Genomic DNA, 72,089 nt, shown 5'->3' with positions numbered 1-72,089 from the left:
CATAAAACCACATTTAATTGTATAAAATACGGAAAAGACGGAAATACGGCAAATACAAGAAAACACAGTCGATAAAATACGGCAGTGGCTTGCTGTAGAACAGAACACGAGGCAAACCACAGGTGCAGTTAGTTAGTTAGCTAACAATCATTATACAAAACAAAACCAATAGTACAATACATTCTTATGTCCCATTATCACTTGTTACATCTTACAAGAAAACACAGAATATTAAACTCATTCGCAACGTAGCCCCCAAGGACTCAACAACAATTTTAGCAAGTGTTAACACCAGCACATGGGACAATCTGCAAGCATCCCCGTGGTATCGAGTGATTTGGGAAACAATATCACTTTAAAACTATGTCTGGGTTGCACTTAATAGTGTTTTAGTTGTACTTTACACAGAATAAGTTCATTTCAAAAGTCATATTCACCCCAGCTCTCAGAGCAATCTCTCATGCTGGATGTAGAAAATGGAAGCTGTGAAGAAAGGGGAGGTTCCTTTGGCATCACATGGTCCTACCCATAACCCTTTTCTCCTTGTTCAAATTACTAAAGGGGAAAATGAACCGTGCCATCTAGTGGACTTAAATATTCACTGCATTTTCCCCACTTGGCTACATTCTCCCCTGCTTTAAAGTCAACGTCCTCGGTGACTTAGCACCAGTTTTTAACTTCTTTTACAGCTTCTCAAAAAAATGCAGCACCCAGACTAGATAAAACATGAGAGAACACCTCAGGACTGAGTGAGACTGCATTACAGGCTGACTGAGGCAAATGGTACGGGTTAGGGTTTACCCCAGCATTGGCTCTTTTAGTTCTGCGAGGAGCCGGAATGGGTACCTCAACCTCAGTCCCACACTCAGAAGGATCTGAATGCTCTGGCTCAGAAACAGCCTCTGATTCCTGTACATCTTGGGCGTTACCAACAGGATCATTGTTTACTTTTTCCTCCTGAGTTAACTCTGGATAGGTGACTTCCTCTACCACAACAAACTCAGTATCAGAGGGCTCTGGCAACGATTCTGTCAAAAGAGTGACAGGGGGTACGGTGACAGGGGATTTGGTTCTCATCCGCCTAGGATCAGGGACAGGGGTAACACATGGCCTAAGATTAACTCTATGGACCCTTTTTAAAGGACCGCCCTCTAAAGGCTCAACTGCATGTGTAGTGCCCTGTACCTCCACCACTCTGTACACAGTAGGACCCCAAGCATCCTGAATTTTGTTCCTACCCAAAGGCCTGTGTCGTAAGTATACCAGCTGACCCACCTCAATGGTTGGACAGTACACTTTGTCTTTGTTAAGTTCAATTCTTTGAGCTGATTTCTTTTCAGTGTACTCTCTTGCCCTTGCATGTGCCTCATTCAAACGCTCTTGGTGGACAACCAACCACTCATGTTTCTTGTCTAACACTTGCTCCTGACCTAATAAAGCATCTACAGGAAGGTGTGGATGAACCCCGAAAAGCAGATAGTACGGTGAGTAGCCAGTCGTAGCATGGGGTGTTACATTGTAGGCATACACCAACTCAGATAAGTGCTCAGGCCAGCGGCGTTTCTTTTCTGGAGGCAGTGTACGCAAAAGATCATGTAAAGATCTGTTGAATCTCTCACATTGAGCATTTCCTTCCGGGTGGTGTGGGGTAGTGCGGGTTTTCTTTACACCATAAAGCTTACACAGCTCGGCAATGATTTCACTCTCAAAATTTCAACCTCTGTCTGAATGCAATCTTTCTGGGACCCCATACTTCATGAACCACTCTTTGAGAAGGACTTTTGCCGTGGTATCAGCCTTTTGGTCCCGAGTAGGGAAGGCTTGTGTGAATTTAGTGAAAACATCTGTCACCACTAACACATTCTCACGACTATCAGAGGCCGGTTCCAGCATGGTGAAATCTACAGCAACTACTTCAAGGGGCCGGGAGGCTAGAAATGATTTCATAGGGGCATGTATCTTGGGGTGGGGCATTTTTGTCAAAACACACCTCTCGCATATCTTGACCCACTGTTCCACATCCTCATACATCCCAACCCAAAAATATCTCTGTCTCAAAAGGTTCTGTGTGCGCTCTATTCCCTGATGGCCCATACGATCATGCACACCTTCAAGCGCGGCTTCTTTCAAACAAGAGGGCAGTAGTAGCTGGTGACATTCACCAACATGGACATCCTCGATTACACGGTACAACAAGCCATCTTGCTCACAAATACGGTGCCACTGCTTTAACGTGGATAATACTAGCTTGGATAACTGCGACCTCTCCTTGTAAGTTGGCTTTCGCTGCTCACCCCAAAACTTCCTAAACACGCTGAGGGTGGGGTCTGTGTCCTGAAACTTACGTAGTTCCTCTTTAGAGTAACCGGGAAGTGTTGGTGTGTTACCCTGCGACTCACTACGCTCAGTACTTTCTTCTGCGTCCGAAACACGGATCTGTCTGACTTTACAGCACTTGACTCCTGCTGTCACTAAGTCTGGTCCTAGAGCTGTTCCCTTGTGAATGACATTACATATGGCCACACAATCATCATAGTCTGCATCCCCACTGTCTGACTCAGGCTCCCCTGCTAACGGCTGCCTAGAGAGGGCATCTGCTGCTGCATTACAGCGGCCTGGGCGGTACTTGACGTCAAAGTCAAAAACAGCTAACTGAGCCACCCATCTTTGCTCAACAGCACCTAACTTAGCTGTAGAAAGGTGACACAGGGGGTTGTTATCTGTTATGACAGTGAACTTGGAACCTAGAAGGTAACCTCGAAATTTCTCTGAAACAGTCCATTTGAGGGCGAGGAGCTCTAGTTTCATACTGCTGTAGTTTCTGTCATTTCTTTCAGCATTACGGAGCCTCCTACTGGCATATGCTATCACTCTCTTCCTATCTCCCTGCTGCTGGTGGAGGATGGCACCTAATCCTAGGTTACTGGCATCCGTCTCTACAATGAAAGGCTGAGTGAAATCTGCGTAACCTAACGCTGGAGCACTGATCAGCTTTTCTTTCAACTGTTCAAAAGCAGCTTGGCACTCAGTTGTCCATGAACCTTCAAACAACTGTTTTGCTTTTGCTGGGCTGTCTTCCCTAAGGCATGCGTTGACTACGTCATGGAGAGGGCCAGCTCGTTTAGAAAAATCCTCAATGAACCTCCTGTAATAACTACAGAAGCCAAGAAATGACCTCAGATCTTTGACTGTACTGGGGACCTGCCACTTCTTTATGGCGGCAATTTTCTCTGGATCTGTCCCTATACCCTCCCCTGAAATTTGATGCCCAAGGAACCTGACTTCCTGCTGCAGGAAGTGACACTTTTCAAGCTTTACTTTCAAGCCTGTCTCTTTCAGTCGTCTTAGAGCTGTCTCAAGCCTCTCTAAATGGTCCGGGAAGGTCTGAGAGAACACAAGGATGTCATCTAAATACACCAATAGGATGTGGAACACTTGTCATCTAAATACACCAATAGGATGTGGAACACTAAGTCGCTCATAGTCGCTTGCATAAGTCGTTGAAAAGTCGCAGGTCCATTACAGACACCAAAAGGCATTCTGAGGTACTCAAAAAGGCCAAAAGGAGTTGTAAAAGCAGTCTTAGGCCTGTCACTTTCACGAACAGCAACCTGGTGGTACCCACTTGCAAGATCAATGGTCGAGAAGAACTTTGCACCATGAAGGGCATCAAAACTCTCGTCAATGCGGGGCAAAGGAAATGCATCACGTCTGGTTTTTGAGTTTAGTTTCCTAAAGTCAATACATAGTTCTTTGTCTCCATCAGTCTTACGAACTACCACTATGGGTGAAGCGTATGAACTATTGCTCTCCTGGATGACACGCTTTCTTAGAAGCTTAGTGATGTGGTCCCTCACCTCTTTGTACAGTGTAGGTGGGACACGACGGTATGGCTCTGTAACTGGTGCGTCATCTACCAAGTTAATCTCATGCTCAACTTTATCAGTGTAGCCTAGGTCCTCATCCTTAGAGTCATAGAGTTATACAGCACGGATAGAGGCCCTTCGGCCCATCGTGTCCGCGCCGGCCATCAAGCCCTGTCTGATCTAATCCCATATTCCAGCATTTGGTCCGTAGCCTTGTATGCTATGGCATTTCAAGTGCTCATCCAAATGCTTCTTAAATGTTGTGAGGGTTCCTGCCTCCACAACCCTTTCAGGCAGTGAGTTCCGGACTCCAACCACCCTCTGGGTGAAAAAGTTCTTCCTCAAATCCCCTCTAAACCTCCCGCCCTTTACCTTGAATCTATGCCCCCTAGTTATTGACCCCTCTACTAAGGGAAAAAGCTCCTCAGCATCCATCCTATCTATGCCCCTCATAATTTTGTACACCTCAATCATGTCCCCCCTCAGCCTCCTCTGCTCCAAGGAAAACAAACCCAATCTGCCCAGTGTCTCTTCATAGCTGAAGCGCTCCAGCCCCGGTAACATCCTGGTGAACCTCCTCTGCACCCTCTCCAACGCGATCACATCCTTCCTGTAGTGTGGCGACCAGAACTGCACACAGTATTCCAGCTGTGGCCTAACCAGTGTTTTATACAGTTCCATCATAACCTCCTTGCTCTTATATTCAATGCCTCGGCTAATGAAGGCAAGTATCCCATATGCCTTTTTATCCACCTTATCCACCTGTTCCGCCGCCTTCAGGGATCTGTGTACTTGCACACCCAGATCCCTCTGACCCTCCGTCTTGCCTAGGGTCTTACCATTCATTGTGTATTCCCTTGCCTTGTTAGTCCCCCCAAAGTGCATCACCTCGCACTTTTCCGGGTTAAATTCCATTTGCCACTGTTCCGCCCATCTGACCAACCCATCTATATCGTCCTGCAGACTGAGGCTACCCTCCTCGCTATTTACCACCCTACCAATTTTTGTATCATCCGCGAACTTACTGATCATACCTTTTACATTCATATCCAAGTCATTAATGTAGACCACAAACAGCAAGGGACCCAGCACCGATCCCTGTGGTACCCCACTGGCCACAGGCTTCCAGTCACAAAAACAACCTTCGACTATCACCCTCTGCCTTCTGTCACTAAGCCAGTTTTGTATCCAATGTGCCAAGGCACCCTGGATTCCATGGGCTCTTACCTTCTTGACCAGTCTCCTGTGCGGGACTTTATCGAAGGCCTTACTGAAATCCATATATACCACATCCACTGCGTTACCCTCATCCACACACCTAGTCACCCCCTCAAAAAATTCAATCAAATTAGTCAGACATGATCTTCCCTTGACAAAGCCATGTTGACTATTCCTGATTAATCCTTGCCTCTCCAAGTGGAGACAAATTTTGTCCCTCAGAATTTTTTCCAATAATTTTCCTACCACTGATGTTAGGCTCACTGGCCTGTAGTTCCCCGGTTTTTCCCTACTTCCCTTCTTGAATAATGGTACTACATTAGCGGTTCTCCAGTCCTCTGGCACATCCCCTGTGGCCAGAGAGGTCCTGAATATATGTGTTAGAGCCCCCACAATCTCTTCCTTTGCCTCACACAGCAGCCTGGGATACATTTCATCCGGGCCTGGGGATTTATCCATTTTTAGGCCAGCTAAAACCGCCAATACCTCCTCCCTCTCGATGTGAATATGTTCGAGCATATCACAGTCCCCCCGCCCTATTTCTATGTCTACATCGTCCTTCTCCATAGTGAAAACAGATGCAAAAAATTCATTTAGAACCCCTCCTACATCTTTCGGCTCCACACACAGATTGCCACTTTTGTCCCTAATGGGCCCTATTTTTTCCCTAGTTATCCTCTTACCCTTAATATACTTATAAAACAAATACTTCCGAATACCTGGCTAAAAGTGCACCTAACTCTGCTTGTTGGCCCTGTGTGCCACCTATGTGTAGTTTGTCCAAAAGCAACTGAATGTCTTGGTCTGTCATCTGTCCTTCTTTTCTGCCAACAGTTACTTCCTCTGTGTCAGCGGAGATGCGTTGAAATCGCACCTCACAGGAGTCCTTGTCTACACACTCCGCCTGAGTCGGAATACCAAGCCTGGTCCTGGGGCTTAACCACACATCCTCCTCAGAGAAATTTACCACCTGCACTGGAAATAAATGTCCATTTGATTCAACTAGAGTGGGGACAACTACCAGGCCACCGGGCAATGGTGTGTTACCTGGCTCCAACAGCATTTTAGTGCTGTCACCTGACTGAGTTTTAAGTCCCTTTACATAGACTGTAGCTATGGAAGACGCAGGCACATGTACAGAACCCCTACCAGCTACACGGACAGAAGATGACTTTGGAGTGATGTTACACTGTTGTACTTGCTGAAATGCTTCCCTCCAATCTGAATCTAACTTTCCCCCTAGAGTAGTGTCAAACTCAGCATGAACTAGTTGTCTGCATCGGCTGATGATGTTCATACCAATAAGACCTGGTGCTGCAGGCTGTGACTGCTGATGCTCTTTGACTACCAGGAAACCACACTCGGGTAAGGTTATGCCCATAGTTTCAACGTCTAACTCAAGGTAGCCCAAGTAGGGAATGTCCAACCCGTTGGCGGCAGTGATCTTAAGCCACCCGGTTGTAGACAGCATATCCTCATCCCTCCCAAGTAGGTGCTCTCTGAAAAAACCTTCAGAAATAGTGCTGACTTGGCTCCCGGTATCCAGTAAACAGTTAGCAGTAACCCCCCCAATCTTGAGATCTACTACTGGACATTTACCTATTGCACGGTCAAGAAATCTGTCACAAATACAAGTACTGTTCTGAGAGCCTGCAGGTTTCCCTCGCATTGCCCGGCTCATGGCAATCGAGGGAGCTAGTTTTCCTGCACCCCAGCCGGTATCGGTGGATGTGTTTGCTACCTTGTGCTTCTGAGGACACTGTTTGGCAATGTGTCCCGCCCCGTTACACTTAAAGCAAATAGGCTGACCTTCATCAGTGAACTTTGGCTTGGCTCTAGGTTTCCCAACCTTGTCATTACCAGTGTTTTCCTTCTGTAGAGCAAGACCCCGTACTGCCTCTGTTAGTTCCCCGATAGCTTTACCCTGCTCCGCCACCACTTTAAGAACATCCTGTAAAGTGACAGCCTGGCTGCCTGGTACCCCAATGGCAGAACACTGAAGATCCCTCCCCGTACTGTCACACACTACATTCTTGCTCTTTGCAACTTTAGTGCTACAGGGCTGGTCTTCTAAGGACCATAAGACAGCTTCCTCACGTACATCAAACAGGGTAGACTGGGGGTTGCCTCGTACAAACTTGCGCAACTCTCTCCGGAGTGAGGGATCTCTAACACCATCAACAAATCTGTTTCTGACAACCTGTTTTGTGTTCGGCACAGCATCTGGTGATTGCTTTACCACAGCTCTAATAATCTGAGAGAGTGCATGTGAGTATTCTTGGAAATCTTCACCCTCCTCTTGCTTGCGTCCATAGAAAGTTTCTAACAGCTGAGACTCACTGCGTTTTTCGGTGAAAGCCCCCCTTAGGTAACTGAACAGGTCACTGGGCTGCTTAGACTCTCCACCCAACCGTAACCTAATTTCCTGTAGGGCTGCCCCCCTCAACAAAGATCGAATGAAATCTACCTGCTCTGCAGGAGTCTGATCTCTAGCTCGTAGTACACTTTCAACCTCTTCAATGAACTCATCAACTGAACGACTATCTTTAGATACCTCACCACTGAATGGTTGGACCTGACGCTCTCTAGGTACATACACATATGACTTGGTTGCCCCATTACCTAGAGTGGCAATAATTGCCATTACTTGGTCATGGTTTTTTTTCAACTCTGAAATCTGTGACTTGAGTTCATCTATCCGTTTGCCCTCACCCACACTAGAGGTATTGTCTTCAACATCCGAAGTGTGAGCTCCAACCTCCTCATCAGGAGACTCAAACATTTTGACTCAGTTCACAAGTCCCTGAAAGCCACTGAATGGGATGGCAGCTGCGACGATTCTTCTCCAATGGTGTCCCTCCTCGGTGCCTTGATGGGTCCTCTCCCAGATTGGTCCTGGCACCCTCTGGATCCCGTCTGTCTGGTCTGGTCCTCCTTAGCAACCCCAGGCAGCACTCTCCGTCCGTCTCCAGGTCCACTTGGCACCACACCGCTCTTCCCCCACTGCCGTATTTTATGTATTTTTTTCTTTACCGAGCCTGAGAAACTCCAAGCTAACAGACCCCACTCCTGGTACCAAAATGTGTAGCCTGGCGAAATGGAGCAGCACAGGACACAGAACTTTCTTTTTTTCTGGGGTTTTTTATTCTGAATTGATAACTTGGGTTCTAGGCTTAGGATGTAGTTGTAAATACATAAAACCACATTTAATTGTATAAAATACGGAAAAGACGGAAATACGGCAAATACAAGAAAACACAGTCGATAAAATACGGCAGTGGCTTGCTGTAGAACAGAACACGAGGCAAACCATAGGTGCAGTTAGTTAGTTAGCTAACAATCATTATACAAAACAAAACCAATAGTACAATACATTCTTATGTCCCGTTATCACTTGTTACATCTTACAAGAAAACACAGAATATTAAACTCATTCGCAACATAGCCCCCAAGGACTCAACAACAATTTTAGCAAGTGTTAACACCAGCACATGGTGGGACAATCTGCAAGCATCCCCGTGGTATCGAGTGATTTGGGAAACAATATCACTTTAAAACTATGTCTGGGTTGCACTTAATAGTGTTTTAGTTGTACTTTACACAGAATAAGTTCATTTCAAAAGTCATATTCACCCCAGCTCTCTCAGAGCAATCTCTCACGCTGGATGTAGAAAATGGAAGCTGTGAAGAAAGGGGAGGTTCCTTTGGCATCACATGGTCCTACCCATAACCCTTTTCTCCTTGTTCAAATTACTAAAGGGGAAAATGAACCGTGCCATCTAGTGGACTTAAATATTCACTGCATTTTCCCCACTTGGCTACATTTGTGCTGAGTTCTCCTGTGGAATTTAAATCTTTCTGCTATCAACAGCGGTGCAGGGTTTAAGTGCTCCTGTAGAACAGCAACAATTTCATTAAAACTCTTCGCCTTCGGTTTGGCTGGAGTAATCAGATCCCGCAATAGGCCGTACGTTCTAGCGCCCATTACGTTTAGCAATATTGATGCCTTTTTCCCCTCCGCTATTTCATTTGCCTCGAAATATACCTCGACTCTTTCCACATACGTGGTCCAGTCCTCTAATGTATTATCAAAAGCAGTGATACAGCCAGTCTTCGGCATCTTGCAAATCTAAAATGGCGTCTCCCGCGCTTTGCCTTTTTCCCCGCTGTTGTTAGCGCTGCTTTCCACGGTTTCCTGCGCATTAAATATTAATTCGTTTTCTTTTATTATCTTCCCGTCGTGGAGCGGACCCTCTGGGACACTTCCCTCCCTCTTCTGAGGTCCGAACGCTGCCCAGCTTTGAAACACCGGCCGCGCCCTGTGTGCTCCACCCTCTCTTTCGCTCCTTGCTTCCCGACTCGCTGCCCGGCCCCGTTGAAAGGCCACCCGATCGAGCTTCAGCCCGCCGCAGCCCAGGAAGGATCAGAACACTACCTGCCACCAGCCCGATTAGCTGGGAAACCACGGACCGAGGAACCCAGCCTGGCTCTGGACAGTCTCTCCTGCAAGTTTTGAACTCGATGATTGACGGTCGACGCCCGTTTCTCGAGTTTCAATGGCCTATTTTTTTTTTTTTTTTCTTTCTTTTGGCTCCGACCTTCAACAACGTCGTCGGAGCTGCTGCTGAGTTGCAGGTAAGTTTGTTTCTAACTCGTCACCAGTGTTAAGTCCGTGAATGATTGAAACATGGACTAGCAGGAGAGAAAACAAACAGAACTTTACTGGTGAAAGGCATAAACGAAACTAAACAACAGAGGCTCTCTAGCGCCTTTTATACAGGGGTGGTCACTGCCGGTACTGCAGTCTGAGACCAGTTATTCTCTTAAAGGTACATACACAACAGAAAACTTCAGTGACTTTACCAGGTCAGCCAAGGTAGGAGAACATATTACTAACTTTCATTAATGCAGTTTGCAAACCATATATGGCATTTACAATTACTTCCCCCTCCCACTGTCCTAAATTACTTTTCAACCTTACCTTGAATGCACATTATTCAGCAAGATACACTTTGCACCACCAGTGTTCAACTGGAAGTGCTCCTTTACTTACATCTTTACATGCATTTAGCCCAATAAGAATCCTTCCATCTAATGCAGCTGAATGTTCTTTTGTGCCCATCCTTATACCCACCAGAGACTGTGTTAGGAACCCTAGAAAGAAAGGTTTTATTAAAAAACCCATTTAATGTTCAAGGCTTCATTTTGTGGTTAAAAGTCAGTTTTTAGCAGAATCTGTTGTATAGTTCTACTAGACTTGTGTATTAATAGATACATCTGTGTTATATGCTTACCTTTTACTGTACATGTAAGTAGATAAGACAGTTTATGTCATGTCCTGAGACTCTGCTGTGGTGCCTGTGTCAGCCTGCAGAATATGATGTAATAGCCTTTCAGCTGCAGGATAAAAAGTGAGAACCATTGTAAGGGTTGTTAGAGAAGACTTGGGGGAAAAATTCGGTTGCTTTGCGCCTCCCATTAGTGCTCCAAGAGGGCGCTAATGGGGCCCAAAGCTCCTAGCGCCCGGGTGCAGCGCTGCTAACGCCTCCCGCGAAATTCAGCATGAGGTTATCGGCGGTGGTAGTGCCCCATGGCTTTGCGCCTCCGTCGATGACGTCATTGCCGTGCGCAGCGCCCCGGCCGCAAACTTGGCTCACGCCCACTGACCTACCGCCAGACAGTATGTCTGACAGGGTCGAGGTGGCGTGTTTGCGGCTAGGGCGGCGTTTATTAAAGGGCAGGTGCCGGGCGGCTAATTTTTTAGACCACCTGCCCCCTCTTGCCTCCTGCTGCGGGGTGCCAGCTGCGATTGGTCAGCCCGGCACTCCTCTTGAGTGCCGGGCTCTTTTGCCGGCACCCCCGCTCCCCGGTGGTCCAGCAGGGCCTCGGTGTGCGCTGTACTAGGCCCCTCCCCTTTTAATCAGGGGAGGGAGGCCTGCAATACCGCGGAGCTACGTGCCAACGAAGGGGCGCTAACTTATCCGGGGCGCTAACCCCAAAGGGGGTGCGAGCCAATTTTTCCCCGGTATCTAATCACCCTGCGACTGAGCTCAACAACTGTAATGTGAGGTCTCCCACAGCCTTCACATTGCAGCATTTGTTGTCTGTGAGTATCATTTCGTCTAATAAATCTATAAGCAAAGACTCTGAGGCTAGAACTCTCACTCTTGGCACAGAGACAACAGCTCCAAGATTGTCCCTCTAGCAGTATTAATCAACAGACTGCATGCTGACACTTAGGTATTACTGTATGCCGTCTTAATAACTGAAACTGCTCACTTGCTCTTTACTGTGTAAAAGACAGTCCATAACAACATAAAGATAACACTTAGAGGAAGAGGATCCCTAAATTTCTAACTCTAACCCTATATGAGGAGGAAGCCCTCAAAATCCTGGAAAGGGAGATCATAGGCGTTGGAGATGGGGAAGTAGGAGGCCTGCCTCCAGTTCATTTCCTCTAATAAATCTATAAGCGATAAACTTCTTTCTTATTTCATTTTACTTACTGTTAGAAAAGTATATAGGGACTGCTACATATTGGGTGATGCAAGCCCATGTGGAGCAGATGGCTAACCTTGCACCATAATGTGATGTTAGCTCATTTTAATATTTTGTTTGTGCTTATTGCATGACCTGGTGGGAGTGTGCAGAGGTCAGGGTGGGACTTCTGATACCAGCAGCTGGTAAAGGGCTGCCAATCACCCACCTCTTTGACCAAGCTTTTGGTCACCTTTCCTAATATCGCCTTCTTTGGCTTTGCATCTTTTGATTATTTTGAGGTTAGCTGCCTTCTTGATAGTGGTGTTAGCAGCAGTCCACCTGCTGGGACCTTGTCCTGTTAAAGCGTCTATGGACGAGACCTCAAGGTACTGAGCCCTCAGTGACTAGAGCACATAACTCTCATGGCACTATTTCAAAAACATCATAGTTAGTTGCTCATGTAGATTGCTAATTGTGGCTACTCAGGCTGGGCCATCAATTCTCACAACTAAAACCTTAGATTGAGGAGCATTTCAGCATCGTGCACATGAAGAAACTAGACATGAAAGTACATGAATCATAAAGAGCACTTTAAAGCACCTTGGGGAAAAGTAGAACTCAACATTAGAATATCACATACAATCATGCATCACAAACACTGTGGTTCATATAAATTACATGTTGCCCCATGCAATATGTGTGGTAATATTCTGTAAAGGAAGATCCCCCCCCCAAAAAAAGTACCAAACTGATTGTAGAAAGTATTTATAATCAGTTATAAGGTACAGAAACGAGGTCAATTACTGTAAGTACAATTGCAAAGCACACAAGAATTCAGTGAAGGTCTCTGAAAGTGCTGATTCATGTGCAGGTGGAGTCAACAGGTCATGGCATGTGTTGTACTGTTGACTTCCTTCAGGGCTATGCAACAACTTAGACATCTTCCCCGTTGTTTGCAAAACGTACTCACAGGTGTGCTGTGAGTTAATAGATACATTTCCTTTATTAGTCAAAGCTATGGACTAATATTTCTAGGCAGATTGACCTTCAGAAAGCCAAGTTCATAGAATAATAGAATGATACAGCACAGATTCTGGGCACCACATTTCAGGAAAGATGTAAAGGCATTAGAAAGGGTACAGAGGAGGTTTACCAGAATGTTACCAGGGATGAGGGACTTCAGTTATGAGGAGAGGTTGGAAAAGTTAGGACTGTTCTCCCAAGAACAGAGAAGGTTAAGAGGTGACCTAATAGAGGATTTCAAGATGATGAGAGGTTTTGATAGAGTAAATAGAGAATTTGAATTCAGTTAATTAAATAAATCTGGAATAACAAACTAGTATCAGTAATGGTGACCATGAAACTACCGGATTGTCGTTAAAAACCCACCTGGTTCACTAATGCCCTTTAGGGAAAGAAATCTGCCGTCCTTACTCGGTTTGGCCTATATGTGACTCCAGTACCACAGCAATGTAGTTGACTCTTAACTGCCCTCTGAAATGGCCTAGCAAGGGAGGCGGTGGCGTAGTGGTTATGTCACTAAGCTAGTAAGCCAGAGGTCAATCAAATGCTCTGAGGATATGGATTCAAATCCCACCACGACAGCTGATGGAATTTAAATTCAATTCAATTTAATTCAGAAATTAAATGTTAGTCTTAGTAATGGCGACCATGATACCATTGTCGATTGTTGCAAAAACCCATCTGGTTCACTAATGTCCTTTAGGGAAGAAAATCTGCCGTCCTTACCTGGTCTGGCCTACATGTGACTCCAGACCCACAGCAATGTGGTTGACTCTAAATGCCCTCTGAAATGGCCTAGCAAGCCACTCAGTTGTAAACAACCGCTACGAAAAACAATAAGAATAAAACCGGACGGACCACCCGGCATCGACCTCGGCACCGGAAACGACAACGGCAAACCCAGCCCTGTCGACCCTGCAAAGTCCTCCTTGCCAACATCTGGGGGCTTGTGCCAAAATTGGGAGAGCTGTCCCACAGACTAGTCAAGCAACAGCCTGACATAGTCATAATTACCAAATCATACCTTACAACCAATGTCCCAGACACCACCATCACCATCCCTGGGTATGTCCTGTCCCACCGGCAGGACAGACCCACCAGAGGTGGTGGCACCGTGGTATACAGTTGGGAGGGAGTAGCCCTGGGAGTCCTCAACATTGACTCAGGATCCCATGAGGTCTCATGGCATCAAGTCAAACATGGGCAAGGAAACCTCCTGCTAATTACCACCTACCGCCCTCCCTCAGCTGATGAATCAGTACTCCTTCATGTTGAACACCAATTGGAAGAAGCACTGAGTAGCAAGGGCACTAAATGTCCTCTGGGTGGGGGACTTCAATGTCCATCACCAAGAGTGGCTCGGTAGCACCACAACTGACCAAGCTGGCCGAGTCCTAAAGGACATAGCTGCCAGACTGGGTCTGCGACAGGTGGTGAGGGAACCAACAAGGGGGAAAAACCTACTTGATCTCGTCCTCACCAATCTACCTGTTGCAGATGCATCTGTCCATGACAGCATTGGTGGAAGTGACCACCGCACAGTCCTTGTGGAGACGAAGTCCCGTCTTCATGTTGAGGATACCCTCCACAGTGTTGTGTGGCACTACCACCGTGCTAAATGGGACAGATTTCGAACAGATCTGGCAACTCAAAACTGGGCATCCATGAGGCGCTGCGGGCCATCAGCAGCAGCAGAATTGTATTCAACCACAATCTGTAACCTCATGGCCCGGCATATCCCTCACTCTACCATTACCATCAAGCCGGGAGATCAACCCTGGTTTAACGAAGAGTGCAGGAGAGCATGCCAGGAACAGCACCAGGCATACCGAAAAATGAGGTGTCAACCTGGTGAGGCTACAACACAGGACTACTTGCATGCCAAACAACGGAAGCAACATGCGATAGACAGAGCTAAGCGATCTCACAACCATCAGATCAAATCAAAGCTCTGCAGTCCTGCCACATCCAGTCGTGAGTGGTGGTGGACAATTAAACAGTTAACAGAAGGAGGAGGCTCCAAAAATATCCCCATCCTCAATGATGGTGGAGCCCAGCACATGAGTGCAAAAGACAAGGCTGAAGCATTTGCAACTATCTTCAGCCAGAAGTGCCGAGTGGATGATCCATCTCGGCCTCCTCCTGAGGTCCCCAGCATCACAGATGCCAGTCTTCAGCCCATTCAATTCACTCCACGTGATGTCAAGAAACGGCTGAAGACACTGGATACTGCAAAGGCTATGGGCCCTGACAACATTCCGGCAATAGTACTGAAGACTTGTGCTCCAGAACTAGCTGCGCTCCTAGCCAAGCTGTTCCAGTACAGCTACAACACTGGCATCTACCTGGCAATGTGGAAAATTGCCCAAGTATGTCCTGTCTACAAAAAAAAGCAGGACAAATCCGACCCGGCCAATTACTGTCCCATCAGTCTACTCTCAATCATCAGCAAAGTGATGGAAGGTGTCGTCGACAGTGCTATCAAGCGGCACTTACTCAGCAATAACCTGCTAACTGACGCCCAGTTTGGGTTCCGCCAGGGCCACTCAGCTCCTGACCTCATTACAGCCTTGGTCCAAACATGGACAAAAGAGCTGAACTCAAGAGGTGAGGTGAGAGTGACTGCCCTTGACATCAAGGCAGCATTTGATCGAGTGTGGCATCAAGGAGCCCTAGCAAAACTGAAGTCAATGGGAATCAAGGGGGAAACTCTCCATTGGTTGGAATCATACCTAGCACAAAGGAAGTTGGCTGTGGTTGTTGGAGGTCATTCATCTCAATCACATGACATCACTGCAGGAGTTCCTCAGGGCAGTGTCCTAGGCCCAACCATCTTCAGCTGTTTCATCAATGACCTTCCCTCCATCATAAGGTCAGAAGTGGGGATGTTCGCTGATGATTGCACACTGTTCAGCACCATTCGAGACTCGTCAGATACTGACGCAGTTCGTGTCCATATGCAGCAAGACCTGGACAACATTCAGACTTGGGCTGACAAGTGGCAAGTAACATTCGCACCACACAAGTGCCAGGCAATGACCATCTCCAACAAGCGAGACTCTAACCATCTCCCCTTGACATTCAATGGCATTACCATCGCTGAATCCCCCACTATCAACATCCTGGGGGTTACCATTGATCAGAAACTGAACTGGACCAGCCATATAAATACTGTGGCTACAAGAGCAGGCCAGAGGCTGGGAATTCTGCGGCAAGTGTCTCACTTCCTGACTCCCCAAAGCCTTTCCACCATCTACAAGGCACAAGTCAGGAGTGTGATGGAATACTCTCCACTTGCCTGGATGAGTGCAGCTCCAACAACACTCAAGAAGCTCGACACCATTCAGGATAAAGCAGCCCGCTTGATTGGCACTCCATCCACCACCTTCAACATTCACTCCCTCCACCACCGGTGCACTGTGGCTGCAGTGTGTACCATCTACAAGATGCACTGCAGCAACTCGCCAAAGCTCCTTCAACAGCACCTTCCAAACCCGCGACCTCTACCACTTAGAAGGACAAGGGCAGCAGACGCATGGGAACATCACCACCTACAAGTTCCCCATCAAGCCACACACCATCCTGACTTGGACCTGTATTGCCGTTCCTTCACTGTCGCTGGGCCAAAATCCTGGAACTCCCTTCCTAACAGCATTGTGGGTGTACCTACACCATATGGACTGCAGCGGTTCAAGGCGGCGGCTCACCACCATCTTCTCAAGGGCAATTAGGGATGGGCACTAAATGCAGGCCTAGCCAGCGACGCCCACATCCCATCAATGAATTTTAAAAAAAGCCACTCAGTTGTATTCAAGAAGGCAGCTCACCACCACCTTATTGAGTGCAACTAGGGATGGGCAATAAATGCTGGCCTTACTGGTGACATCCACATTCCGTGAATGAATTTTAAAAAGTGCAGTTGCACACACTTCCCATCAATGGGGCTGTCGTTAGCACCAATCAAACTGTGATTCTGCCTGGAACTTACATCACGTGACTGGACAAAGTCCGTCAATCAGCCAGTGGCTGTTCAAAGGAACGAGATGGGGAGATTGTAGTAGACCGAGGACAATGTTATAGAAAACCACTTGTCTTTTAAAAAAAAATGGTGAGGAACTGTTGTGGAGATAGCGAAGTTTGAGAGTAATAGAGGACGGGATGCAATGCGCTCTGAGACTGTTTTGGACAGGGGTTATTTCAAAGTGTGAGGCACATTCCACACTCTGTGCCGTTTCATTCCGGGTGGGTGGCTTTTTACTTGTGGGAGATGGAAGTCAGACAGCACTTGTATGTCGCCTTTCCTACTTTATAAGTTTGAATTATGTTACATGTTTGAAAAGAAAGTCTTGGCATTCTGTCCTATGCATCTACGGTGTATTCGTTTACATTGAAAATTGGGCCAGAATTTCGGGTCCCCACGGGTGAGTACGTGCTGGGTACTCGCGCATAGGCCCAACGAAAGTGCCAGTTTCGTGCATGCACTGTGCATGTGTGGGAAACCGGATCTTCCATTCCCTTAAAGGAAGGGGATCACAGGTCGAACGCGTGCGCCGGAGAGACAGCGCGTACGCCTGGAACTTACGTTTTTTTTTTGCAGGTTTCTCCAAGAGCTACGCTTTTAAAAAGCAGTCGCAAGGCCTGCTTTTAACAAGGTAAGTGGTGAATTAAGTAAAGTTAAAACATGTTTTTCCACAGGTTTATTATTTTTAAATACTTTAAAGAAAGGTAAGTTTATTTTTAGCCCAGTTAGAAACTGTAATTAATTTTTTCAAAAATTTAAATTATTGTTTAAAAGTTATTATGTAATTTATAGTTATTTTAAAAATGTGATTAAAAAAAAAAATTTATTTGAAGTTTTAGTTATGTTTTGGGGCTGAATTGTATTCATAGATTTGACAGGTCTTCCTGTCCAAAAATAAAAGTTTGCACTTAGAGCTGAAATGGTAGTTGTGCATGCTACTGGATAGAAAGTAAAAAGTAGGGGTATGAGTATTTTTCAGATTGATGGAATGCAGGTCGTTTTGTGCCCCGGGAATCAGTTGGGACATCTTTTGTTTTCCTGATTGGACATAGAGGAATTGCAATGAAATTCGCTGATACCATCAAATCAGGAAGTTTGCTAACTGAGGGAGATGATAGGCAGACAAAGGCTGGTGCAATGGTTGCAGAAGCAGTTCAATCTTCTGTCAGATAAGGGCCTCTGGTGGTCTCATTAGAATGACAGGGTGTTGCTCTGATGTTCTGCCGGGGTGGGCTCCCATGTTGTACCAGTACAGGTGTGAGTTACCTGCCCAACTATTTAAAATCTCCCATTTAGGACAGGGCCAACTCCAGGGCACAATGACAGCTGGAAGTCCTGTCTGCCACACTTCTGCTGATGGAGCAGGGAAATTTGGGCCCAATGGGTTTAGCAGCTTTGCTAGATCCAGGAGGAATTGTTTAATCTGTAGTTAGCTATGCTGGCCAACTTTTTGGGAGTTGCCATTTGTCCACCAGCTGTTGAAGGGGATAATCTAACCCCTGTCAGGGTGTTGGCCTAGCTTGGTGATGCTTCAATTTGAACTAACCTCTGTAGAACTGTACGTCTATTCCCCTGCGGAGCCTGACAAACACCTGGGAATGAAACTTCCACTGTGAAATAGCAGAGGAGCTGAGTATGGAAGCACAGAACTACCACCTGCAGCAGAATGCCAGAATGTGGCCTTAAAATAATACATTGAGTGTACCGCATTGCACAGATGGTATCACACTGGGGGATTACTGTGGGAGGCTGTGGTCAGAAATACACACTGTTCATGTATTCTGGTCATGCCCCTGCATTCAGCTTTCTGGACAGCATTTTGGAAGATCACAGAAAATATGGTGTTGTCACAATTTTCCAGACCCAAGCCTGCGCCTTTGGACCTACCCAGCCCAAGTAGCAACCCGTTTCCTCTCTCCATTCCTGGAAATGCCAACAACCTGTGATTCATTGGATTCTCCTGAAAGTGCTGTCTAACAAACTGTGCAGTGACTTCACAAAATGTATGTAAGGATTTTTTAAATAAATAAAAATGTAAAAAAAAGGGGACATTGGATATAAAAGGAAGGAAATTACTTAAAATTTGTACAAGACATTGATTAGACCATAGAATATTCTGGGCACCCCATTATAGGAAGGATATTAGAGCTATAGAAAGGATTCAGCAAAGATTCACTGGAATGATACCAGGAATGAGAGGTTAAAATTATGAAGAAAAGTTGGAGGATCTCCACCAGACCAGAACAGATAAGATTGAAGAGGTTTTCAAAATTATGAAAGACTTTGAAAGTAAACTAAAACATTGTTCTCAGTGGTTAGCGAATCAGTAACAAGTTGTATAGATGCAAGGTTATCTCCAGAAGAATGAAGGATTAAGAGGCTATTAGGATATAGAGGTCGAGAAATACAACTTCCACCGGAACCAAATTCGGGCTTGGGCTTCATTTAAATGTTGCCGGTGAATTGTGGCACCAAATGGGCAACCCAATGCAGCTCGCTGATTTGTGGAACAGCAGGAATTCGGGTGGGTCCTACGCTGAGCCGGCCGTAGGTCAGGTCTGGGTGGGGTAGGGTGGGCTGGGGAGGAGAGATGATTCTGGAAGGAACGCCTTGAATGGGGGGTGGGGTGGTGGGGAGGGAGGAGAGAGGTGATCCTGGAGGGAACGCCTTGAATGGGCTGGCAGTGGGTCGGAGTTTTTTTGTGGGTCCAGAAGACATATTCCTACTTTGGTTAGTCCAGTCAATGCATGATGCTACTGGGAGGAGCATGCATGGCACACACAACGCCTATTTGTACCTGAATTTTGTAATCGGGATAGGACCCCAATGAAGTATTATGCCTGTTTCAGGCAGGTGGGCTGCTCTCCCATTTACAGGCCCGCCTGAATATAGCATCAGGTGAGCCTTGGTTTTCAATGGGGCGGTTGAGGTGCCCCACCCGCCCCCCAATTTTCAACTGTTGGCCACATTTTTCAGGTGTAAAATGGCCAGCTGTGAGTTGAATCTCTTTCCCAGAATGCTTTACTGCATGTGGCTATTGAGCTGTTCTTTAACAAATGTCACATTTTTAAAGATAAAAGTTTGCAATACACAAATCACAGTCACTTGATTGCATATCTTATTTGGTTACTAGCGCCATGGCTTTAAAAAGCCTTGAATGAAACCATAATATGGAAAACAATGAATTATGTGGCGTTGTGTTATGACAAATAAACATTCAAATTTAAACAATATCTTTTGCATTTATTATAGCACAAGATGAAGGTAGTATATTTTGATCAGCCTGGTGGACCAGAAAATCTTTTCATCAAAGAAGTACCTAGACCAGAGCCAAAAGACAGAGGTCCTGATGAAAGTTTTTGCCACCGCTTTGAATAGGTCTAATTTACTGCAGGTAATTTTTTTTGCACTCCAACCACACACTTTGTAATGTGTTACTTAAGGATGTTATTGTAGCATTGTTTGTTAAAGCCAGCTGCTTTTTACACTTTAGGGACTTTATTTTAGCAAGAAATATAGCATTGGAGAAGAGCATGATCTAGAGAGTGAAAGACTCTTACTTTGTTCAGGCTGAAATGAGTAACCTCATAAGATAGAGATTTGGTTATTGTCCAGGTCCACTTAGAAACTGGCATTTTTACTGCCCGAGACATTTAATGCAAAATTGTAGTAATTATGCAGCAAGTCACATTACATGCAGTAAGCACAGAAATCTGTAGGACTTGTCACAGGATGTTGCACAGTGCCAGATCATTTACACTAATAATGAACTAAGATTCAAAACAAGAAGTAAATACATATCAGTTGCATGAAGATCTCTCTCTTTTCCCCATGGTAGTAGATATAAACTCTGCTGGAATCATCTCACGAGTGGTGCTATTTACTTATCCTGACTGCTAATTGCAATATATTACCACTGGCAATTGTGCCATGGTTATGATTATGAATCATCATATTGTCTAGTGCCAAACCTGGTTGCATTAGCGTACCATATGTTGATTAAATCACTAGTTATTATGAAGCAGTTTTGATTCAATATACCAGAACAATAATTTTTGACTATTGTGTTGAGACAATTACACTGCGATAAGAATATAGACTTATCGCTAAGGTGTTAGCAATGGATGTTCCAATACACAACTCTCAACTTGCTGGGACAGTTGTTCAGAATTTTATGCTTTACTTGCAGATCAGAGAAATAATTTTCCAAAAGTTTGCAATGCTACAAGATTATTTGTACCCTCTAATTGTACTGGAAAATGGCTTTGTAACATTCACCAGAGCTGTTTCAAAATTACAATTTCTCGGGCCACAAGAGGCTTACAGCAATAGAAGATTGGTAATGAGACGCAGTAACTCCCTACTTTTATGCTGCATTTCTATGGGAGAACTGTTTCAAGTAATATAGCTTAGGTTCCCAGTGCTGTGGGATTCATCCCGTTTGTATTGTGGAGCAGATTCCATTGCACTTAAAATTTGCACGTGCAAATTTTAACTTGTTTGTCAACTTTGTTTTCTGGCTGCCGGATCTTACCTAGTGACTGTGGAAGGTGCGTCTGGGCCATTGGGCAACAAACACGTAGCTGGCCTGTATGGTGTCAGGCCACTGGCGCTCACACCACTGAAAATAAAAACTGGAATTCAACATGCAGGTCAGTCATCTTACCAGCTGTCCACATAGAATGTTACAGACACAATTAAAAGCTGGAAAAGTGCTTTTAGAATATTACATCAGGTCTTGGCTCAGTGGTAGCATCTTTCATCTCTGAGTCAGACGGTCATGGGTTCAAGCCCCACTCCAAACACTTGAGTGAAAAATCTAGCCTGCTCTCTTGGGCGGATTTATTCTGAAAGTGCAATGGCAACACTGTTGTATGTAAATGACATAAATGGCACTGGAGGATGAACTTCATAAGATGACCATCAACTTCCAGGTAGTCAAGAGTTTGAGGATGATGACGATGGCCCCAGCTAACTTCAGTGGCATTGCCACAAGACAAGTGAGACAGAGCTCTCTTTCTAAAAGCTCCAAGACCTACTTAAAGTTGATTTCAATTGCAGTTCTGGAGGTAGCACCAACTCTGCCAACAATATAAACAGTTCTGTTGGTGGCAAAAGCTACCATAATTTATGGTCACCAGTGGCTGAAACCGTGTTGACCAGGCATTTGGATTTTTGCCCAGTGCCCCTTTTGTCCTGTTGGGAAAAGATAGACATGTTCCTGATTTAAGCATTATTGTGTTTGTATGCAGTTATATTGTAAAGCTGCCTTACATTTCAGTGCGGATGATGAAAGACTCATAGATTAATAAACTCCAACAGGCCTTGTATAACAATTTTAAATTATATAATTTGCTCTGGGAATTATTTTTTTTCCAGCTTTGTAAGTTATACATTCAAAAATTTATTTCAGACCATTTTCTTTCTTTATAATTATGTTTTTTCTCTTCTCTCCAAATATTTAACAATACTTATGCATAAATATTGCTTGATTAGAAGTTGCGTGCAGTCCGAACCACGGCATATCAGAATTCCGCCACTGGAAATTAAGATTGTGAAATTGACATTTGAAGTCTTGGCTGCTTTAACATTGCAGAGAGAACAAAAGTACCCTTCTGCCAAAGTAGAAAATGAGGTACTTGGCCTGGCAGCTGCAGGAACTGTGGTCAGCCTTGGACCTGGTTGTAAGGGCATCTTCTCTGTTGGTGCTAGAGTGATGGCGCTGTTGGTAGGTGGTGGGTATGGAGAGTGTGTCATAACACCTGAAGATCAGCTGATGCCGATACTGAGTCACATGACCTTCAGTCAGACCACAGCCATTCCTGAGGCTTGGCTGACTGCCTATCAGCAGCTGCATCTTGTAGGTAAGAAGAGATCTATATTCACTGAGCATGTAAGGACTGCGATGTGTGCGGTCAAATGGTTAATCAGTATTATTCTGTGAACTAAAAATATTCAAGTGGTTTAGATGTAATTGTAATCTTGGTTGATATGGTTACTTTAACTTATGGATGTTCAGGCCATTATTAAGTGTTCTTTGGACCAGTCAAGTACATACAAGTCAAACCAATTAGGTGTATATGTAATCCTTTCTGTACTCTAAGTACAGTGCAGTAGGCCTTCATTAACACACATTGTACCAGAACCTCTGATATAACTCATTCTCTTTGGCACCCTCAAAGATAAACAGAACAAAGGATCATCTATAACTTGCTTTCTGTTAACTTTTCTAAAGTGTGATGAAGATGATTGTTGGGATACTCTATTATCATCATAATGGGGGTGACCTCTAGGGCAGCAGCGCAAAATGGGTGATCGTGAATCAGCAGCCTGTTTTAAACTCCGCCCAATTTTCTTTTCCATTGACTTCAATGGGAAGATGAATCGGGCGGAGTGCACAACGGGTTGATGATTCACTCTCGGCCATTTTGTGCTACTGCCCAAGGCGAATTTCACCCCCAGGGTTTGTTGTTTTCCAAAGCAATATAGGATTTTAAACTCCTGTAATGTACACTTTACATATTGAATCATTGTAAAAGAAACTCAAAATATTCATTTATCCGCAAATGAATGAAACAAGTTACATCTGCTACCGAGTACACTGTTATGTAAGCTGCATTTTGTTTTCTTAAAGCTGAAAGTCATTATGATAATTATCATTTTAACAATTTAGCTGGATGAAATGCAAAACTAATGAGGTCTCATTGTGATATTAGTAGATCTGCCATGCCATTGTTCATAGTAAGTCAAATGATGCCTGTAACAGGAGTGTCATACCACGTAGCACACAGTGCCAGATTTTGCTGTCAAAATAAGTGAGACTAATGGCGTCGCCGTTTTTTATACATAAATGTTACAGCAACTTCAGGCAAAGGGCAGGTGCATGGTTAAATGCCAATATCCAAAAGTTGTTGTTCAAGTTGTGCCGTTCCACCGTTAGCTTCACAGAAACAGCATTTCGCTGCAAGCATTGAATGTCGTGAAGTTGCTATATTTGTGCAGTAGCTACAAACTAAACCCACTGCCGAATGATATGTCGCGGCATTAAAATTGTAAATACTCTTTTAATAATGTGATGATTTAATTGTCAATCGACCTCTTTGGCACTGAAAATTAACTATTACAAGTGTGGAGTCTCATTCCTTCAGATTTTAATTGGAGATTAAAAAAAAAAGTCATTAAAAATTTTAGTTTACTTTTCTCTCTCAATCCAATCTTTCTTTCCCTCTTTATTTCTCATTCTGTACCGGATTTGACATTGAATTCGCCTGCTCTAATTTACACTTCCTTCTTGGTCCTTCCACTGTTTATTTCTCAATCTTTCAATCTCATTTGCTTGCCCTGTTCACTCAGGTCCCAGATACATTCTCGCTGCAATGTTATCAGCTCGCACTTTCAGTAACTTAGTGGGCAAAAATGTTTTGGGATGAAGGGTGCAGGGGCAAGTCTAACTTACAGCAGGCGCTGTTAGATGCCCTGCAACAGCAAAATCTGGCTCTATGTATTCTGCTGTTAAAAGTGCAGCTGTGTTTAACCAGGCTTAGACCTCTGGGCCTGCTCCATATTTTTATCTTGCCAGTTGCAAGACCCAAATGGTCTCTATCATCTAACCACCCTCAAGTGTTCTGAAGTTGTGCAAGAGCAATCTTAAGGAATCAGTACATTGGCCAGGAATTTTATTTAATATAAAAACAGAAAATGCTGGAAATACTCAGCAAGTCAGACAGCATCTGAGGTGAGAGAAACAGGCAACATTTCCGGTCGATGACCTTTTGTCAGTTTGTGCTGTTTGTCACTCCACCCAACTCAGTCTTTGCACAAAGCAGCATATTGACCCTTTTTGTAAGTAGTGCTACTCAGTGCAGCATGATTGTTTGAACACATACTTTTCATATAGCTTTGCAAGATCAATCCTTGATTTCTCAGCTGGAGTTCAAATTCCATTAGCAAAATTCTACTGTTAGAATTACATGGTTGTCTTATTGGCATCACAAGATTTATGCCTCTCTAAAGGTCGAATCCCAACTTGAATGCTCCCAATATGTTGGGAAATCCAAATTCCAGTATTATGAGCTACCAATATACAAGAAATGTAAATGCTAAATTCCTCATGATACCCACATTATGTAGGAAATCATGTACTTGGAAAAATTCCAATAGGTAAGCTATGTTTCCCATTTTCTAGTTGTCTACCAGGATTCACTGGTTTCATATGATTGCTCAATTAGCTCACTTTGTACTATCTTACATAACCCAGTTTATTGAACAAGCCAGGTATGTCAGCAGCAAGACCACAGTTCAAAACTAAGTGAACTGGTGTAGGATTCGCAAAATTGAACTTTATATTATAAAGGGTCGAATGGCAGAAGAGGCCATGATTTTAAAGACCATTTTAAAAGAAGCCCAGGAAAAAGGGGCATTCAAAATGGCCACCAGACCCCGTGACCAACTTATTGGGACGCTTTTTAAAATGGTTCCTGCAGTCCTCAGACAGCTTTGTGGATTCAGCCCACAGTAAGTTCTGGAAGCTGTTTGAGAGAACGAAACCAGACACCCACATATACATATAGATTGGATGCAGATCCAGTCAAGATCGGCCTGTAGATAAAGGCCATCTAAATGCTTACCCAGACAAAAGGGAACAGTTTCATATTCATGAAGAGCATTAAGGACATCACCAGGACATTAAAAACAATGAAGGTCATTCCAGACCAGAGATGGCCCGTTACCGGCCATCCAAGAACAGTTTAAAATATAATAACTACCCCATTGTGCTCCCAGCCCGCCAAAATTAAAACAAAAGACTAACCTGATTTGGCGCGAGATAAGGGCTTCTGATGAGAAGTATATCTGGGAACCCGGGGGTAGAAAGAAAAGCAGCCATCGTGGTGCTACCATCGTATCGGTGGAGTCATTGCTAGCAGAAGGAGAAGAAGACGGTTCGAGCCGGTGTCCCGCCCCGGGGTAAAACATCAGGAGATCATCGACCAACCCTGGGCCGTTGACGAAACGAGAGGCCATCGACCTACTCCGGATCGGAAGAGACAATAAAAAACTGAAGAAACTATGGGGGCCAGCCCGAGGCTCCTCTGACCGGGGTCGAGCAGACGATCCCCGACCCCACCGACATCCAGGTCAGCCGGTGTCCAGCTGTCCCCAACCCTCACCTCAGGAGAGAGGTGTGGCGCAGCTTGCTGGGGCTCCACTAACCACGTGGAGACAGGACGCCTGAAAGGATCAAACGCAGACCTGTTTCAAAACCTTACACTTCCTAGTTGGATTGGTGAGCATGTTTCTGGCCCTTCATAATCAGATCTAGATAGGTTTAAGGGGGTGGACATTTAAGGGTATAATTAACATGAGTTGTTGTCCCTCGATGTTCCGTGTGTTTTCCCCATTTCACGATGATCTTTGTAGAGTATAATATGCCTGTATTTGCCTTAGTTAGTATTGTGTCGTTATGATTTGTTTGTGTTTTTCCCTCCCATGTACCCTCTTATTTGTTTTACATTATGCAATAAAATTCCATTTCGTTTCATTAAACTTGGTCTATAAGAGTTTTCTCTACATTGTAGTTCCTGCCCCAAAGTCCAGAGTACAGAATCTAAGGGGCGAGTGGGTTGAACCACTCACGGTTTTACTGTGCAAGAGAGAGAGGCCTCTAGAGAGAGAAACCCCTGCGATCTAAAACCCCTTACACTGGAACTTGCCTCTTAGTTGCCAGGAATATCAAAGACTGAACAACACTCGAATATATTACCAACACTGCTTAATTTGACTACATCTACAATGATACAATTAATATCATCACAAGGTCTGGTATTGGCAATTGTAGGAAATTAATGCCAACATAATCTAAATCCTAAGCACAACAGTAAACTTGATTGTAATAATTAAGAGGGTAATTTTCTGAGTACATGCTGACGCTTCACTGCAGCGCACATTGGAAAATGAATAGGCACTGGTGCTGGGTAAGGTTCCCTGCCAACAGTGCATACCTAGAAAATGACCACTAATATCTCTGATTTAGTTGGCTTTAATTATAGTACAAAAAAGTAATGGTCATTATCCAAGATTGGACTTGGCAGAGTTATACTTATATCTAACGTATCACTGGTAGGCTTGGTGTTAAAGTTGCTCTTTGAGTGACGTGGCAACTTCTTTCCTCGGGTAACAGTCTGCCTTAAATATCAAAGTTTTGCTTTTTCTGTGATACTCTAATTTCATCACTGCACTACATCTGTGGTGAACTATTTTTCTTTTCCTAATTTTAGGAAACCTTGAATGTACTTTATTTTCTCTTGGCTGTTATATATAAGAAAATAAGAAATAGGAGCAGGAATAGGCCACTTGGCCCCTCGAGCCTGCTCCACCATTCAATAAGATCATGGCTGATCTTGGACTCAAAGCCACTTCCCCGCCTACTCCCCATAACCCTTCACTCCCTTATCTTGCAAAAATCTGTCTATCTCCACCGTAAACATATTTAATGACCCAGCCTCCACAGCTCTCTGGGGCAGAGAATTTCACAGATTTATGACCCTCAGAGAAGAAATTCCTCCTCATCTCAGTTCTAAAAGGGCGACCCTTTATTCTAAAATTGTGCCCCCGCGTTCTAGATTTCCCCATGAGGGAAAACATCCTCTCTGCACCTACCTTGTCGAGCCCCCTTAGTATCTTATCTTCTTAGGCAGTCCCTTGGAACCGAGGATGACTTGCTTCCACATTAAAAATGAGCTCGCAGGTGACTGATTAGTCCAATGCGGGACCTACAGTCTCTGTCACAGGTGGGGCAGACGGTGGTTGAAGGGGCGGGTGGGTGGGGTGCTTGGGTTGACGTGCGCTGCCTGCGCTTGGCTTCCACTTGCTCCCGGCAAAGAGACTCGGTGTTCGGCGCCTTCCCGGATGCTTCTCCTCCACGTTGTGCGGTCTTGGGCCAGGGATTCCCAGGTGTCGGTGGGGATGTTACACTTTTTCAAGGAGGCTTTGAGGGTGTCCTTGAAGCATTTCCTCTGCCCACCTGGGGCTCTCTTGCCGTGCCGGAGCTCCGAGTAGAGCGCTTGTTTTGGGAGTCTCGTATCGGGCATGCAGATAATGTGACCCGTCCATCGGAGCTGATTGAGCGTGGTCAGAGCTTCGATGCTGGGGATGTTGGCCTGAGCAAGAACACTGACGTTGGTGCGCCTATCCTGCCAATGGGTTTGCAGGATCTTGCGGAGGCAGCGTTGGTGGTACCTCTCCAGTGCTTTGAGGTGCCTGCTGTACATGGTCCATGTCTCTGAGGCATACAGCAGGGCAGGTATCACTGCTGCCCTGTAGACCATGAGCTTAGTGCCGGGTTTGAGGTCCTGGTCTTCAAACACTCTCTTCCTCAGGCGACCGAAGGCTGCACTGGCACACTGAAGGCGGTGTTGGACTTCGTCGTCGACGTCTGCCCTTGTTGACAGTAGGCTCCCGAGGTATGGAAAGTGGTCCACGTTGTCCAAGGCCTTGTCGTGGATTTTGATAATCGGGGGGCAGCACTGTGTGGTGGGGGCAGGTTGGTAGAGAACCTTTGTCTTACGGATGTTTAGTGTAAGGCCCATGCTCTCGTATGCTTCGGTGAAGGTGTTTACGATGGTTTGGAGTTCGAGCTCCGAGTGAGCGCAGACGCAAGCATCGTCTGCATACTGTAATTCTCAGTGTCGCAGAGTCGCAATGCGGATTTCGCCCACTAAGGGGCACAATGGACATGATCTTCACCGCACGTCAATTACAAGAGAAATGCAGGGAACAGCACCCACCACTGTACATTGCCTTCTTTGATCTCACAAAGGCCTTCGACACTGTCAACCGTGAGGGATTATGGAGTGTCCTCCTCAAATTCGGCTGCCCTCAAAAGTTTGTCACTATCCTCCGCCTGCTTCACGACGACATGCAAGCTGTGATCCTGACCAACGGTTCCACCACAGACCCAATTCACGTACGAATCGGGGTCCAGCAAGGCTGTGTCATCGCACCAACGCTCTTCTCAATCTTCCTTGCTGCAATGCTCCATCTCGCCCTCAGTAAGCTCCCCACTGGAGTGGAGCTAATTTACAGAACAAACGGGAAACTGTTCAACCTCCGTCGCCTCCAGTCCAGATCCAAGGTCGTCCTATCCTCCGTCGTCGAATTACAGTATCTTATATGTTTCAATAAGATCACCTCTCATTCTTCTAAATTCCAATGAGTATAGGCCCAGCTTGTTCAACCTTTCCTCATAATTCAACCCCCTCATCTCTGGAATTAACCTAGTGAATCGTCTCTGAACTGCCTCTAATGCAAGTATATCCTTCCTTAAATAAGGAGACCAAACCTGTACGCAGTACTCAAGATGTGGTCTCACCAATACCTTGTACAGTTGTAGCAGGACTTCCCTGCTTTTATACTCCAATCCCTTTGAAATAAAGGCCAACATTCCATTTGCCTTTTTAATTACTTGCTGTACCTGCATGCTAACTTTTTCTGTTTCATGTACAAGGATCCTCCGGTCCCTCTGAACTGTAGCATTTGGTAATCTCTCTCCATTTAAATAATAATTTGCTTTTTTATTTTTCCTGCCAAAGTGTATAACCTCACACTTTCCCACATTATACACCATTTGCCAAATGTTTGCCCACTCACTTAGCCTGTCTAAATCCCTTTGCAGGTTCTTTGAGTCCTCTGCACAACTTGCTTTCCCACCCGTCTTTGTATCATCCGCAAACTTGGCTACATTACACTCGGTCCCTTCATCCAAGTCATTAATGTAGATTGTAAATAGTTGAGGCCCCCTGTGGCACCCCACTAGTTACCGTTTGCCAACCGGAAAATTACCCATTTATCCAGACTCTCTGCTTTCTGTTAGTTAGCCAATTCTCTATCCATGCTAATATATTACCCCCAATTCCATGAGCTCTTATCTTATGCAGTAACCTTTTATGTGGTGCCTTATCGAATGCCTTCTGGAAATCCAAATACACCACATCCACTGGTTTACCTTTGTCCACCCTGCTTGTTACCTCCTCAAAGAACTCCAGCAAATTTGTTAAACATGATTTCTCTTTCATAAAACCATGCTGACTGTGCCTGACTGCATTATGATTTTCCAAATGCCCTGCTACTGCTTCCTTAATGAAGGACTCCAGCATTTTCCCATCGACAGATGTTAGGCTAACTGGTCTATAGTTTCCTGCTTTCTGTCTCCCTCCTTTCTTAAATAGAGGTGTTACATTTGCGGTTTTCCAATCTGCTGGGACCTCTCCAGAGTCCAGGGAATTTTGGTATATTGCAACCAATGCATCCACTATCTCTGCAGCCACTTCTTTAAGACCCTGGGATGCAAGCCATCTGGTCCAGGGGTCGTGTCATCTTTAAGTCCCATTATTTTACCAAGTACTATTTCCTTAGTGATAGTGATTGTCTTTAGTTCCCCCCTCCCTGTGGCTCCTTGATTATCCATTATTGGGATGTTGTTAGTGTCTTCTACCGTGAAGACAGATACAAAATATTTGTTCAGAGTCTCTGCCATTTCTCAGTTCCCCATTATTAATTCCCCAGTCTATACCTTCTCTCTGTGCTTTCAAACACCTAAGCTATTAATGTTTTCTTGAACTGATTGTTGGTAGAAGTGATTTGCTAGGTCACTTCAGAGGGTATTAAGAGTTAACCCCATAGTTTGGTACTGGAGTCATGTATAGGTCAGATGAGATAGGGGTGGTAGGTTCGCTTCCTTAAAGGACGAGAGAGAACTGATCGTTTTTACGACAATCTGGCAACTTTCTGGTGCAAGACCACATTTATTGAATTCAGTTTCACAATTTCCCATGTTGGGATTTGAACTTATGGGCCCAGAAATTTGGGTCGGAGGCTTCCCGCGGGTGTAAGCCGGCCATTGAGCTGTGGGCCCCCGTGGAATTCCGATCCGGGGCCTGTTTCAACTGCCGGCGCGCAGTGCTTGCGTATCCCAGGGGCGCAGTTAGTTCGATGCGTCCCCTGGGATCACGTGGGGCATGGAGAGCCAATCGGAGCAGGGAATGCCCATTCATAAGTTTGACGGGAAGACCTGTCAAAACTTATAAATACTACGGGCCCCAAAACATCACTAAATCTTCAAATATTTTTTTTTTTTTAAATCACATTTTTAAAATAAACTATAAATTACATTAAATAACTATTTTAAACAATAATTTAAAGTTTTGAAAAAATAATTTTATTTTCTAACGGGGCTAAAAATAAACTTACCTTGCTTTGAAGTATTTAAAAAGAATAAACCTGTGGAAAAAATGTTTTAATTTTAATTAATTCACCACTTACCTTGTAAAAAGCAGGCCTTACGCCTGCTTTTTATGTGTAACTTCTGGAGACTTACCCTCCCGGGAAAACCTGCAAAAAAAAAACGTAAGTTCGATGCGCACGCACAGCCTCTCCCGCACACGTGTTCGAACTCTGAACCCCTTCGTTCAGGGGAACGGAAGTGCCGGTTTCCCGCGCATGCGCAGTGCATGCACGGAACCGGCACTTCCATTGGGCTTACGGGTGAGTACCGGGTGAGTACCTCGTGCGTATTCACCCGTGGAGACCCGAAGTTCTGGGCCAATATCTGTAGCTTGCTTGAACCGTAACCACTTTGCCATCATGCTGACTCATTTATTTGCATCTTGAATCCGTTTATATTGTCTGCTTCAGTGTTGAATAAGTTACTAAGAAATGACTATCTATTGCCATTATGGCCTAAAAGGACAAGACCGCCCTTCCTACACCTAATTTTAATTAGTTTAAACTTTTCACTAAACTATTTGTTCAAATGTGTCAGCATCAGCGGGTAGCACTCTCGCCACTGAGTCAGAAGGTTGTGGACTCAAGTCCCACTCCAGAGACTTGAGCACAAAAATCTAGGCTGACACGTTCGTGCAGTGCTGAAGGAGTGCTGCACTGTCAGAGGTGCCGTCTTTCAGATGAGATGTTAAACCGAGTACCCGTCTGCCCTCTTGGGAGGATGTAAAAGATCTCATGGCACTATTTTGAAGAAGAGCAGGGGAGTTCTCCCTGGCGTCCTGGCCAATATTTATCCCTCAAATCAACATCACTGTTTTTCTGGTCATTATCACATTGCTGCATTTCCTACATTACAACAGTGACTACACTTCAAAAAGGATCATCGACCTGAAACGTTAACTCTGTTTCTCTCTCCACAGATGCTGCCTGAGCCGCTGAGTATTTCCAGCATTCTCTGTTTTTATTCCAGTCTCTTAGCCTTTTCTTAAGTTCAGTATTGATACCTGGAAACCTTTGGTACTTAAGAGGGAACAAGCAAGTAACAGAGTGGCACATATTAGATATGATCTGAGGATAGATAGCCTTACACAGCAAAAATAAAACCTTAGATTTGTACTCCATTCCTGTTAATACAACCCAGTGTTAGGTTTACATAGGAATTGCTAGACGAGAAAGACCAAGGTCCATCTAGTTTGCCTTCTACCATCCTGGTAGTCGTGTGATAGAATGATAATGGAGTTGTTGACTAATCATAGCAATTAATCTCTATCAATTAGTCTACAACAGGCATGACACAAGGAGAACTGCAGTGGCTCTACCTTTTTTTAATTGCAACAAACCCCAGTGCTGGATTTTTCATTAATCTGCTCTAACATAGATCTCGTTCCTCATCAGCACATAGTATTATTACATTTAAATAAGAAATAAAATAAATTACTAGTAAAGATTTGCTTCTTTGTATTTGACTGTAATTACAGTTATGACTGCATCCCACTGACTCAGGTACTGCTGTGGTTACATTTTTGTTTTATTTTTTTCCCAAGCTAAAGTGCAAAAAGGTGAAACGGTGCTGATCCATGCTGGAGCCAGTGGTGTTGGCACAGCAGCAATTCAGCTGACTCAGTTGGCAGAAGCAATTTCCATTGTAACGGCAGGGGCCCAAGAGAAATTGCATCTGTGTGCAGAACTTGGGACATCTGTTGCGTTTAACTACAAAGAAGAGGATTTCTCAGAACAAGTTCTGCTGTCTACTGCTGGTGAGCTATGAAGATTGCTTCATAATTTTAATTTATCCCATTTTGAAGGCTGTGTTATGATTCCAGTCAGTAGCAGCCTCTGGTAACTTTGCACAAATGCCCGTTGTTGGATTAGCATTGTTGGTGCACGTTGAGGATCCATGCCTGTATTCAAAGCCCACAGACTGGCTTATAGCAGGGATTTCTGGATAGGTTTTAGCAGCAATCTTCACTGATGTTGTGCCATCCACTCCCCCCCCCCTCCTCCCTCTCTCTTCTGAACCCAGTAATCACTGAGGCTATTATTAGTCTCCACTGCTGGGGAGAGGCAATGAACTAAATCAGGCCAAACTGAGACCGAAGCTGGAATCTTGGGCTTGCATGGATATCAGGCAGTGAATTCATCTACTTTGCCATGAAGGGAAAACTCATGGAATTGGATATATTTGTGCCAGGTGTATCTTTGCTCTTGTTCTATAATTGTCACCAACCTTAACCGTGATTCCAGTTGGATTTGTACTCTTCCAAAAGCAGAACTCAATCTCGGGGCAGGGGGCGGGGGGGGGGGGGGGAGGGGAGAGGAGAGAGGATGAGTGTTAATTACTCTCAATTTAGAATAGTTTGAATTATGTAGAAAATAATATAAATATTAAACCATTTAATCCATGGAAATTATGACAATCTGCTCTATTCTCTTCAAAGGTAAGGGAGTTAATGTCATATTGGATTGCATTGGTGGAGCCTATTGAGAGAAAAATGTCAAGTGCCTGGCTGCTGACGGCAGATGGGTCCTTTATGGACTAGGAGCTAGTGATGTGCACGGAGATATCCTGGAACAACTGCTGTTCAAAAGAGGAAGTCTTCTTACTAGCCTGCTACGGTCACGCTCCTTAAAAGTATGATTTTAATGTAATTTACAACTTTATTCACAATAGAAGTAGCCGCAGAAATTAGATGAAGATGTAATATACATGTGCATTAATGTACAAATATTTTTAATGAGCCTTGATGAAATTCAGTGAATTTTCATTGCACATTTGAAGTCCCTTCAGGGGAATATCTAAGCAGAACATTTCCCTGTATCCAATTATTCCCACAAATGAAGTCAACTCTGCTTGCTAATGGGTACTTTCCAACAGTGTCCTTTCTGCTCCTAGGTATAGGTGATGTAGCTGCAGGTGACAGATCCTCTTTGTCATTCCTGCGCCACAGAAGTAGGATCTCTCTTTGCTAATACAGGTTGAGCGTCCAAAATCCAGCGTTCCCGAATCCAGAATGTTCCCGAATCCGGGACGCTTGGTGACAGGGCCGTCCGGAATCCGTAAAATGTTCCAGAATCCGGACACCCTGTCAAACCGTTTCCGCCGCCAGCCGGGCCCAGTGAAGTCAAAAAATGAAATCTAACTACTGTACAGTGACAAAAATTGCAAGAATAAAAATGCCAATCCTACCCATTCCAGGCCAGGTCTTCAGTCACCGCACCACTGCTCCTGGGTCCACAGCAACTCTGCACAGCACACAAGTCCCTTTGGCCAGAATCAACTCTGCACAGCACACAAGTCCCTTTGGCCAGACTCAACCCCAGGTGACCCACCTACACCCCATGCTGAGACCCCAGCTGACCCACCTACATCCCATTATCAGACCCCGCCCAACCTGACTCCATTGCTGTGGTGTTTTTCCCGATTTAAAGATCTGCACAGATAAAGATTGTGAATTTGTGTTGTCATTGCAAACATGTCAAAAAGGCCAACAGATACCCCAATGTGTTCAGATAAAGGAAAGAGGAAGCGTAGTTCACTTTCAATTGCCAAGAAGGTTCAGTTACTTCAGAGATTAGATAGAGGTGCTTCAGTGAAAAGATTGAGTGAGGAGTATGGTGTTGGACTCTCCACCATCAATGATATTAGAAAACAGAAAGAACAGCTCATGAAGTTTTATGCGGAAAGTGATGTTCATAACGAGTAAGAGAAAAAGTATGCATAAGCCGAAATGTGATGATTTGGATCGAGCAGTGATGGAATGGTGGCGACAGAGGCGAAGTGAAAAGGTTCCTTTGTCTGGCTCAATGGTGGTGCAACAAGCTAAAAATATTCCATGTACAACTGGGATTGAAACTCCATGCGAGTACTCTTCTGGTTGGCTAGCCAAATTTAAAAGGCGTCATGGCATCAGGCAACTGAAAGTATGTGGTGAGAAAGCCTCAGCAGATCACGAGGCAGCTGAAAATTATATTGATGAGTTCATCAAACTAATTGCTGATGAAAACCTTTGAGTGACAGATGAAGAAATCATGTAGAGGGTTTTGCATCCAGAAGAAAAGGATGAAAGCAGTGAGGATGATGATGATGCCTGTGATCAAGTCGAAAAAGTGCCGATTGACAAAGCAATCAATCTTTGTCAAGAATTAATTCACGCCTTAGAGCAATGAAGCTTCATAAGTGAAGAAGAAATACTGCAGGTCTACAGAATTCGGGAAAGATTAGTGAAAGAAAAGCCCAAGTTATTTAAACAAACAATATTAAATATCTTTCAAAAGATGTCGCAACAGAAGGCCCAAGACCTACAGCGTGCAACTACACCAGTAATTTCCACATTTGATAATCCTGTTGCTGGCCCATCATCAGCCCCAGACATCATAGCTGAGCCCTCTATCTCAAGCACAACCTCCAGCCAATTGTAACTACCTGTTTATTTTTACTCTGTTTAACAAATAAAAGCCTTCATTTACTGTTTTATATTTCATAACTTAACTGTTTTACAAATAAAAACCTTTATTATATTTCATGCTTTGAGTACTGTACATTTCTTTTCAAATTTGAAGATGGCAGCAAAAGATACAGGCCGAGAAGCTCACAGTTACAGAGTACTGCTTTGCAAAAACAAGAGAGGGAGGCTTACCATGCGTTGGGAAGAAGCGAGGACTACAAAGTCTGCGAGGAGAAGAACTACAAGGTGACGTCCAAAAACCAGAAATATCGCAACCTGAGCCCAGGCATTTCCGGACTCGGAGCGTGTTTGTGATGTCCGGAAACGCCCGAGCCCAGGTTGTGATATTTCCGGACTTTGGACATCAGAAACACGTTCCAAAGTCAGGAAAAACACAAAAACTGGCTCGGCCTCGGGCCCGAGGTTGCAGGATTCAGGACACTCAACCTGTATTGGGAAAGTTTCATTTGTGGCTATTTTGACATTAGCAGAGAGATGCTTGTTCAATTGAGCAGATGTACTGAAATAGAAGCCTTGGCTGCCATCAAACCAGTTAGTTTAAAGAAGAATACAGAGCATGAATGCACGGTAGCTGTGTAAACTTGTGTGTAATGTACATTAATAACTTTTTAAAATAAATTTGTGGTGCATTGCAGTTTTAATTTGTAATAGTGCTAGATATGGGAATGAGATTTAAGCTCTTCATACAGCAGTTGTAAGTTTTATCAAGAGACAGCAAGTTCTACTTTAGCAAAATTAAAGTATGAACATTATTGCTTTGGAAATAAGGCCTTGTGTTTAGTAATCAGAGACTTTTATCAGCACTGACCTATTTCAGCTGTGGCTGAATTGTAGCACACTCATCTCTGAATCAGAAGGTTGTGGTTTCAGTGGAATAGAGAGAATGCTCCATTTTTGCAGGTGCCAACAGAGGTCCATCTGCCCTATCTGGTGAATGTAAAAGCACCCAAGGCACTATTCAAAAAGCAACAGTGGAGTTCTCCCGGTGCCCTGGCCAACACTTCCCTCAGCCAATGCCATTAAAACAGTTTAATTGGTCATTCATCTCAATGCTGTTAGTACGACCTTGCTGCATGCACATTGGCTGCTATGTTTGCTTACAAAATAGTGACTACACTTCAAAAGTAATTAATCAGCTGTAAAGTGCTTTGGGACATCCCAAGGACATGAAAGGCGCTATATTAATGTAAGTTTGTTCTTTTAGGAAGATGTTCTGATGCAAAGTTCTTTTTGTGTTTCAGTATAAAGCGGAGCTGGTTAGAGCATTTACAGAAAATGCGATGCCTCACTTTGTTCCTGAAGGTAAGCTTCGCCCAATCATCGATAGCACTTTCCCTATGGAAAAGATTGCCAATGCCCACAGATACATGGAAAACAACAGAAACAGGGGCAAGATAATTATTGAAGTGAGAAAAGAGCCTTCTGATCTGTAATGAAGATGACTTTCTAGTGACTAACAAAGTGACTGATTCTCCCAACCATGCTGAATTACAAGAAATGCAAAGGTATCTATGAAAGAGGCCTTTAGCTACATACTTAAAATTTAAGTAACTCCAAAATATTCAGAGTTCATTTGTTTCTTCAAACTATTATGCAAGGAAAAGAACCTTCCTTTCACACCACTTCCTATTTGCAATGGAATCAATTATCTGCCACAATGGAAAGAATGCCCTGGTAGTTAATTGAAATTGGCAGATAATTAGCAAGAAAAGCCAGACTGTCTTAATCTCTAACACAGAAGTTCCACCACTCAAACATACTGAAAACTAGCAACCTATTACCATTGGCCCTGGTTATTCTGTCTTTTTACTAAAATCATGTTGAAAAGACTGGGTGAAATTATAGAACTCAACTCCGGGCTGCAATGACCATCCGTCAAAATATTATGAAAGGAGCAAAGCACAAGAAGAGCAGGGGTAGTCACAGGCCTCGCCAACATTTTTGTCTTGGTGGGGCACAAGATGATTTCCAAGACTCTGAAGATGATAAATCTGCTGAGTGTTCGTACACCTCATGGAAAATTTTACTCAAAGACAAGCACAATAATAGGAGGTAACACCAGTACCAACCCAATACAGGCCAACAGAGGTGTCAGACAAGGCATCCATCGATCACCAGTGTTATTTGAAGAAACAATGGTCCCACTACTCTGGTCAGTAGAAAAGGAAGGCTCGGAAGTCCTTTCTAAAACATAACAACTGGTCCACTGAATGCACAGTTCCAGCTTTTGCAGATGATACTGATATCCTGAGTGAATCTCACTCCAAATGTCCAAGTACTTAATCATGCAATCATTCTACAACAAGACTGGTCTGGAGATCATCAAAAAGACAGTCACTTTTCCACAAAAAAGCCAACAGAGAGTTGAAATCCTAAAGACCTATATGATTCCCAGAATATATTATCACTTTATATTAGCAGTGGTATCTCAGAACACCTTGATTGAGCTTGATAGAATAACCAAGAGACCAGTTAGAGATCCTGCATTTACCCAGTGAAACATTAACGGACTATTATACACCGAACACAGGGACCTGCGATTGCCCAAGTTGGAAGTTCACATTCCATCAGCAATTATTCGGAACCCCTAGAGAAAGCTGAAGACCCTATAATTAAAGTGTAATTCCAGTATAGTGGTCACAACAACGATGCAAACATCGAGAGACTTAGAGATTTAAAAGTGCTGAAGGACACCGAGGAACATCTCGATTGAATTTAAGAAAATCCCACAAAAAGCAGATGCCAAGATAACCGGGCTGCAAACCCAAGTATCAACGGGCAACTGCTGACTGAAAAACCAGAGTGGCTACAGAAAACAACAAACAGATAAGTATGCTAAACGGTGGAAAGTGGAATTCCACAAAGTGCCTTTCTTTTCAATGCCAAGGCTTGGGATTCTTCTATCAAAATAATAGAACATCTAATAGCTGGACTAATCTAAACAGTGGCATGAACCAATCTCAATTTAAGAATGCTTTACTGCCAAGATGTTATACCCAACCCGATGCACATTTCCTAATGGAAGAGCAAATGCAAACAATTTATACAAGAAATGTAAACTAGCTGAGGAAACTATTTCACATGTATCTGCCAACTGTAATTTTGTCAAACGGCAAAATTAAAAGGCTTAACAAAATCCTAGACAGGCTGAAAGACTAAGTTAATATGGACGGACATCACATATCAAACCGAGATTAAAATCACCAGTTGGTTCTCTCTGGAAATCTGACATCATATTCCAGAAAGGAGAAGCAGTGACAGTTGTTAATGTGACCGTACAATACTATGACCACAACCAATCCCTAGCAAAAGCCTGGACCGAGAAACAGGACAAATATAGGCACCTTGAAACAGAAATCAAAATCTGACTGAAGGCAAAAAATGTCATTCTTTGGCTTTGTCATTGGTGTTGGAGGTAAATGGTTAGAAATAAACAACTGATTATTGTCTTTCTTTTAAGACTGATCACTATAAATCATTTTCTAGCTAGACCGAGACTAGCTATCCTAACAGATATTTTTCAGTTAAATATGTTAATGTCCATTACAAGTTAAATATTTATTATATTACTCTTGTTAATATTGTTTAAAATCTATATAGATATTTGCTTTAACAAGCAGCAAATGATGAATTGAGTAGCATAGCAAATGAATGCCTATAGCCACATGACGTCAGTGCTATCATGTGGGTGTGTGAAGGAAGCAGCCATAGAACCGATTCAGAAAAAGACACCATCTTATGAAAGAATTCTGGCCTTATTAAAACAGGACAAACTGAGTTTGGAAATCTAGAAACTTTATGAAAAAGCTGTGAAAGCATTCTGGCTATTGAGATAAGACAGTTGTTGACCCTGAATATATAATCTTATTGAAACAGAAGGTGAAGGGCTCCGATAGACTGACCTTTGGGGACAAAAACAATGGTTCACCATGAACAAGGTGTTCTAATTTACACTTTGTAAAGAGGCACATAAGATAAGGAACATCTGCCCTCGTAAAGATGACATTAAGTAAGGAACACCTGCCGTCACACCGTTTTTTAAATGGTAAACTTAGAACACCTAGAGAGGAGACATAATTCTGTAATGGTACCAGCTGAGGTGGCTGTAAGAGTTGCAAGGGTCGGCAGAAAAATGACGAGATAATTAGCTTGCATCAGCAGAAAACCTTAAAGGAAATACCACTGGAAAAGGGTATAAATATTGAACTCTCAAATGGGATAGTAGACTCGCTTTAATCGGGCAAAGCGATTCTCAGCTTCAGAGGCAGCTCTGTAGTCTCCAACTCTTTGTACCTCAGGGATCCATGGTATTTGATTTTGGTGGATATCCTGTAGACTTTAAGAACTGTAATACTGTAGTGAAGTTAAGATTTAAAAGTAAGATTCACTGATAATATAGCATTTTTTCTCTTTTTGGAACTGTTAATGTTGCGATTGACTCACCAACTGTAAATTGCATGTCGGTTCTTAATAAATCTATATATTTTTAGAATTGTCTCACATAAGACTTCTGTTATCAAAAACTCATGAACTCAATCTCTGTACACTCTTTGGTGAGGAGTTGCAGAATTCTGGGGGAGTTTTCCGGACCCTCATAATATCCGGAACGTTACAGTCTAGCTAAACTTATTAAAAGTGCTATCTGGAGGATGGTAATATTCTCGGGTTGTTCCTTTCCTTTAGGGAGAGATAGTCCGGATCTTTAGACCCAATTAAGCGTCTTTAGGATTCAGCTACCTCAAACTTTAGTTGAAAGTGAATGTCTGAGAAATACGCCTGATCCGGGGTAGCCCTAAAGGGGCTAGGACTAGTAATTATCCCTTCAGGTGAACTCCCAACTCTTCATGGTACAGGAAACTCTTTTTTATCCGGCACAAATGGGACCGGCGTGGTGCCGGTTTATCAAAAAGTCCGGATTACAGAGTTATAGTTAAAAGGTACGAGAGCTCCATACACAGCAACAAATCCAAGCTTCCCTGTTGCTTAGCAACAGCTGCAAGAACCCCGGCCACAGACAAAGCGTCCCTGTTGCTTAGCAACACATGCAGAAACCCCGATTACACAGCCAAGAATCAAGAAATGACCACTAATATGAAGAAAAACTTAACTGAACCTACTCCTGAATTTTGCCGGTTAACCGAGATTTCCGGTTGTTTGGGTGCCGGTAAATCGAGTTTCCTGTACTTTGAAACCCTTCTGGACTGTGACACTTGCACTGGACTTGACCTCGTGGATGAGTCACAAAGACTCAAAGAACACTAATTTAATGAAATATAAACAGAAAATGCTGGAAATACTCAGCAGGTCAGGCAGCATCTGTGGAGAGAAACAGAGTTAACGTTTCAGGTCTGTGACCTTTCGCCTGACCTGCTGAGTGTATCCAGTGATTTCTGTTTTATATTTCAGATTTCCAGTTTCCGTAGAATTTTTCCTCATTTCATGGCATTGTGTTCGAGTGTATTCAAATAGTCCATAATAGACTCTGCACTGCAGTGTTGGAATGGTAAAGGATACCAATCAAATGCAGTGCCAAAACCTAGTTATAAATCAGCTTAGCCCTCTGTGGTTTTACAATTATGTCCTCACATCTTTCACTGCAATCAAATTAATACAAAACTTCAAATTTTTAATAATTGTGATGTACAGCTGAAACTTCTTGAAGCTAAAGTACACTGAACATTAAGTGGAGTTAACAGGTTAAACATCTGTGCTGACTGCAACATCCAGATCGATAGCCAGAGTGGCCATACGTGAAAGAGTTTCAGTGGAACTTCTTCATTTTCCCCAAGATGAATGGTGCTAGATTGTACTAGTTCTCAAAAGGAACTTCACTGAAGTTAATTCTGATCTGAAGAGGTGTCAAAATGAGTTGAGGCCTGTCATTTTTCTGATCTGTTCAAACATGAGCCAGAATGTCAATGACCAAGGTGCCTGAAACAGAAATTAAAATCAAGTTAACAGAAAACATACTTTCCACACAAACTTTAAAAAAAAATTCTTAAAATGTTATATAACATTTACCATTCTTGTCCAGGTTGGCAGAAACCCTTTATACAATGACAGCAGCCCCTCTCTCTTTATTGTCTGTATCAGGCAATCAATCGTGGATGTGTATAGTAAACCCCTAATAACAAAAAATGAACAAAAGTAAGTGCAGTGAAGATCTCTTGGAATCAATTAACAAAAAATCAAGTTTTTTCAACAAAAAAAAGTCTGTCTACAGACCCTTTAGATTTATTGCGGTGTGTACAACGAGGTAAAGATCAATTCAAAATGGGTGCAAACAAGTTTTTGTTTCTACCTTAACAATTTTATTTAGCGAAACAAGAAATGGCTAGTGTTAAAAATGAAAAGTTCAATTTTAAAGAATGTGTGTTTAGAGTTTCTGTGCCATGATATAAAGTTGCTGTTTTCAGTTTGTGCCGACTCTGAAATACGTGATCAAGTTGCCGTTGTATTACGCCTGCTACTGTCGAAGATGTCAGGTTTTTTTAAATGCATATATTTGTTCCCTTAATGCCCAAGCATTTGGTTACAATGGCCAGGCTGTACAAATCAAATTAAGGGATTTGCCCATTTTCTTTTTACTTTGATGGCCTTTATAGCAAAATGTTATACAACTCTTCTGTATCAGCTAATTTTTTTTAATAATAGCCAAAGCAACATCCTATTGCTGAAAATAGCAGCTGGAATTTTTTTTTTTTTTTTTTTTTTTTTTTTTTTGAGGTGGGAATGTTGATACTTTGAATATTTTAGTATTAATCTGTAAATTTACAATGTTGTTTAACATGCAATAAGGATAATATGATGTGGCAGAGTCACTTTCATAATGAATGAAAAACTTCGATCAGGAATGTGGCAATTTTGAGAAGAATTAAAACAGCATTTCAGTCAAGATTATCAATACACAAAGCAGGGTTGTATCCCAGTAATATGCCAAAGACTAAATTCTGATAATGATGCAGTTGTTATATTACCAATCTGATCTCTCAGTAAAGACACGTCAAACATCAACTGAATGGAGTGTCTCGGTTTTCAGTGTGGCTAGAACACCAGCTTCTGAAAAAGGGCTTTCCATGTGGCTACAGATTTTGCACATTTTCTTTTACACTGTAAACAATGGTACTATAGCTAAAGTATCCATAATCACATTATAAAATCTTATGGAGAGTATTCAGATAATAAGCTAAATTTGGGGTTTCTTACATCACCTGACCCTTAAAGACTATTTTCTATAATCACTCCCACCATGTTGTTCTGTGTATTACATCATTTAAATCCCCCACACCCCCCGAAAATCTGATTGCGACCTCCTGACAGTAGAAGGGCACTTGTACTTGCCTTCCTTGTTTATCTCTTGTCTGACTCATGATTCTGGTTTTAATGACATCAGCAGGGGTTCCCATGGTAGCAGCAACTAGACCTGCACAAGTGCTGAACAAAAGTTGTTATTTTTTAAACTTGAAGTGTGTTAATTCATAATAAAGAAAACTGAAAAAAAAATGTCATTGTAGCTTAGACTATTACATTTTGCCATTTTTAATTGATGTGACATTACCCTTTAAATTTCCCAATTTTTCTGGTTTCCCTGGACTATGCATTTCTGTGATCAAAAGGGTTTGAGCGAGTGATTAACTCCCAAGTCTCAGCCGATGCTGCTTTTGAACCAGCTACAAGGAGGTGTGCAGCAGCAGCATAGGAATAGCTCTCCATTTCTGTCCTCATAGCCCTGCACTGCAGAAGCTTGTTTCCACTTGCCACCTCCCTGCAGTAATGCTGCTTTGATCAGTTGCTCATTGGAGTAGGATATCTGAATCTCCATCTGACCAGCCCATTAGAGCGTGTTAGTGCATAAATGTGCCGTACAATAGTATCCCAATGCTGATTTTTGAACCATCCTGAAGTTTACTGGTAGATACGTGTGCATTGGGGTAGAGATGGGGAGGAGAGAGAGATTTGTTCTTCTTCTTTATGATCTTTTAAATTGATATGTCAGCTCACCTTTTAAATTGTTAAATAAAGTTGTACTTGGTCTAAGAGACCTTCTTTGAAATATGCTAACTTTTAAATCCTGATTTATTTGGCTGAAGCGTCTTTCACAGCATAGAAAATTTATTGCACAGCTTCCCTTTATTGTTAGGGCTGCAAAACTTGAGTTGCTACAAGCCAGAAGGAACACAAGAGCACGAAAACAAAGCTCGACAGGAATTAACAGCCAACTCCTCTCAGCAGGGCCTACTGAGACAGATGGACACATTTGTGCATGGATAATGCTTATTATTTGAAGAATGATTATACTAAAGGCGGCTAATTTATCTATCTTCATTTCACATCCTCCATATATAGTAGGTACATTTGAAAGTAGTGCAGATTTAGTAACACCAGCAATCTGGTATTGTGCATTAAATCTAGATAGTCATGTTTTAGTAAATGTATGAGGATTGCTCCATGTGGAAGCCTTTCATATGTTAGCAATTGAAACCTGATTGATGGATGCCCAGGAGGCAGCCATTGAGGGAATGAATCTTCACCTACCTCATGGGGTTCTTCCCTGCAAGATGGTAGTAGTGTCGGACACATTCAACCATCCCTTTGACTACCTGTCACTGGCTTGTTTTGGGCCCCTCACACCATTGAAACCAATTATTGTTGAGACTATTCAAATTGTTTTGGTTGAGAGTCAAAACCGTTTAGGGCTTATTGGTAAAAGTGGGATTTGTAAAGAATAGGTACTCACTCCCCAAAGGCTTTTGTAACTTTTAAGCCACCCAATCACCTTTACAATTGCATAAGTACCTAGTCATAGTCAAGTAAGAAGGTCAAAGAGCATTTTTGTTCAGAAAACGTAAGTGGGTGTACTTGTTGCAATAAACATTTACCAAAATTACTTGTCTAAAATTTCCCCACTGACAAAAATATCCGTTTCACATATTTTAAACTCATTCCTTTGATCCTTACTTTTAAGGACTGCTGTGTTCAGATTTTTCTAATTGCTGCTCTGATGACCCCTTACAGAATAAACTCCTTGCAAATGATCTCAAAATAAAATTTGTTAGGTTTAGGGTGACAATTTCATTGAAGAGCAGCTTTTAATTTGAGAGGGGAGACTTTGTACTAGAATGGATCTGGTGGAAGGTGGATGGATCTGGTGGAAGGTGGATATGTTTCATGACACTGCTGGCAAGGGAAAACATGGCCACTGGGGCCTCGGAGAAGAGAAACAGTGGCAGCAACATGGCCACTGGGGCCTCGAAGAAGAGAAACAGTGGCAGCAACATGGCCAGCAGAGATCCAACAGTTGCTGCAGTATGGTCAATGGTGTCACCGGGGAAGAGATTTGAGCAAACAATAATGCCAGCAGGGTGAGCAACCGTCTTTGGCTTGGCCAGAAGGATTCCCGGCAGATGAGAGGCAACAGTACGGGAAGGGAAATGGCATCAAAAATCTTAAATAAAAAGGTTGAAAGAAATGGATCTGCACGAATAAGGGAAAGCGCTGGTCTTTGTGACAGTAATTGAGAGAAGAATCAAGACTGGCCCAAATGTGCAAGTCTTCTGATAATCATTCGAGATCAAATGGGCTAAAATAAAAAAAGACCAATTTTAGAAATCTTTTGAGACGATCAAGAAATGGTACTATTACTTAGCTTGGGCCAAGAACCAGTACAGCATCTCAGACTGGCCCACATTAGATTTCCAGTTCTGATGAAAGGTCATCGACGGGAAACGTTAACTCTGTTTCTCGCTCCACAGATGCTGCCTGGCCTGCTGAGTATTTCCAGCATTTCCTGTTTTTATTTCAGATTTCCAGCATCCACAGCATTTTGCTTTTGTATTAGATGTCCAGTTGTACTTTGTGTAAAGGTGAATGCAGTGGGGAAAGAGTTAAACTGACATCACTGGCAGTTTCACTGAATAGTGTAATAAAGACCATACTTTGCAGTAGTAAACTTTTTCTAAGTTGATAACATAGTCGGATGTGAAAACCATAAGAGGCCTAAGAGGATGCAAGTTCTGTTCTGGCAGGAAAGTAAAACAATGAGTTGGAAGTAAAAGAGGCCTAGAGGGGCAGGAAAGCAGGACAATGAGTACCCCATCTGGCATCAACAGAGGTCATAGGTGCAACAACAGCTTGGGGGATAACGGCCAATAATAAAGGCGGTACTTTAATGTAACGCGACATAGGCAACCAATCAGTGAAGATGCATGTGGGCCAAGGTCCAATCAGGTGGCAGGAATGAATTTTGACGTGTATTGTAATGTATAAAAATGTAGTGTTTGCTGTACCAATTTGGAAAGGTCTGGCTAAGACAGAGCAGACGGTTTCCCCACCGGTGCAATAAAGACAACTTGACTATCGATCTAAAACTCTGTCGAGTGTTGGTTTAAAATACTCCACAACAGTGAATAAAATGATGATAGAATTTTTTGAACCGAATGAAACTGGGAAACAAGTAAAAACTCCAGGAGAGCTAAAAGACCACCTTGTCAGAATGTCAAATTAAAAAGGATTTTCACAATGTTTATTTTTATCTCTTTCCAGTAGTCAACCATATATAACCATCAATCACGACACCCAATGACTACTTGTAGGAAAAATATACGGTACTACAGGGCCATGATTCCAGATGTCTGAAAGGAACCAACACCTAGTGTATATCAGCATAATTGAAATAAAAGAGATATTTAGGAGAAAGTTGGTACCTCGATAAGCCATGACATAAACTGCTATCCTGCAGAGATGTGTTCCGCAGTAAAAAGTGTTTCACTGTATCATAGGTAGTTAGATCTAAGAACAAGAACATCATTAAAGAGGTTAGAAAAATTAAAATGCAAAAGGAATGTAAGAAGCTACAGGAGAAAGAGAAGTATCTAATATGACCGATAGAGAGCACTTTGTAAGAAGACAACCCTCTGTTTATTGTTTAATGACACTGTCTTGAGGAAAAAGTACCAAACCAATTCCATCTGCATACAAATATAGGTAGCAACTGCATAAACATCAAAATTCATTATTATATCACTTGTATGTGCCGTTACAACAAAAATGATGCAAGGCTGTTCTCCTGAAATAGTGCTAAAAACATTTCTATGTTCAGAATTTTTTCTCCTTTCTTGACGTGAAGCTGATGATGATTCAAGTCGGGGTATATTTTTTTTAATTCATTTTTAATGGGATGTGGGCGTCGCTGGCAAGGCCAGCATTTATTGCCCATCCCTAATCGCGCTTGAGAAGGTGGTGGTGAGCCGCCTTCTTGAACCGCTGCAGTCCGGGTGGTGAAGGTACTTCCACAATGCTGTTAGGGAGAGAGTTCCAGGATTTTGACCCAGCGACAATGAAGGATCGGTGATATACTTCTAAGTCGGGATGGTGTGTGACTTGGAGGGAAACTTGCAGGTGGTGGTGTTCCCATGCGCCTGCTGCCCTTGTCCTTCTAGGTGGAAGGGGTCATGGGTTTGGGAGTTCCTACCCAAGAAACCTTGGCGAGTTGCTGCAGTGCATCTTGTAGATGGCACACACTGCAGCCACGGTGCGCCAGTGGTGAGGGGAGTGAATGTTTAAGGTGGTGGATGGGGTGCCAATCAAGCGGACTGCTTTGTCCTGGATCGTGCCGAGCTTCTTGTGTTGTTGGAGCTGCACTCATCCACTGTCACCAAGCGGTCATTCTTTATGTGTGGGCTTAGTCTGTGAATATTCAATTATGGGTCTATGATTGAAGCCTGACCCTGTCCTTGCCCAATGTCTGTACATATGCACTTTTCAATTGGGGTCACTACAATAGTCAGAAGCAGAAACCCAGGCTCATTTTTCTTCTTCTTAAACCCACTGTGGCCCATTGCTGCCACTGCTATCTTAGATCAGGTCCACTGCACAGACTAGAGGACTCTCTTTGATCTGTTTGGCTCATGTCACACCACACACTATGTCGTTCCCCACTGAGGCATCTGAGGAGATTGATTCCCAAGTGGTCAGTAAATGCTTTGTAGTGATCTATCTTGTGTTCATGACATAATAAAATGCCATGGACAGGAGCAAGCTGAATGTAAATAATTGGCAATTTGATTCAATGGAGACAACAAAAGGTTTGAGGTCAAACTATAATAAACTATCAGCTCAACTTGTATTGCCAAGATTAAAAGTTCTTTTTAAAAAAAAACAAAGATGGATCTACATCCCCTGTCACTTAAAAGTTCTGAACTGGACTCTTTACCCTTAAAATAGAAACAGGAGATGGAATTTCTTTGCTTCTTATCCCGTTTCCTTAATTTTGTCATGTATGGTCATATTTCAATGCAACATGTGCATTCTCCCATTGGAAAATTAAGCACCCTCTTCAGCTTGTTGGATCACATCTGCTGCCAGACAGCACAACAAGCCCAAGAGACTTTATCCACTGTGCTTTGGTCTATACTCTGGTTACAAAGCACTAACAGAATGTTACATTTCTAGCTCCTGATGAGCATGATCCTGCAACCTCTTTCTGATTTGAATTCCTAATACAAGTTCTAATATATAAATGAATAACTTATTTTGAAATATATCCTTGTTGCAGAGATCCAGCATGAAACACTTCTGAAAGTTCACTACACAACTAATACTCCAGTTTCTGCTGTCTCCAAATAGAAACAGGATTAAAGTAACTTTCTGAACTACTAGAACATTTTGATATAGTGACCTCAATTACACAAATTAGGGTTGTATTTGTTGTGTATGTACCTTTAAGGGAATAACTGGTCTTAGACTGCAGTACCGGCAGTGACCACCCCTGTATAAAAGGCCCTAGCAGGCTTCTGTAGTTTCAGTTTCAAGCTGCCTCTTGTTCAGTAAAGTGCCTGTTAAACTGTTCTCCCGAAGTCCGTGTATTATTGAGGCTCGGACTTTACAGTGGTGACGAGTAAGTTCGAACTCACCTGCAGTGTGGCATCATCTCACGGGGATCTCGCCTGAAAGGAAGGTCCTGGAAGGTCGTAGTCTGAGCAACGGGCGTCGACCGAGGGCAACCGCCCAAAGAATCCATCAGTGTTTGGAGAATTGCGGGACTGTGGTTCCAGCGAATCATGCTGGTAGCAGGTAGCGCGCTGACCCTTCCGGACTGCGGTGGGCTCAAGCTCGATCGAGCGGCTCTACAAATCAGGCCGCGCAGTGTCGCCGGGAAAAGAAAACAAGAGAGGGAGGGTGGAGCGCACAGGGCGCGGTCGGTGCTCGAGAACAGGACAGCGGAGAGAAACTAAACGGACGGGGGGGGGGGGAAGGAAAGCGAGACGCGCCGAAGCTGCGGGTCGCCGCCATTACCCTGTAGAACGCTAGGAGCAGCGTGGCAGTAGGGGGAAGAAGCAAAAGCGCGGTAGGCGCCATTTTATTCCATTGGGGAAGAAGCAAAAGCGCGGGAGGCGCCATTTTAAATCGCCCAAGATGCCGAAAAGTGGCAGTATCACTGCTTTCGACAACGAGGTAGAAGACTGGACCACGTATGTGGAAAGAATTGAAGTGTACTGCAAGGCAAATGAGGTGGCTGATGGAAAGAGGGCGTCGGTATTATTAAATCTGATGGGTGCGAGTACGTACGGCCTATTGCGGAATTTAATTACCCCGGCTAAACCAATGGAGAAAAGTTTTGAGGAGATTGTTCATATCTTACAGGAACACCTAAGCCCTACACCACTGCTGATAGCAGAAAGATTCAAGTTCCATAAAAGAAACCAGCACAAAGATGAGAGCAATGCTGACTATCTTACGGAACTACGCAAGTTATCGAAGCACTGCCAGTTCGGAGCAGGACTGGCAGACACCTTACGGGATAAGTTTGTCTGCGGGCTCCAGAGTGAAGGAACCCAGAAACGACTACTTTCAAAAAAGGACCTGACGCTAGAACAGGCTTTCAGCGTGGCAGTATCCTACGAAGCAGCAGGACGGGGAGCTGCGGAAATACAACAGAAACCACAAGAATACAGCGCTAACGAAATGGCGTATGGAGCCAAAAAGTGCTATCGCTGCGGCAGAAGAACCCATGAGCAGAAGGACTGCTGGTTTAAAGACAAAATATGCAGGCAATGCGGGAAAATGGGACATATAGCAAGAGTCTGCAGGTCGGGAAAGAAGACCAACACGACAAGAACTACTAAGGAACAGTACAGGAAAGTAAAGAAACTGACAGATAGTAGTTCAGAAGATCAGGAGAGCGATAAGGACTCCGGGAGCAGGCGACTAAGTTGTATAAAGTTACACAATGTGATCGCAAAAGAAGATCACCGAACCATTTGGGTCACCCTCATGATAGCAGGGTCCCCAGTGAAGATGGAATCGGACACAGGATCAGCCCTAACTGTCATGAATCGGTGAGACTATGAGCGGCTATTCTCACACATACCCTTAAAGGACACGTCCATTGTATTGAAGACATACACGGGGCAAAAGGTCTACCCCAGAGGAAAAATAAGGGTGCCAGTTGAATATAACGGAACGGAAAGGAAACACAGAAACTATACATGTATATACTACGAGATGGAGGACCACCATTATTGGGACGTGAATGGATCTGAAGACTACAATTGGATTGGCATTCCATTCTGGCACTAACTGTGACTGACAAAAAAGATGATGACGTCACACCTGGACGTCTGTCACAAATTCTATCTGACGCGGAAGAGGTGTTCCAACAAGGACTTGGGACTCTAAAAGGAGTAAAGGCAACCATAAAGATTGAGGATAACGCAACCCCAAAATTTTTCAAGGCCAGACCGGTGCCATACGCGATACGCCCAGCTGTGGAAGCTGAACTGGAGAGTCTGGAGCATTCGGGGGTGCTGTCTAAGGTGGACTGGAGCGAGTGGGCCACACCCATCGTTCCTGTAATGAGGAAAGCATTGAGCAGCATGCCTGGGGAGCCAAGGAAGGTTCGCATCTGTGGGGACTTCAAGGTGACTGTGAACCCAGTCCTGCACACAGTACAGTATCCGCTTCCGCGGACAGAAGATATTTTCGCCTCACTATCTGGAGGGAAACGTTTTACAAAGATTGACCTGGCTCAAGCGTATCTACAAATGGAGGTGGAAGAAGCATCTAGGAAATACCTCACGATAAACACTCACAAAGGCCTTTACCAGTACAATCGACTGGTATTTGGGGTAGCATCGGCCCCGGCTATGTAGCAGAGGGCAATGGAACAAGTCCTGCAAGGGATCCCGGGGACCCAGTGTTATTTGGACGACATCCTGGTTACGGGCGAAAATGACAATGAACACCTTGCCAACCTGGAACAGGTGCTCACGAGATTGCAGGAATATGGGCTACGAGCCAACCGTCCCAAATGCGAGTTCTTCAGGAGACAAATCTCGTATTGTGGCCACATGATTGATGAGGAAGGGTTGCATAAGTCGCCGGACAAGATTGAGGCTGTAGTCAAGGCTCCAGCACCAGAAAATGTGTCGCAACTGAGGTCGTTCCTCGGGTTGGTGAACTACTACCATAAGTTCTTGCCGAATTTATCTACAATTCTGCACCCACTGAACGCCCTCCTTCAAACTGGTGTAACATGGAAATGGAGTGATGAGTGTAAGCGTGCCGTTCAGGAATGTAAATGCCAAATCACTTCAAAAGAAGTATTGGCCCACTACAACCCAACACTACCGATTCGGTTGGCATGTGACGCGTCACCTTACGGCATTGGAGCGGTGCTGTCACACAAATTCCATGACGGTTCAGAGAGGCCAATAGCCTTTGCATCGCGCTCGCTAACCTCAGCCGAGCGTAACTACGCCCAGATTGACAGGGAAGCCCTCAGCCTGGTGTGGGGGGTGAAGAAGTTCAAACACTATCTGCACGGGCAGAAATTCACCCTACTGACTGATCATCAACCCCTGGTCTCCATTTTTAACCCAAAGAAGGGCGTTCCGGTGATGACGGCGCAACGGCTGCAAAGATGGTCACTTTTTCTAGGGGCACATCAGTATGACATAGAGTACAAAGGTACGAAACAACATGGAAACGCTGATGGGCCTACCGTTGCCTACGGCGGAAGAAGCACCTGCAGTGGACCCTGTGGAGATATTCCATGTGACCAGTCGAATGTTTGCCTGTTACAAACGCAAGTATTGAGAAGGAAACCCGAAATGACCCGACACTCTCTCGGGTCTATGATTTGACGGTGAAGGGATGGCCAGCATATGGCGACTCACTGTTGCCAGCATTCTCGCCAAGGAGGGAACAGCTGTCAGTGTGCCGGGGAACCTTGATGTGTGGATCCTGAGCGGTAATTCCACCCAAGTTGAGAGATAGAGTACTCAATGAGCTTCACGAGGGTCATCTGGGAGGGGTAAAAATGAAGAGCCTAGCCAGGGCGTTTGTGTGGTGGCCGGGAATCGATAAAGAAATCGAGGATATGACCAAGAGATGCACAGGATGCCAGAAGGTCCAAAACGCTCCACCACAGGCCCCACTACATCCATGGGAATGGCCCTCATCTCCATGGCAACGGGTACACATTGATTTCGCTAGTCCATTTATGGACTCAATGTTTCTAATCGCTGTGGACGCCCATTCGAAATGGCCAGAGGTCATTAAAATGTCCTCCACCGCCACGGAGAAAACTATTGCAGTCCTAAGGACCATCTTCGCCAGGAATGGGTTACCAGAACAGATCTGTTCCGACAATGGCCCACAGTTTGTGTCTGAGGATTTCCGGAGGTTCCTGAAGAATAATGGGGTGAAACATTACACATCTGCCCCATATCATCCAGCCACAAATGGATTGACTGAGAGGTTTGTTCAGACCTTTAAAAAGGCCATAAAGGCAATGTATAATGACGACATACCACTGCAACACAAGGTGGATAACTTCCTGTTTGCTTACCGGAATGCGACACATGCAGTAACCAACCAAACTCCAGCCGTACTGTTTTTCAACCGGAGACTAAGATGTCGCTTGGATTTGCTCAAACCAAACATGAGACGAGATGTTGAGGATAAGCAGTTCCAGCACATAAATGAGAAGCCAACCAGGAGCTTCAAGATAGGGCAACCAGTCTTGGCCCGCGACTACCGAACAGAAAAATGGCAGCCAGGCACGATATGCACACAGCAGGGACCACTAATGTACACAGTGGACGTTGGAGAGAGCATCGTGAGATGCCATGCTGACCAGATTCTAGAGTCACAGGAACAAGCCAAACCTGTACCACAAGCATGTGCACCTGGTAATGAGCCCGAAGTACAGATTGCGTCTACCTCAGAAGCAGGGGTATTGGAAGCTGACGAACCAACCAATGACAATGAGCCAGAATTGACTCCACCGCCAGAACAGGATACTCGAGAAAGGCGCTATCCAGTCCGGATCAGGAAGCCTCCTCAAAGACTGAACTTACAAATGACTATTTCAGTTGATGTATATATTACTGAGAAAATTGTAATTGTAATTAGTTATTATTTAGTTGTTAAATGAATGTTATGTACTGTTTATCTAAAAGGGGAGGAATTGTTGTGTATGTACCTTTAAGGGAATAACTGGTCTTAGACTGCAGTACCGGCAGTGACCACCCCTGTATAAAAGGCCCTAGCAGGCTTCTGTAGTTTCAGTTTCAAGCTGCCTCTTGTTCAGTAAAGTACCTGTTAAACTGTTCTCCCGAAGTCCGTGTATTATTGAGGCGCGGACTTTACAGTATTCCCTAGAATTTAGAAGGTTAAGGGGTGATTTGATCGAAGTTTTCAAGATATTAAGGAGAACAGATAGGGTAGATAGAGAGAAACTATTTCCGCTGGTTGTGGAGTCTAGGACTAGGGGGCATAGTCTACAAATTAGAGCCAGACCTTTCAGGAGTGAAATTAGGAAACACTTCTACATACAAAAGGTGGTAAAAGTTTGGAACTCTCTTCTGCAAACTGCAACTGATGCTAGATCAATTGTTAATTTTAAATCGGAGACTGATAGATTTTGTTGACCAAAGGTATTAAGGGATGTGGGCCAAAGGTGGGTATATGAAGTTAGGTCGCAGATCAGCCATGATCTCACTGAATGGCGGAACAGGCTCGATGGGATAAATGGCCTACTCCTGTTCCTATGTTCCTATCAAGTGAACCTGCTCCAAATTCCCGAGTAGTCTGAACATGGTCTGGTTTCAAAATGGACTCAAATCAAATCTACTTTTGGAGAATGTGGTATTCAGTAACTGCACATAAAGTTATGATTCAGTATCAAATGTTGCACCATGATTCTGGCAGACCAGGACAGCTGCTTCCTTCACATCTGACCAAGTATTCCACTACAGCATAACATTCCACCTCGCAACTCAGCTGAGAACTGACAAAACTCTATTTCACACATGCTGCAGCAGGTCAAGTTAAAATCAGTCTTGCTTGGATGAGAAGTGTGAATCATCTCAGTTTCAAGCTTATACAAAGTGCCATCACTTTACAAATTACATTCTGCGGCTCTGTTTTGTGCATTTCCTTTATTCCACTGAAGACATTTGACAAGAGAGGTTGATTTTAACTAAGCAAACCAAAGAGCCGTACCAGGTTGTTCTATATAAACACGCACAAATAATCCAAAATTATACTGTAACAGGCAACATAACACAATTTATCTAGAAACACAAGTTTGTGTTAAACCAAAATGTCTGCAAAGTATCAGCATTGACACCTGTGGAATTTGCACAAAATCATCACCTGGAAATCGGTTCCTTGGATTCAATGTTAATCATCACTTGTTTAATTAGAGTTTTAATTAACATATGGGATTTCTGGCCTGGCCCTTAGCACATTCCACCATGACACTTTCAGACTTCATTAACATAAACTTTGAGAGGTGTCTTTAGGCTTCATGCAGTCTATTGTTATGCTACCTAATACTAAAAAAAAGCAAATGCATTTTTTAAGATTACCTCCCAGACTCACTAACGCAGCTCTCTGTACATTTGGTACCCATCCAGCCCACAATCCTCGGATTCCACCTTCGGACAGAATTTTCACAAAAGCATGGTAGACTCCATGGACTCTGAAAACAAGATTATACATCACTGAGGTCTGCACACTCAAATACAGCAGCAGAAAAAAACAAACCCAAGATCTAAGGTGAGACATTGAAGTACTTCAAACTGAACTGTTCTGATGCCCACAAGTTCTTCTCTGCACAGCTAGCTCAAATATCCTGTCCTATTGGGGCAGAATCGAATCCCTTCATTATTTTAAAGACTTCAATCATATCCCCTCTAAGTCTGATTTTCCACAGCAAAGAGCCTCAGTTCCTCAAGCCTATCTTGATAACTAATAGGTATCAATTGAAGGGCCGTCCTCAGGACCTTTTCCAAGGTCTTGATATCCTCTGCTATGTAAGAGGACCAAAACTCGACACAGTATTCTCGATGCAAGGTTATGTAGCAGGTAGGAATTAACTCAGGAAAGGCATTTGTCTATACACAGCTTTATGCAAGACAGAGATCTCTCTATCTCACTCAGATGCACAGACTAGATGTGTGAATGTATACAACCTGTAACAAAGGCTCTGCCAGATTTGAGATTAGCTAACTTGAAAGTGATTATTTGCCTAAGACAACAACAAAGATGTGTTTTATTATTTCTATTGAGTGACGTAGGAAATCAATGTATCTCGCTGCATAAACTGTATTCTGCATATTAATGTATTTTAAGTAAAATAAACCAGTTTGCTAGCTTACAATCATGCTTCATCTTGCGAGAGCGCTTTTCAATCCACCTTCTGTAAAGACAGGTTAATGTATGTGGCGGCACGTGCAAGATTCTAGTAGGCAGTACACACAAGAGTTTTATGTTATGATTCCCAGATCATGTAATTTTGTTAACTATAGCACGTCCTGATAACTAACGGCTATCCTGATAACTAAAGGTAGTCAAGGTCTATTCTGGATTGTAATGGACATGGGGTCTACTTATGAGAGTGATACTGAATCCAAGATAATATCTAATGCAAAAATGTAAAATGTAGAACAATACTTGGGCCTAGAAATTCAGTGGGCTGCGCCACCCGTTAGCGCCCAAAGAGGGCACTTAGTGGGTTTAACGCCACTGGGCGCGCCTCCCGCTAAATTTAGCGGGACGCTAATGGCGGCGCTAGCCGTTAGTGCTGTGCCGCTACCGATGACATCATCGGTGTGCGCAGCGCCCCGCTACCACCTCGATCGCGAAATTTGGTAGCGCCCCCTGCTTTAACGCCGGTCGCAATTTGCGACCGGTTCAGGGGGGCCTACCTGCGGCAGTAGAGGCGCTGAGCGGCCATTTTTTTCCTGGCCGTCTGCCAGCACCTCTCCACACCGCCGTCCCAGGCCTCTCGAGCCCACGCCCCCCCCCCCACGGAGTGCCGGCTGTGTCCCAAGAGCCCGGCACTTCTCCTTGGTGCCGGGCTCTTTTGCTGGCACTGTAGGGGGTTTCTCTTGCTCGTTCTGGTCTCCTGCCAGGCTTTGTGCAATAATTACCCTTGAGTGGTTCGACCCACTCCCCCTACGGTTCTAGACCTTGGACTTAGATGCAGAGAACAGTAGTGCAGAGAAAGGACTCAATAGACCAGGCTGAATAGCACGAAATGGATGCTTTTATTTTTAAACAGTTTGAAGCATTACAAAATACATGTCATAGGCACAGATTAAAGTAACTACAATCATGCACAAATTTATGAACTTGACTCTATGGAAATGGGGAACACACGGCACATCGTAAAAGTGAAAACACATTACGATTACCCTTAACTCCCTCCCCTATACCTAAACTAAGTTTCGACCTGGGGAACTTGGGATCATGCTCACCACTCTCAAAATCGCGAAGGGGGTTCGCAGCCTTTTGGCACCGCTTTCCGTCGTCACGTGGATTTGGAAACTTCTGGCGCAGTCGATATTCTCTCTCTCTCTCTCTCTCTCTCTCGAGGCGGCGGGGTAGACACAGCCTCGATGCGCGCTCGTCAAGGTTGAGATCCACTATTGTGGATTTGGGTTCATGGAGCAGACCATCAGCTACAGGCTGTTGAAGAACTGCCTGCACATGGGAGAATCTCTCCGGCCTGGATCGTCGGTTTTCCAGAGGGTTTCTTCTCCTTCGGCCTGGGTCGTCGATGATCTCCCGACCCCAGTACCCGGGCCACCCTCGTCGTCTTCTCGTCGTGGCCGAGCCTTGTCTGGCTGAACACCGACCACGTTGTCTTTTCACCGAAATTGTCCGTCCGAAACGTCTTTAAAAAGACGAAGCGTCTTCATCGATTCCGAAGCTACCGAGGTAGAAGAGGCGCCGATCCTGGCACCGTCCGTCCTTCGTTCGTTCCTTGTAGAAGAAGCTGTTTCTTGAAGAAGTAGAAGTCTGAAGTCGTCCAAGAAGAAGAAGTAACTTAGATGGACTTTCAATCCATAGTTATACTCTTTTGGGACAGTCTTATCTCCCGCCAAATCATAGTCCTGTCTTTGTATTAATTTTGGCGGGCAGAAATCTCTGCAGGGGCGCTTTGTCTTGTAACGGGAGCCGGTGATAACTTAACTGGCCTTCCTGGCCGATAATGTCTTTTAATGTCTTTTACATTGTCATCGCGACTCGGTTCGCATATTGATCGGTCCGGAGATTTTCCTTGATGGCTGTTAAACAGTTTCTCCTTTGTACAATAAATGGGTATAAGTGTTTTTGCATTGTCCGCCCATATCTTGATGGGCCCCATCCTGTACTTAGAATCCATTGAATATGTATGCTGTTTCCCTGAGTTTCGGTTCCCAGATACTGGCTTTCGCAGGCTTACTGTCTTCAATCCACAAGCCTGTCTGGCTTGCAGTAACAGAAATAAAATGGTCCAGAAAACTGATCACGAGGCCTGGCGGCCATTTTGTATGCCCTTTTATCAAAGGTTTTTCTGTGCAAGCTTACTTTGGTCAATAAACAGTCTTATTTTATCCGGTTTTCTTGCGTGATTTTTGCTGAAAATTTCGAATCTTACAGCACTCGCACTCTTCCAGCACGCTGCAGCAGGCCCCTCCCCTTTAAGAAGGGGAGGAAGGCCTGCAGTACCGCAGCGCGTCGTGCCGCAGCGTGTGGCACTGCGGCACGTTGCGCTGCGAACTTCAGCTGCAGCGCCCCAAGAGGGATGCGGGGCGCCTCGAGTAGCGCCGCGCTTCCCTCTGGGGCGCGCAAACTGAATTTGCGGCGGGCAGCCGCGACTTCTGCCGTGACACTACTTCCGGCGCCTTGGCGAGGCTGGCACCCCAAACAGGGCGCCAGTCAATTTCTAGGCCTTGATATTCATTTGGATTCAATTTTGTCTTGATGTATGAAAAGCAGTTTACGCTCCTAGGATTTAATTTAAAAATATAATTTGACATAATTATGGAAGCTTTCCACTTAAACGGCAGCAAAAACACATTTAAGTTAACTACATTTCGGCTTGAAGAAAATGGCTGCTGAGCTTTCAACAGATTGCGCTCTGTGTATGTTACTTTTATTTTATAGCCTATAAAGACACAGGGCTAGTTTTATCTAACATATTTAGTGATTTTCTTTATTGAAATTTTTTTTTCTTAACTATGAATAAGACATCCAGTTAAAACAGTATTTTCAATCAAAGGATCCCTGCTCCCACCCCCATACAAAAGGAAGTGGCTCACAGGAATGGCTGATCAATCCCAGTCCCACAATTGATGTTAAAGCCATTGTGTAATCAGCCAGTATACGGCACATTAAATGGAATGCTCTGCCAGTGGTCCAGCCAAGAAATAACCAAAGCCTGGTACTATCAAATATCAAATGGCCCTCAGACTGAGGCCTGGATTAAGAAGCACCACCATTCTGCCTATTTACTACCTTGGAGAGTTAAATTATGAGGACAGGTTTCATAAGCTTGGCTTGTATTCCCGAGTATAGATGATTGAGGGACGATCTCATCGAGGTATTTAAAATGTTAAAAGGATTCAATAGGGTAGATACAGGGAAACTATTTTCTCTGGTGGGGGGAAATCAAGAACGAGGGGACATAATTTTAAAATTAGAGCTAAACCATTTAGAAGGGAAATCAGGAAGCACTTTTTCACACAAAGGGAAGTGGAAATCTGGAATTCTCTCCTCCAAAAGGCAGTGGATGCTGGGTCAATTGGAGTTTTTCAGGCTAAGAGCGATAGATTTTTTGTTAGGTTAGGGTATCAAGGGATATGGAGCTAAGGCTGTTAAATGGAGTTGAGGTACAGATCAGCCATAATCTAACAGCATGGCAGAGCAGGCTCGAGGGGCTGCATGGCCCTACTCCCGTTCTTATGTTCCTAATTATAGGACAGCATACTTGGTTAAGTTATTCTCCAAAATTGACAGATTTAGGACACAAAAACATAAATATATACTTTATAACTGTGTCTTACCTTGGTGCTTTTCCTTCAAGCCTTCGCTTCCCTTCCATCTGCATCTGAACCTTCACCAGATCTGTCGGGCTGGCAAATAACTGGCCAATGGCACCAGACAGCATTCCTCCTACTACAGCTTTCCTGCCCAGTAAATAAAACATATAGTTGACATTATATGGTCTTAATCTTTGAATTATTTTTCATTTATATCCTTCCCAGGAGGATCTTGCCTCCTTCCTTCATCACCAAGGCTAGCCTAGGCTGCAGTTTTTCACTATCCCAAAAGACATCACCAATCAGTTAACCTGATGCATGCTTGCTGCAGAGTGGAATACTGTATATAGCTTTTGGTTCCGATTTTAAATGCTTCAACTACCAAAATATATGGGACTCCACTGCCGTGGTCTAGCTGAAAAGTGACAAAACTCATTATAACAGAGACCACCAGCTAGCCCTAGCAGATAAATTGGTCAGCTGTGTATCTACTAGCTTAGTAAACGGATGTACAGTACTTTTTTCCTTTTTATATCTCCTTTTAGGCACTTGCTATCACACCTCCTCTTGATCCTCTAAACAAAGATCAAACTTCACCTCAAAGCCTGATAATGGCATTGAAATTAGCAAGCAGGAGATGTGATTTAAAAGAGAAAAAGTAACTTATTGCACCTTTCACAACCTCAGGACGCCCCAAAGCGCTTTACAGACAATGAAGTAATTTTGAAGTGTAGTCACTGTTGTAATATAGGAAACAAGGGGTATGGGAATATGGTATTGAGATAGAGGATCAGCCATGATCATATTGAATGGCGGAGCAGGCTCAAAGGGCCAATGGCCTACTCCTGCTTCTATTTTTCTATGTTTCTATGAAACACAGCAGACAATATGCGCTCAGCAAGGTCCCACAAACAGCAATGTGTTAATGATCAGATTTATAAGTTTAGATGGGACGGACAAAGTTCACTTTTATATCCCCATTTGAAATGGAATGCTTTATTTTTGTATAAGCACAATAGGAGCAGGTAGTTCACCTCCACTTGAGGCAGGCACGTTTTAACTGATGGCCCTGAGTCACATGGTCAGGGACAAATGATCCAACACTTGCATTACTGGACTAAGTTACCATTATCGTTTATTTTAAACCTTTCTTCTCCTCCCCTCACCTCACTATATTTATTTTCCTTGTTGATTTATCTACATTATATTCAGTTTTAGGATAAAAAAAAAAAAATTCAATCTTAGTGAAAAATGTCTGTTTACAGAGCAGCTGTTTTAGACCACAAAATGACAGTAGCAAGGAAATCAAAGTCTGTTACAGTTTTTACTACTTTTGGCCCAGATTTTCTTGTAGCAGGGCATCGAATGGCGTCTGCTGTTAGTTAGACTTGCCCTTGGGCATTTAGGTTTTAAAAATTTTTGCATGGCAAGTTGCTGAAAGTGTGAGCTGATAATGTTGCATCAAGAGAAACAGGGCATGTGGGATCTGAGTGAACAGGGCAAGCAAATGTGTATCTCCTTAACCAGATTGAAGACTTGTGAAATTAATTAGCACAAGGAATGAGAAGGAGGTATAAATTAGAGTGGATGAATTCAATGTCAAATCAGGTACAGAAAGTGAAATGAAGAGAAGGAAAGAAAGCTTGGATTAAGTGAGAGAGAAAAAAGGGGCTCAAAGGAAAAATAAAAAAAATTTCTCTTAAATTTTACATTTTTAAAATCTCCAACAGTTAATACCTGAAGAAATGAGAATCCACATTTGTAACAGTTAATTTTCAGTGCCAGAGAGCTTGATTGGCAGTAATTATCACTTATCAAGGCATTAAAAGGGTACTTAGACTGGAATGGACAAGATTTAACTTTCTGTGTGGAGTTTAGTTCGTATCTACCATGTAAATACAGCAATTTCATGTCATTCAATGCACGGTGAGACAGGCAGTGAGAAGACGTTTTCACAAAGCTAAGAGTGGCGCATTTCGGACAGCAACATTTGGATATCCATGTTAAACCATGCATCTGTCCCTCGCCTGAAGTCGCTGTACCATTTGCGCATAAGTAACGGTGACGTCATTAGCCTCACCGTTATTTTGACAGCAAAATCTTAGCCATTATTTCTATCAAAGTCTACCTATCCTCAATATATTAGAATTGTTTTTGAAATAAAGTATAGTGTTTGATGTTAATTGCAATTTTCAGATCGGAAGTTGATTGTTAATTTCTGGCTACCGGTCAGAATAAAAAGCATGAAATGACTGCCTTTCCCTTCTTTATATCTTTGTCATTTGTGTAAATCGAGGATACTTTTAAAGAATTTTTATGCATCAACTCTTTTCTATCTGCTTAGGAAATGCCTTTGAAGTGGTATTTTGCATACCAGACCATAATGTGTGGGGAAATCAAGCTAGCTTTAACCAAATTTAAAGTGACCAATCACATCATATACAGGAAACTTTGGTTTATCCGGAGGTTGCATGTCCGGAAACCTCAATCTAACGGCAGAAATCAGCAGCCATTTTGTTAGGTTTTTTTTCTTCTCCTAGCAGGTTTTTTTTCTTCTCCTAGCATTTTTTTTACTTCTCCTAGCATTTTTTTTTTTTTTTTTTTTTTTAAACAGTCAGTCTCTGGAAAGCCTCTCTGAAGCTGTTGCTAAGCTACAGAAACGCTTCCAAGGTACGGGCCGACTGTTTACAAGCTGTTGCTAAGCAACAGTGTTTGTTGTCAGATACGGAGATGAAAACCTCCGTATCCTTCAACATTAGCGCTGGTCTGTCTGGAAGTTTTCATAGATCGGCATCACGCCAGTCCCGTCGGTGCCGGATATCGCGAAGTTTCCTGTATATATATAATAGACTTTATGATTTAAATCACAACAGATTCTATATTTGTTACACCAAGATGATGCATTAAAGTCAATCTTTCACACAGCCAGTCCTTGCCCCCACCCCCCTCCAGTCACTTTCTCCTTTAATAACAATTAGTGTTAACAAACCTAAACACACAGGAAATTCATAAGGTAGCTCCGGACAATGTGAAGCCTGCAGCACGAGTCCCTACAGAAAGAAGATACCTCACTTGTGGTACAAAAAAATCTACTCATAACAAATTATGAGCATGCACATAAAGGATTGCAGGCTTTGTAGTAAACTTATATTTACCACAGCGGGAAATAACCATCTTCATCCTTGCGAAGTACAGAATCACGGAGCTGTTCATACGCAACCATCCGTACACCTGAATACACTAGTATACACCGTAGGAAAAAGAGTAAAAGTGTAAGTAAAGATTATGTTCAGAATACAAATGTAACAATCTGCTTTTCGTTTTCTGCATACCAAGCCTTTTTCCCCAAAGAGAGCATAACATATCCATCCCCAACCCCAGTTTTCTTTCTTATTGTGGTCTCACTAGGCCACACATCTCTTGTAGTTGAGAGGATGGTGGATGACCTGCTGCCAAGCCTCCATCAATTTTCAACCAGCTGTTATGAGGCACAGTATTAGTGACTCCCTTATTTCTCCCAATAGGAGATATCTGGCCTGCACTTGGCACCACCCCACAGCACTGCAGTTGGGATCTGAATTTCAACCATGGTGGAATTTGAACCCACATCCCTATATTCCATGGTACTACACATAAACAATTCAATTTGCTGTGCCACCATAGTTGCATTTGATATCTTGGGTTAGATGTCAACTTTCACCGACAGAAATTCAGTTTCCATTATTCGCAGATTTCTTATCTTTAGTTAAATGACCTTTCTTGATTACCATGTACTGATGATAATTAAAAAAACATTCTGGTAGTGTTCTATACAATGGTATTAAGTAAAATAAATGATATACTGTAAATGGACACAGTCTTCAATGAAAAATGTTTGCCAAATATGCAGCGTGATTAGGCAAGACCTGGACAACATTCAGGTTTGGACTGATAAGTGGCAAGTTACAGTCACGCCACACAAGTGCCAGGCAATAACCATCTCTAACAAGAGTCTAACCACCTCTCCTTGACATTCAACGACATTACCATCATTGAATCCCCCACCATCAACAGCCTGGGGGGTTACCATTGACCAGAAACTCAGAGGAGATGCAAAACAGAGGCCATGCCCTTCCTTACTGAGAGGAAGTCAACCCAGCTGTTCCTGTGTGATGACTTTGGAATCATTGGGGAGGGCTGAGGCACTTTAAATGAATTAGATCTCCCCCCACGGCCGGGTGGGGTTGTCAGGAGTTGTAACTATGCCTGTACAAACAATGCCTAGCAAATGTGGTTAGACAGCAAGTTGGTAGGAATGATCTGCCCAGTTCCCAACAGCAGCCTTGATGGAGTACCAGGAATGTTCCTCCCAATGTATCCAACTTTCAAGAAAAGTAGGAGATTTAAAACCTTTTTCCCCCCAAGTTTCTGTTTTTGTGAAAAGTTAATTAAAAGCAGAGGCTCCTTCCACACCGCAAATACATGTAGATGCAGAGGAGAAAACTTTGTAACTTTCCTCCCCAAATTAAAGGGCAGAGTGCAGTCCACAATTGAGCAGACTGTACATGGCCTTTGGAAGGAATGGGCTTGGTGAGGCAAACACTTTAGTTCCATACCTTATGTTCTTATACACACAACTTTATTTGAGAGATTACTAGCGGCAGAACTGAAGTAGTAATGAATCCACTGCCAATAGCCGTGGCTCAATGGGTAGCACTCTCGCCTCCGAGTCAGAAGGTCATGGGTTCAATCCCACTCCAGAGACTTGAGCACAAAAATCTAGGCTGACACTCCAGTGCTGAAGGAGTGCTGCACTGTCTGAGGTGCCGTCTTTCGGATAAGGCGTTAAAGCGAGGCCCTGTCTGCTCTCTCAGGTGGACGTCAAAGATCCCATGGTACTATTCGAAGAGGAGCAGGGGAGTTATCCCTCAATCGACATAACTATAACAGATTATCTGGTCATTATCACATTGCTGTTTGTGGGAGCTTGCTGTTGGCAAATTGGCTGCTGCATTTCCTACATTACAACTTCAAAAAGTACTTAATTGGCTGTAAAGCGCTATGGGATGTCCTGAGGTCATGAAAGGCGCTATAAGTCTTTCTTTTTAACTAATTACTCTAAGTTGCCCTGCTTCTTTAAAATATAGGCTTTCAAACTGGAATTTACAAAGGCATCAGATTTCTGCTCGTCTAGGCCTAGTCATACAACACAGTGATTCCGTATTCTATATTTATTGGCTTACTAGCACGTTATTCCTGTTTCTGTATATTAATAAAGATTTTCTGCAATGATAACACGGTTTTCCTTTGGATACCTGACACGGGGTCCTTGAGAGTATATATCAGTTTGTAGACATACCACACACAACTACGTTTGAAAATTAATGCTTTAGAGATCAAATTGTGAATCTGAAAATTTGTATTTTATAAAAACAAGCTTTTTGTCTTAACTGTGTGGTCCCAGGGTAATTTTGAACAGTATTGTATACCTAATTTTCATGTGTCTTTTCCCAGTAATTTATGTTGCTATCATTTCTGAATTCCTGTCAAACATTCAGAATTCTGTTTTGCCAAAGGTTGCGATTGTAACCCTGCTACTCAAGAAAGGAGGTAAAACAGGGAACTACAGGCCAGTTAGCCTGACATCAGTCGTCGGGAAAATGCTGGAATCCATTATTAAGGAAGTGGTAACAGGGCACTTAGAAAATCATAATATGATTACGCAGAGTCAACATGGTTTTATGAAAGGGAAATCTTGTTTAACAAATTTATTAGAGTTTTTTGAGAATGTAACTTAGCAGGGTAGATAAAGGGGAATCAGTGGATGTAGTACTTTGGATTTCCAAAAGGCATTCGGTAAGGTGCCACATAAAAAGTTGTTATGCAAGGGCTCATGGGGTTGGGGGTAATATATTAGCATGGATAGAGGATTGGTTAACGGACAGAAAACAGAGAGTTGGGATAAACGCGTCATTTTCAGGTTGGCAGGCTGTAACTAGTGGGGTGCCGCAAGGATCAGTATTGGGGCCTAAGACATTTACAAACTATATTAATGACTTAGATGAAGGGATCGAGTGCAATGTATCCAAGTGTGCTGACGATACAAAGCTAGGTGGGAAAGTAAGCTGTGAGGGGAACACAAAGGGCTGAATTCTGCCAGCGCTCAGAGGGCGAGTTTGGAGGCGGGTCCACTGTCAAAATAGCAAAGATTGACAGTATGTAGAAAAGCCACCATCAACCCGCTGCCACACGAATCTCCCAGGTGTCGGGTCTGTCAGCGGAGAACTGACCCGACACCGAGCGGCGGGGGAGACAATTGAGCTCATTAAATGGCTTAAGAGCCAATTTAATGGTTTTTTGAGGCTTCCTTGCAATTTTACGTGCTTCTTCACTGCGTGAGTTGAGTCTGCTCTGATGTTTCTGATAAGCTGACAATTGCAGAAGTGGTGTAAAGGATGCCATGTTGTCGATGGTCAGTTTTAGAGCGCAGAAACTGTTGGTTACTAGATTTGTAATACATATAGAGATTTCTTTAGTTTGCAAGTGTTTAGAGCCAACAGTAGCACCTCATTTGAACAACCTCTCTCACCATTAACAGATCGCTTCTGTCATCTCACCTGCAGCTGCCATTTATTGCAGCAACATCAGTGCCCTGGAAACTAGCTCACCTTGCTCCTCTGATTCCTTCCACGCTCAGCCCCATCACCAGGCACACCAGTAGCACCAACAACAACCCTTCTCCGCCATCACCTGATGCTGCACAGGACACAGGGCATCAGCCCCCGACAACATTGCTGCCTGGGAGGCCAGCAATGACATCACCATGGCCAGATTTACTTCACTTGACGCTGTAAACTCTGGCTGCCACATGATGCGCCAGGTTGACACCATCCCACACCAGCACCGTAAAGCATCCCTTTACTGTCCAAGCCATTCCATGCACACTCATCACTATGGCTTGGGGGGGGGAAAGAGGGGGGGGAAGTTATGTTTCAACATTCACTGGAACTCAGTAAGACACTTCTCAAGGTGTGCACAGATCTGTCCAATAAGGGGCAGCGTTGAAAATATAGATTTCACTGTATGACAACACATTACCAGAAGCTTCACATGGACATTGGCTAAACCTCTCAAGTGCCTATGCTTGTGTGTTGTTAGTTGGTATGCTTGCAGTAGAATGAGGGTGAGTGTGAGGGGTGGCTAGTAAGATGGGGAAGTGATAATGTAGAGAGAGGGGGATGGATGGAGGTGCAAGGTAAGTTGGTGTAAGGATGTGCAGGAGTAGGGTAGGGAAGGCAGAGTGATGGGGATGTGTTGAGTGGCACAGCAGGGTGAGGATGAGTGTGGCTTTGCAGTAGCGTTTCGTGATCCACTGCGATCACTGAAAGGTTGGCGCCACTGCAGCCAGGGACCTCTGACGACATCCCTGCTTTTGCCCTCCTCTGCAATGTGCAACCAGGCTGCGTTGGTATCCTGGGGAGGTCTCTTCCGCCCTTGGAAGGGAAGAGAACCTCCCTGCGTGCTGTGGCTCCCTCCATAAGCATATAGAGGGAGTCATTGGAGAGCCTGGGTGCAACCGTCCACCTCTGTGCAATGATTGCAACACCTCAATGCTGCAGAACACTGACAGAACAACTGTCAAACTCAATGTGGCCGTGGTCCCTTTAAGGAAACCGGCTGATGACGCATCATCAAATGATGTCATCAGACCCGCTTCCTGTTAATTGGCCAGGAAGCCCACAGGGCAGGCTAAACAAGGCCAATCAAGGGAAAATCCCTTTGACAGAGCGGCTGCAGCTGGGAGCGGGACCGGAACCCGGCAAACAGCTATCCCGCCACCGCTGAAAATATCCAGCCCAAAGAGCCTGCAAAGGGATATAGACAGATTAAGTGAGTGGGCAATAAGGTGGCAGATGGAGTATAATGTAGGGAAAAGTGAGGTTATTCAGTTTGGTACGAATATTAGAAAAACAGAATATTTTTTAAATGGTGAGATACTATTAAATGTTGGTGTTCAGAGGGATTTAGGTTTCCTCATACGGGAAACACAGAGTTAGCATGCAGGTACAGCAAGCAATAAGGAAGGCAAATGGCATGTTGGCCTTTATTGCAAGGGGGTTGGAGTATAAGAGTAAGGAAGTCTTATTCAATTGTACAGGGCTTTGGTGAGACCACACCTGGAGCACTGTGCACAGTTTTAGTCTCTTTATCTGAGGAAGAATATACTTGTGTTCGAGGCGGTGCAACAAATGTTCACTAGATTGATTCCTGGGGATGAGAGATTGAGTAGAATGGGCCTGTACTCTCTGGAGTTTAGACGATTGAGAGGTGATCTCATTGAAGCATATAAGATTCTGAGGGGCATTGTCAGGATAGATGGTGAGAGGTTGTTTCCTCTGGCTGGAGTATCTAGAACTAGGGGGCATAGTCTCAGGATAAGGGTCAGTCATTTAAGACTGAGATGAGGAAGAATTTCTTCACTCAGAGGGTTGTGAATCTTTGGAATTCTCTACCCCAGAGGGCTATGGATGCTGAATCGTTGAGTATATTTAAGGCTGAGATCGATAGATTTTTGGACTCTAAGGGAATCAAAGGATATGGAGATCAGGTGGGAAAGTGGAGTTGAGGACGAAGATCAGCTGCGATCTTATTGAATGGCAGAGCAGGCTCGAGGGGCCGTATGGCCTACTCCTGCTCCTAATTCTTATGTTCTTATCCTGTATTAACAAAATCAGGGTGACACTGTAGGAAACAGCTGCTATCCTAACAGAAAATCTGCTTTTCTTAGAGAGATATTAAGCTTAATATCTTGCTCTACTGCCATGTTGTAGCAAATGCTGTCACAGGTAGAAGAGAAATGAATATGCCACTCAACATCTGCTCCAGTTATATGTAATTCAAGAGAAATTTGTACATTCAGTAATTGGGAACAGAAATGGCACAACAGTGAAGTAACATTTCTGTTACTTAGGCAATGATTAATACATTAAAAAATAAAAATTTCTGTTGAATCTAGTCAGATAATCACCTATATGTCTGTAGATGGCAGGAGTAACACCTTGCCATAGTTTAAACAGGCCCTCTTCTTTCACTATTCCAACTGCTGTCTGGATCATCCCCCTGTGAGGCCTTGCTGTTTTATCACCTCTTTGACGACGGTGATCTGCTTCCCCTTGAATTTGAAGTCTCGTTTTAGTCAAATCAAGTGGAAAGGTTACTAAGAACAAAAAGTAAATTACAAATCAGTCATTTGTGGGTCATGGAAGCAGCAAGGCAAATAAATTGGAATGTAGCTATTCCAAATATTATTATTGTTTTGTTAACATCCTGTAAAACAGGGATATGTGTTGGTGTAGGGGTTACGGGGATCGGGTGGGATATGTCGGTGCAGGCTCGATGGGCCGAAATGGCCTCTATCTGCACTGTGGGGTTTCTGTGATAACCCTGGAATGACATTTATTCATTTATGGGATGTGGGTGTCGCTGGCAAGGCCAGCATTTATTGCCCATCCCTAATTGCCCTTGAGAAGGTGGTGGTGAGCCACCTTCTTGAACTGCTGCAGTCCGTGTGGTGAAGGTACTCCCACGGTGCTATTAGGGAGGGAGTTCCAGGATTTTGACCCAGCAACGATGAAGGATCAGCAATATACTTCTAAGTCAGGATGGTGTGTGAATTGGAGGGGAACTTGGAGGTGGTGGGATAAAGGGATAAAGCAAAATCTTTCTGCACTATCAGATCACAAAGGAACAATTGATCAGCTCTATATCGAGTGATGGTGGAGGCCTTGGGTCTGGAATTCTACTAAAAATTCTGGGGGCATTTTTAACAGTTTTCTCCACAGAAACATTGCATAGTTCTAGACAGCTATAATCACCAGGGTAAACTGAGAATGAGTCTCAGTGCATGACAAATATATGATCTAGGTCCTGGACATTCTTTTTTCCTATGCTTGATGGAGGGGGTGGGGGGGGGGTGGATAACAATCTTAATCTCATAACGTAACTTTAAAAATTGTCACTGGCTTAAAGTTATATTTGCACTCTCACTAAACATAATGGGGTCGATTTTCCTGAAGCTGTCGGGAAAAAGGCGGGACTACAACTTTCGGGTTTTAGACCCGCCTACTTCGACGTCCGGCCAATCCGCGCGATTGCCCCTTGATTGATCTTGTTGAGCCCGCCCAGCGGGCTCAGCAGGCCAATTAAGGGCCACCCGGCAACAGGTGACGTCACAGACTGCAATTTCATCTGTCAAGAGTTCTTGACAGATGAAATATCAGTGTTTCACAGCTGTTTGAAGCTGTGAAACACTGACAGTCTGAGTTCTAACCTGAGTCCTTCTACGCAGACTCAGTTAGAACTCTCAGCAGCACTCAAAGCTGAAGGCTGTCACTTTTGACAGATCGCAGCCGTTCAGCTTTAAGTGCCGGCTGAGTGATGGGCTCCCGACGGCTACAGGAAGAAAGGCTGTTAAGGTAAGTAAAAGTTCTTTACACACCAAACACACTTACCTTTGCACTCATGCACCCATCACTCACCTGAGCGCCGACATCGCGACCCCTCCAACTCCTTCAACCCGACGGCCCGCCTGCTCTAACCTGGCGTGGTTTGGAGCCGTCGGGAATCCCACACGAAACCCCTCAAAATAGGGATTAGGCAGTTAATTGGCACTAATCCCTTCCTGCCTGGGGTCGGCGGGTCCCAGTGCGGGGCGGGTACCCGCCGCCCCTGAAAGTTGCGTGGGGCGGGGTTTTGGGCGGGATGGTGTCGGGACCCCCAAATTTGGGATTTCCGCCCCCCACACGCCTGAAACCCCGCCTGACGGCTCCAGGAAAATCGACCCCAATGGCCCAGAAATTCGGGTCCCAACCTGTGAGTAGGCACGAGTACTCACACGTAAGCCCAACGAAAGTGCCGGTTTCGTGCATGCACTGCGCATGCGCGGGAAACCGGCACTTCCGTTCCCCTGAAAGAAGGGGTTCAGAAGTCAAACGTGTACACCGGAGAGGCAGCGCGTGCGCATTGAACTTACTTTTTTTTTGCAGGTTTTTCCGGGAGGGTAAGTCTCTAGCAGTTACACTTTTAAAAAGCAGGCGCAAGGCCTGCTTTTACCAAGGTAAGTGGTGAATTAATTAAAATTAAAACATTTTTTCCACAGGTTTATTATTTTTAAATACTTTAAAGAAAGGTAAGTTTATTTTTAGCCCCGTTAAAATTAATTACATTTTCTTTCAAAAATTTAAATTATTGTTTAAAATAGTTATTTCATGTAATTTATAGTTTATTTTAAAAATGTGATTAAAAAAAAAAAATTATTTGAGGTTTTAGTGATGTTTTGGGGCTTATAGTATTTATAGGTTTGACAGCTCTTCCTGTCAAACTTATGAATGAAGCATTCCCTGTTACCATTGGCTCTCCATGGCCCACGTGATCCCAGGGGACGCATCGAACTAACTGCGCCCCTGGGATACGCAAGCACTGCGTGCCGGCAGTTGGAGGAGGCCCAGGATCGGAATTCCACGGGGGCCCGCAGCTCAACGGCCGGTGCGCTAGCTAAGTGCTGGTCGGGGGCTTGCACCCGCGGGAAACCGCCGACCCGAATTTCTGGGCCATTATTACCCAATATAAAACCAAATGTCACAGATGTAATTACAAATTAAAACCCTCCAAAAATGCAGGATATATTTGCTAGAAAAATTTCTATCTATGTATCAGTGTTCTGCTTGCTTTTATAATTGGCTCTCCACATTTTCCCAACATTGAAGTTGACAAGTCTTCTGTTATTTCCGGGTCTCTTTCTAAGTCTCCCTGTGCCAATTTTATGCCCTTCATTTTATACTTATGCCACTCATTTTTGTGTCTGCTTTACATTTGTGAGTGCTAACTTTCATTTGACACGTGTCTGTCCACTTGTATAACAGATCTAAATCTTTATGCAAATCATTATTTGCATCCTCTTTCCCTCCAACTCTTCCTGTGTTAGCATCTATGAATTTGCCAAGTTTACAATTGGTTGTTGCAAGAAGATCACTATCATAGTTCACAAAAGAGCAATGAATACTGATACTCCATCCAATACCTCTCACTCATACTCAGGTTTCTATTTTTTATCCAAGTTATCTAGTCCTACGTTTTACTCTGCGTTCCCATGATTTTTTAGCTTTATTAGAAGCATTTTCCATAAGACTTTATCTAAAGGCTTCTTAGTCCAACAAGGTATATTATCATAGCTAATTTCACATGTTTTCACAGCGGTCAGGAGTTTGTTGAGCAGAATATTCCTTCTAAGTCTATGTTGGTAATTTCTTACTAAACTACTGCAGTGGAGTTCTCCTTCAGTCTACTCCTTCTATAGTTTTCCATTATTTTATCCACTTTTAATGGTAGATTAATTGGCCTGTATTTGCCCAGTTCTGTGTTTGCTTGCTTCCAACCTGCTGAACTTTTATGACCATAACCAAATGCTCCACAAATCTCCCCTCCCCCTGGATTTGATTGGTGTGTAGGGTATGGGGGGAATGAAGCAAAGAGTTTTGTTACATTTAGTCGGCCAGACAAGCTGTTAATGAAAGAACATTATACCATCAGACCCAATGACAATCTGAAAACTCTTGTACGCTGGTGCTTACAATAAAGACATAAATAAAGAGGACAAAATGTTCTACCTGTTTCTGCCACGCCGGCGGCGCAGGCCGTCAGCACGAACTTGACCAGGAGAGACTGCCTGACCCGGGCAGGGTGCTGCCCGCCGCCTTCCTCCGAGCTCATTGCCACCGCACGGGACGGGGGCGCAGACGCGGCAAGAACAACCTAAAACACGAGATTATTTTAAATGCATCTTTAAAACACAAAACTGGCCGAAGCAGCAAAACAAACGGCTCTTTCGGACTCTGCAACTTCACGCCTCCCAAAAAGATCACCGCCTTACAGGAAGTGTTAAAGCTAAAATGCAGTCAAACCGTGCCGCGCACTGGAAGTCCTCTCGCACCCAATGCAATGTGTCTGCAGCCCCCAGATTGCAGGCTATGAGTGACACAGGAGCGGGTCACCGTCACCTTCACTGCTTCTGACACTCTCTCCCCAGAAGGCCACTGGGAGTTGGTGTTGGTGGAAAACCAGAATTAACTACAGATTCCACTAGAGGGGGAAAACAAAACAGTAGCTCGGGTTTCAGCAAAACTCATTGGTTGCAAATTGAGGGATAAACACGGGGCGGGGGCGGGGGAGGGAGAGGGATACACGGGGGCGGGGGAGGGAGGGAGAGGGATACACGGGGGGAGGGAGAGGGATACACGGGGAGAGGGATACACGGGGAGAGGGATACACGGGGGGAGGGAGAGGGAGGGAGAGGGAGGGATACACGGGGGGAGGGAGGGGAGAGGGAGGGATACACGGGGGGAGGGAGGGGAGAGGGAGGGATACACGGGGGGAGGGAGGGGAG

General features: G+C 43.9%; 1 protein-coding gene and 1 pseudogene across 4 annotated transcripts; one reads left to right on the top strand and one right to left on the bottom strand.

The window, feature by feature from the left end:
- The first annotated feature begins 19,866 nt into the window (after positions 1 to 19,866).
- On the top strand, positions 19,867 to 39,470 carry LOC147112627 (quinone oxidoreductase PIG3-like; annotated as a pseudogene).
- Positions 39,471 to 40,956: 1,486 nt separating this feature from the next.
- slc25a27 (solute carrier family 25 member 27) lies at positions 40,957 to 71,866 on the bottom strand. 4 transcript variants are annotated; one of them, XM_085997081.1, is made up of 10 exons: positions 71,577 to 71,866; positions 71,314 to 71,458; positions 67,677 to 67,865; positions 61,825 to 61,909; positions 58,694 to 58,816; positions 54,227 to 54,339; positions 46,055 to 46,139; positions 42,693 to 42,785; positions 41,373 to 41,475; positions 40,957 to 41,282 (listed from the first exon to the last, which is right to left on the bottom strand). In XM_085997081.1, exons 2-10 carry the CDS (start codon positions 71,414 to 71,416, stop codon positions 41,211 to 41,213), a joined length of 966 nt encoding a protein of 321 aa, XP_085853207.1. In that variant the 5' UTR covers positions 71,417 to 71,458; positions 71,577 to 71,866; the 3' UTR covers positions 40,957 to 41,210. The 4 variants fall into 4 exon arrangements, with proteins under 4 accessions (XP_085853207.1, XP_085853206.1, XP_085853209.1 ...); XM_085997080.1 differs by having other exon boundaries at positions 71,608 to 71,866; XM_085997083.1 differs by having other exon boundaries at positions 71,637 to 71,866.
- Positions 71,867 to 72,089: the final 223 nt, after the last annotated feature.

Source organism: Somniosus microcephalus, chromosome 9 (genome assembly GCF_052327205.1).
Source record: "Somniosus microcephalus isolate GS21.2 chromosome 9, FLI_Smic_1.0, whole genome shotgun sequence".
NCBI classification, from domain to species: Eukaryota; Metazoa; Chordata; class Chondrichthyes; order Squaliformes; family Somniosidae; genus Somniosus; species Somniosus microcephalus.
The sequence above is the reverse complement of the archived record's forward strand: the minus strand, read 5'-3'. Positions and strand labels throughout refer to the sequence as shown.

Bases quoted from the DNA above. Each gene is read 5' to 3' on its own strand.
- slc25a27 (XM_085997081.1), bottom strand. From the start codon at position 71,416: ATGAGCTCGGAGGAAGGCGGCGGGCAGCACCCTGCCCGGGTCAGGCAG. The intron at 61,910-67,676 runs GTGATTATCTGA...GGTGTATACTAG, and splicing joins TGCCATCTACAGACATATAG to TGTATTCAGGTGTACGGATG. The intron at 54,340-58,693 runs GTAAGACACAGT...TCTTGTTTTCAG, and splicing joins CTTGAAGGAAAAGCACCAAG to AGTCCATGGAGTCTACCATG.